This window comes from Drosophila mauritiana, unplaced genomic scaffold, assembly GCF_004382145.1.
Source record: "Drosophila mauritiana strain mau12 unplaced genomic scaffold, ASM438214v1 U_58, whole genome shotgun sequence".
In the NCBI taxonomy this organism is placed as follows: Eukaryota; Metazoa; Arthropoda; class Insecta; order Diptera; family Drosophilidae; genus Drosophila; species Drosophila mauritiana.
The window spans coordinates 1-72089 of NW_022881496.1; the positions used below are offsets into that span (position 1 = coordinate 1).

General features: G+C 31.3%; 6 non-coding genes across 6 annotated transcripts; all 6 read right to left on the minus strand.

The window, feature by feature from the left end:
- Positions 1-123: 123 nt before the first annotated feature.
- On the minus strand, positions 124-4074 carry LOC117149908. Its single transcript, XR_004460607.1, has one exon. It is a non-coding gene; the product is annotated as a large subunit ribosomal RNA (ribosomal RNA).
- Positions 4075-4468: 394 nt separating this feature from the next.
- Positions 4469-4647, minus strand: LOC117149907. Its single transcript, XR_004460606.1, has one exon. It is a non-coding gene; the product is annotated as a 5.8S ribosomal RNA (ribosomal RNA).
- A 686-nt stretch (positions 4648-5333) lies between these two features.
- Positions 5334-7328, minus strand: LOC117149910. The gene has a single exon (XR_004460609.1). It is a non-coding gene; the product is annotated as a small subunit ribosomal RNA (ribosomal RNA).
- Positions 7329-11783: 4455 nt separating this feature from the next.
- On the minus strand, positions 11784-15745 carry LOC117149912. The gene has a single exon (XR_004460611.1). It is a non-coding gene; the product is annotated as a large subunit ribosomal RNA (ribosomal RNA).
- A 395-nt stretch (positions 15746-16140) lies between these two features.
- On the minus strand, positions 16141-16319 carry LOC117149909. The gene has a single exon (XR_004460608.1). It is a non-coding gene; the product is annotated as a 5.8S ribosomal RNA (ribosomal RNA).
- Positions 16320-17005: 686 nt separating this feature from the next.
- On the minus strand, positions 17006-19000 carry LOC117149911. The gene has a single exon (XR_004460610.1). It is a non-coding gene; the product is annotated as a small subunit ribosomal RNA (ribosomal RNA).
- Between the last annotated feature and the right edge of the window lie 53089 nt (positions 19001-72089).

Consider the following 72089-nt stretch of genomic DNA (forward strand, 5'->3'; position numbering starts at 1 on the left):
GATAGGGACATATCATATGCGTCACTAAATTGATGACGACAACTTGAGTGGTTTTGATTATCATATGCGTCACTAAATTGATGACGAGGTGTTTGTTTGGCTACAGGAAAAATCATTTATTTATCGAATCATCAAGCAAAGGATAAGCTTCAGTGGATCGCAGTATGGCAGCTGCTCAACCACTTACAACACCTTGCCTGTTACAAAAGTCGTTTACAATTGATTCTAGGCTTTGTCATTGTATTAAATAATGCTTTTATATGTAACTAGCGCGGCATCAGGTGATCGAAGATCCTCCTAATTTACTATGTTACAAATTACATTGGCATCACATCCATTGTCGTTTATAAATAAATTATAAACTTTAAATGGTTTAGAAGCCATACAATGCAAATTGCCCCTTATTTATCATTGCAGTCCAGCACGGATACGACCTTAGAGGCGTTCAGGCATAATCCAACGGACGTAGCGTCATACCACTGTTCGCTCGAACAAGTATTGTGCCATTGGTCCGTACCTGCGGTTCCTCTCGTACTACGCAGGAATGCTGTCGCAACAACGTTTTGTCATTAGTAGGGTAAAACTAACCTGTCTCACGACGGTCTAAACCCAGCTCACGTTCCCTTGCATGGGTGAACAATCCAACGCTTGGTGAATTTTGCTTCACAATGATAGGAAGAGCCGACATCGAAGGATCAAAAAGCGACGTCGCTATGAACGCTTGGCCGCCACAAGCCAGTTATCCCTATGGTAACTTTTCTGACACCTCTTGTTAAAAACTCTTTAAACCAAAAGGATCGATAGGCCGAGCTTTTGCTGTCCCTGTGTGTACTGAACACCGAGATCAAGTCAGCATTTGCCCTTTTGCTCTATGTGTGGTTTCTGTCCGCACTGAGCTGGCCTTGGGACACCTCCGTTATTATTTGAGAGATGTACCGCCCCAGTCAAACTCCCTACCTGGCAATGTCCTTGAATTGGATCATACCTGAGTAATTGGAGTTATACCAAATTTTCAAATCAAAAATACATAAATGCATCGTTTTATTAAAGAATTTGTTTGCGATTATATAACAAACTCGTGATACTTTGATCAAGAAGCTTGCATCAAAACCCAATACCATAAGATATAATAAATATATCCGTATAATGGCTAGGAAATGATACACGTTCCATTTAATCAAGTAAGTAAGGAAACAATAAGAGTAGTGGTATTTCATTGACGATACCAAACCGAGGTCTAATATCTCCCACTTATTCTACACCTCTTATGTCTCCTTACACTGCCAGATTAGAGTCAAGCTCAAAAGGGTCTTCTTTCCCCGCTAATTATTCCAAGCCCGTTCCCTTGGCTGTGGTTTCGCTAGATAGTAGATAGGGACAGTAGGAATCTCGTTAATCCATTCATGCGCGTCACTAATTAGATGACGAGGCATTTGGCTACCTTAAGAGAGTCATAGTTACTCCCGCCGTTGACCCGCGCTTACTTGAATTTCTTCACTTTGACATTCAGAGCACTGGGCAGAAATCACATTGTGTCAACACCGCTAGGGCCATCACAATGCTTTGTTTTAATTAGACAGTCGGATTCCCCAAGTCCGTGCCAGTTCTGAATTGATTGTTAATTGATAATCGTTATATTGATAAGAACTAATTGGTTTAACCCAATAGATTCTAAAAATTTTAGCAAGAAAGTTCCACAATTGGCTACGTAACTAAACTATCCGGGGAACAAGTAACTAACATAAATGCTAGAAACTCTATTTACCCAGAACGAGCACATAAACCAGTTATTGTTTCCCAATCAAGCCCGACTATCTCAATCTTCAGAGCCAATCCTTATCCCGAATTACGGATCTAATTTGCCGACTTCCCTTACCTACATTATTCTATCGACTAGAGACTCTTCACCTTGGAGACCAGCTGCGGAATATTGGTACGGCCTGTTGAGAAGTTTGCGTGTCCCCACCATAAATTTTCAAGGTCCGAGGAGAAAATATCGACACAACAGTATATGTCATGCTCTTCTAGCCCATCTACCATATCTCTCTGCGAAAGACTTCCATGGTAGTACGGCTATAAAACAGAAAAGAAAACTCTTCCGATATCTCTCGACGGCTTCTTTATGGTCGTTCCTGTTGCCAGGATGAGCACGAGGCCCATATTTAATAACAAACGGATACTCAACAGGTTACGGAATTGGAACCGTATTCCCTTTCGTTCAAAATTATTCAAGTGTATTATATTCGCTTTGTTTATATAGTTAGGCATTTTGTTTTACTTGAAAATTTTCGGCTTTCGCCTTGAACTTAGGACCGACTAACTCGTGATCAACCACTGTTCACACGAAACCCTTCTCCACTTCAGTCCTCCAAGGTCTCATTCGATTATTTGCTACTACCACCAAGATCTGTACCAATGGCAGCTCCATGCAGGCTTACGCCAAACACTTCTACGCATACCATTGTACCTTCCTACTCACTAAAGTTTCAAAATTTATATCACAAGTAATATAAATCATCTACTTTAGCGGTAATGTATAGGTATACAACTTAAGCGCCATCCATTTTAAGGGCTAGTTGCTTCGGCAGGTGAGTTGTTACACACTCCTTAGCGGATTTCGACTTCCATGATCACCGTCCTGCTGTTTTAAGCAACCAACGCCTTTCATGGTATCTGCATGAGTTGTTAATTTGGGCACCGTAACATTACGTTTGGTTCATCCCACAGCGCCAGTTCTGCTTACCAAAAGTGGCCCACTGGGCACATTATATCATAACCTTGAACTTCATATCAAGAAAGTTAAGGTTCTTACCCATTTAAAGTTTGAGAATAGGTTAAGATCGTTTCGACCCTAAGGCCTCTAATCATTCGCTTTACCAGATAAGATTATTTTATATAATATTAAAATGCACCAGCTATCCTGAGGGAAACTTCGGAAGGAACCAGCTACTAGATGGTTCGATTGGTCTTTCGCCCCTATACTCAATTCTGACAATCGATTTGCACGTCAGAACTGTTTCGGTCTTCCATCAGGGTTTCCCCTGACTTCAACCTGATCAAGTATAGTTCACCATCTTTCGGGTCACAGCATATATGCTCAAGGTACGTTCCAGTTAGAGGCATAAATAATATAAATATACATTATACATAACTATATAGAACGCCCCGGATTGTGTTAATTAGCTATAAATAGCTAAAAAACTAATCCCATTATTAGTCAAGTTAATTACGCTATTAGGTTTACATCCCAATAACTTGCACATATGTTAGACTCCTTGGTCCGTGTTTCAAGACGGGTCCCGAAGGTATCCTGAATCTTTCGCATTGTTAATCATACAAGAGCATATAATAAACACAAAAATCAATGATAATTATGCCATTATATAATTCCGAAAATTAACGCTCTGTAATAATATAAATCTATCAGCACTTTATCAAATTAATAACATTTATTCTGTGTTAAAATGCAAGCAATTTAATTGGAATAAACTATAAGTTATATTTTATGATAAATTTGGGATATGCTAATAGATTACAATGTCCTTATATGGAAAAAATGCACATTATTCTTAATAATATTATTTAAATATTACAATTTTAATGATGAATTTTCCATAACGGATATTCAGGTTCATCGGGCTTAACCTCTAAGCAGTTTCACGTACTGTTTAACTCTCTATTCAGAGTTCTTTTCAACTTTCCCTCACGGTACTTGTTTACTATCGGTCTCATGGTTATATTTAGTTTTAGATGGAGTTTACCACCCACTTAGTGCTGCACTATCAAGCAACACGACTCTTTGGAAACATCATCTAGTAATCATTAACGTTATACGGCCTGGCACCCTCTATGGGTAAATGGCCTCATTTAAGAAGGACTTAAATCATTAATTTCTCATACTAGAATATTGACGCTCCATACACTGCATCTCACATTTGCCATATAGACAAAGTGACTTAGTGCTGAACTGTTTTCTTTTCGCTCGCCGCTACTAAGAAAATCCTTGTTAGTTTCTTTTCCTCCCCTAATTAATATGCTTAAATTCAGGGGGTAGTCCCATATGAGTTGAGGTTGTATATATAACTATTTTTTGCCATAAATTCTTTATATATAAATGATAAAACAATCAATTAAATTCGTTATAAATAGTTCCAATAGTTCTTGTAAGCAAAGTTATTTTTATCCATTTAACGAACCAACGAAGAATAATAACAAAACCAAGATTTTTCTTTTTCCGAATCATTAATAAGAGACAATTCTAGATGAAAAATATTTCAATTTTTTATGCTAGACATTTCTCAGTATTATTTGATTGAAAAAGAAAATATTTCTCTTCGTTTTTCACATTCAAATGTGAGATAATGTTTTTCATTTCTTTTTTAATATTATGAATAAAATCATTATTTAATCCAATAATATACCATATGCTTATAAAAAATTTATAAACAACTTAATTAGCATAGTCTTACAACCCTCAACCATATGTAGTCCAAGCAGCACTATAAAATTAATTAAAGTACATAACAGCATGGACTGCGATATGCGTTCAAAATGTCGATGTTCATGTGTCCTGCAGTTCACACGATGACGCACAGTTTGCTGCGTTCTTCATCGACCCATGAGCCGAGTGATCCACCGCTTAGAGTTTTATAATTCATTTTTATATAATATCAATATTGTTTTTATTGAAAGAAATTAAAAATACACCATTTTACTGGCATATATCAATTCCTTCAATAAATTTATTTTTATACCTAAAAATAAATGTTGCGATATGTCTTAGTTTCATATAAGCATTATGTATCATAAAAATCTGGTTATGGTTTGCTATTTTGGGTGACACATACTGCAAAATTTATATAAAACATTAACCTGATGGATGACAGGTACAAACATTGTATATTTTAGGTTGTTGCATTAGCCAACGTATGCTCATAACATAGATGAACAATACATATTCGCAACGCGTGTATATTATGGTCCATATACACACACACTTATTTTGAATACCACATTCAAAATTATTTTAATTTTAATTCGACTTCTACTTTCAAATTTTGTTCAGTTTCTTCGATTTCCATTTTCGAGAATTTGTTTTTATAGGAAACGCCATTGTTGTAGTAGGTACTGCCACAAATACGCACAACAACATTAATAATGTTAAAGTCTTTTTATGAGGTTGCCAAGCCCCACATATAAAATAAAAGCCATCTTCATTTTATTTTGACTTTAACTTTTGATTCCGTGGAATCATTTTGTAATATTTTTATTTTGGTAAATTGTATTTATTTGTATTATAACAAATGTTTATTAACGATAAGGATATTATACAATAATGATCCTTCCGCAGGTTCACCTACGGAAACCTTGTTACGACTTTTACTTCCTCTAAATAATCAAGTTCGGTCAACTTTTGCGAAACAACCGTAACACGCAAGGCGTCACAGTGATCACGTCCGGAGACCTCACTAAATAATTCAATCGGTAGTAGCGACGGGCGGTGTGTACAAAGGGCAGGGACGTAATCAATGCGAGTTAATGACTCACACTTACTGGGAATTCCAAGTTCATGTGAACAGTTTCAGTTCACAATCCCAAGCATGAAAGTGGTTCAGCGGTTTACCCGGACCTCTCGGTCTAGGAAATACACGTTGATACTTTCATTGTAGCGCGCGTGCAGCCCAGGACATCTAAGGGCATCACAGACCTGTTATTGCTCAATCTCATTATTGCTAGACGCAATTTGTCCATTTAAGAAGCTAGTGTCCTTATAATGGGACAAACCAACAGGTACGGCTCCACTTACATAAACACATTCAAACACAATAAACATTTTACTGCCACCATGAATGAAGGCTACATAAGCTTCAGCACCATAATCCTGAAGATATCTATTTAATATATTTGAGTCTCGTTCGTTATCGGAATTAACCAGACAAATCACTCCACGAACTAAGAACGGCCATGCACCACCACCCATAGATTCGAGAAAGAGCTATCAATCTGTCTTACACACTTATGTTCGGACCTGGTAAGTTTTCCCGTGTTGAGTCAAATTAAGCCGCAGGCTCCACTCCTGGTGGTGCCCTTCCGTCAATTCCTTTAAGTTTCAGCTTTGCAACCATACTTCCCCCGGAGCCCAAAAGCTTTGGTTTCCCGGGAAGCGACTGAGAGAGCCATAAAAGTAGCTACACCCAATTGCTAGCTGGCATCGTTTATGGTTAGAACTAGGGCGGTATCTGATCGCCTTCGAACCTCTAACTTTCGTTCTTGATTAATGAAAACATCTTTGGCAAATGCTTTCGCTTAAGTTAGTCTTACGACGGTCCAAGAATTTCACCTCTCGCGTCGTAATACTAATGCCCCCAAACTGCTTCTATTAATCATTACCTCTTGATCTGAAAACCAATGAAAGCAGAACAGAGGTCTTATTTCATTATCCCATGCACAGAATATTCAGGCATTTGAAGCCTGCTTTAAGCACTCTAATTTGTTCAAAGTAATAGTACCGGCCCACAATAACACTCGTTTAAGAGCACTAGTGCAGGTTTTTAAATAGGAGGAACATATGAAAAAATACAAGTATTTAATCACATATAAGAACTCCACCGGTAATACGCTTACATACATAAAGGTATAGTACTAACCACAATTGTAAGTTGTACTACCCGTATGAAGCACAAGTTCAACTACGAACGTTTTAACCGCAACAACTTTAATATACGCTATTGGAGCTGGAATTACCGCGGCTGCTGGCACCAGACTTGCCCTCCAATTGGTCCTTGTTAAAGGATTTAAAGTGTACTCATTCCAATTACAGGGCCTCGGATATGAGTCCTGTATTGTTATTTTTCGTCACTACCTCCCCGAGCTGGGAGTGGGTAATTTACGCGCCTGCTGCCTTCCTTAGATGTGGTAGCCGTTTCTCAGGCTCCCTCTCCGGAATCGAACCCTGATTCCCCGTTACCCGTTGCAACCATGGTAGTCCTAGATACTACCATCAAAAGTTGATAGGGCAGACATTTGAAAGATCTGTCGTCGGTACAAGACCATACGATCTGCATGTTATCTAGAGTTCAACCAATATAACGATCTTGCGATCGCTTGGTTTTAGCCTAATAAAAGCACATGTCCCATAAGGTTCATGTTTTAATTGCATGTATTAGCTCTAGAATTACCACAGTTATCCAAGTAACTGTTAACGATCTAAGGAACCATAACTGATATAATGAGCCTTTTGCGGTTTCACTTTTAATTCGTGTGTACTTAGACATGCATGGCTTAATCTTTGAGACAAGCATATAACTACTGGCAGGATCAACCAGAATAATGTTTTTCCTTCATATTCCATTCATATATTTTGAATCGAAATAAGCAATATAATAGATATATAGATATATAGATTTTTCACTTTATATAATTCCATGATTTTTATTATATTGAATAAAATTCAATATTTCGCCTTTGGGTAAAATTTTAAATATATAAGTAAAAAAATCCATTCGATTACGGCCATTTTTATATAGCATTCGTAATCCATATTTTCATTTTTAATTTATACTTGTTTTACCAATATAACAAGAATTTCATCTAATTATTGTAATATATATATTTCTATAATTTTATCTTTTTATACATACATATTTCATTATAAAATATCATTTTATTTCCAACATACATAATTATTGTATCCACACATGTACAATTTTTGTTTAACCAATATAAATATTAAGTTAAATCATTTGCATTTTGAAGATAAATTTAAAATTTATCTCTTTTCATATATATCTCTGGTAATATATAACATAAAACCAAGCGCATATGATAATATTTCCACATTTAATATATAATTTTATATTTCTTTCATAAGAATCCATATTTGTATTATACCGTAACGATATAATAATCCAACTATACGGCAGGTAATAAATTAATATTTGCCTGCCTCCAAAAATTAACGATAATATATGGAAACGATTTGTTATTCTATATATAATAGAAACTTGACTTTTGTTTCAACGATATTATCTATAAAGCGTATATTCCTATTATCCGCGGAGCCAAGTCCCGTGTTCTATAGAACTGAGAAACAAATTTGTACGGATAATAATATACTTTATTGTATGTAACCAATATAAACATAATCCGAAATAAATATTTCGAATAATGCGGGAGGTCGGCAACCACTGCCTACCTATAGTAGTTTTTGAACCCGCTGTCCTCAAAGCGGGTATTTTCAATTCCGTTTGCCACCCAACATACGGGCTATTCTCTTATATATTAAGAGATTATAGGAACATTTCATTTTTTTTCCATTATTCATATATAATATGATTATTTTTTCCCTTATACATATAATAATTAATCATTTTCATATGTATATTATTTAATTTACTCATATTATTGCCAAAATCATATGAATACATAAGTTTTGAACAATATGAGAGGTCGGCAACCACTGCCTACCTATAGTAGTTTTTGAACCCTCTGTCGTAATTCCGGTCGTTTACACTACTATACCCTCTCACTATAATGGCTTTTCTCTATAATACTAAGAGAATGTGGGATATTTTCAGCATTTTTTCCCTTATACATATAATAATTAATCATTTTCATATGTATATTATTTAATTTACTCATATTATTGCCAAAATCATATGAATACATAAGTTTTGAACAATATGAGAGGTCGGCAACCACTGCCTACCTATAGTAGTTTTTGAACCCTCTGTCGTAATTCCGGTCGTTTACACTACTATACCCTCTCACTATAATGGCTTTTCTCTATAATACTAAGAGAATGTGGGATATTTTCAGCATTTTTTCCCTTATACATATAATAATTAATCATTTTCATATGTATATTATTTAATTTACTCATATTATTGCCAAAATCATATGAATACATAAGTTTTGAACAATATGAGAGGTCGGCAACCACTGCCTACCTATAGTAGTTTTTGAACCCTCTGTCGTAATTCCGGTCGTTTACACTACTATACCCTCTCACTATAATGGCTTTTCTCTATAATACTAAGAGAATGTGGGATATTTTCAGCATTTTTTCCCTTATACATATAATAATTAATCATTTTCATATGTATATTATTTAATTTACTCATATTATTGCCAAAATCATATGAATACATAAGTTTTGAACAATATGAGAGGTCGGCAACCACTGCCTACCTATAGTAGTTTTTGAACCCTCTGTCGTAATTCCGGTCGTTTACACTACTATACCCTCTCACTATAATGGCTTTTCTCTATAATACTAAGAGAATGTGGGATATTTTCAGCATTTTTTCCCTTATACATATAATAATTAATCATTTTCATATGTATATTATTTAATTTACTCATATTATTGCCAAAATCATATGAATACATAAGTTTTGAACAATATGAGAGGTCGGCAACCACTGCCTACCTATAGTAGTTTTTGAACCCTCTGTCGTAATTCCGGTCGTTTACACTACTATACCCTCTCACTATAATGGCTTTTCTCTATAATACTAAGAGAATGTGGGAATATTTCAGCATTTTTTCCCCTATACATATAATAATTAATAATTTTCATATGTATATTATTTAATTTACTCATATAATTGCCAAAATCATATGAATACATAAGTTTTGAACAATATGAGAGGTCGGCAACCACTGCCTACCTATAGTAGTTTTTGAACCCTCTGTCGTAATTCCGGTCGTTTACACTACTATACCCTCTCACTATAATGGCTTTTCTCTATAATACTAAGAGAATGTGGGAATATTTCAGCATTTTTTCCCCTATACATATAATAATTAATAATTTTCATATGTATATTATTTAATTTACTCATATAATTGCCAAAATCATATGAATACATAAGTTTTGAACAATATGAGAGGTCGGCAACCACTGCCTACCTATAGTAGTTTTTGAACCCTCTGTCGTAATTCCGGTCGTTTACACTACTATACCCTCTCACTATAATGGCTTTTCTCTATAATACTAAGAGAATGTGGGATATTTCAGCATTTTTTCCCTTATACATATAATAATTAATAATTTTCATATGTATATTATTTAATTTACTCATATAATTGCCAAAATCATATAAATACATAAGTTTTGAACAATATCAGAGGTCAGCAACGGTCTTTCCTCTATAATACTAAGATAATATGGGAATATTTTCAGCATTTTTTCCCTTATACATTTATACATATAATAATTAATCATTTTCATATGTATATTATTTAATTTACTCATATTATTGCCAAAATCATATAAATACATAAGTTTTGAACAATATCAGAGGTCAGCAACGGTCTTTCCTCTATAATACTAAGATAATGTGGGAATATTTCATCATTTTTTCCTTTATACATTTATACATATAATATTTAATCATTTTATATGTATATTATTTAATTTACTCATATAATTGCCAAAATCATATAAATACATAAGTTTTGAACAATATCAGAGGTCGGCAACGGTCTTTCCTCTATAATACTAAGATAATATGGGAATATTTCAGCATTTTTTCCCTTATACATATAATAATTAATCATTTTCATATGTATATTATTTAATTTACTCGTATAATTGCCAAAATCCTATGAAGACATAAGAGAATACAATATGAGAGGTCGGCGCAACCATAATATAGTAGTTGATGACGAGGTGTTTGGCAACTTGATACAATTCTTTAAAAAGTCTTTATATTAATTATATGATAGGGACAATATCATATGCGTCACTAAATTGATGACGAGGTGTTTGGCAACGTGACACAAATCATTAAAGTCTTTATATTAATTATATGATAGAGACAATATCATATGCGTCACTAAATTGATGACGAGGTATTTGGCAACTTGATAGAATTCTTTAAAGTCTTTATATCAAAAATTATATGATAGGGACAATATCATATGCGTCACTAAATTGATGACGAGGTGTTTGGCAACTTGACACAATTCATTAAAGTCTTTATATTAATTATATGATAGAGACAATATCATATGCGTCACTAAATTGATGACGAGGTATTTGGCAACTTGATATAATTCTTTAAAGTTTTATATCAAAATTATATGATAGGGACAATATCATATGCGTCACTAAATTGATGACGAGGTGTTTGGCAACTTGACACAATTCATTAAAGTCTTTATATTAATTATATGATAGGACAATATCATATGCGTCACTAAATTGATGACGAGGTATTTGGCAACTTGATACAATTCTTTAAAGTTTTTATATCAAAAATTATATGATAGGGACAATATCATATGCGTCACTAAATTGATGACGAGGTGTTTGGCAACTTGACACAATTCATTAAAGTCTTTATATTAATTATATGATAGGACAATATCATATGCGTCACTAAATTGATGACGAGGTATTTGGCAACTTGATACAATTCTTTAAAGTTTTATATCAAAAATTATATGATAGGGACAATATCATATGCGTCACTAAATTGATGACGAGGTTTGGCATTGAACATTATTGTTTTTTTATATGATGGACAATATCATATGCGTCACTAAATTGATGACGAGGTATTTGGCAAGTGATAGAATTCTTTAAAGTCTTTATATAAAAATTATAGATAGGGACAATATCATATGCGTCACTAAATTGATGACGAGGTATTTGGCAACTTGATATAATTCTTTAAAGTCTTTATATCAAAAATTATATGATAGGGACAATATCATATGCGTCACTAAATTGATGACGAGGTGTTTGTTTGGCTACAGGAAAAATCATTTATTTATCGAATCATCAAGCAAAGGATAAGCTTCAGTGGATCGCAGTATGGCAGCTGCTCAACCACTTACAACACCTTGCCTGTTACAAAAGTCGTTTACAATTGATTCTAGGCTTTGTCATTGTATTAAATAATGCTTTTATATGTAACTAGCGCGGCATCAGGTGATCGAAGATCCTCCTAATTTACTATGTTACAAATTACATTGGCATCACATCCATTGTCGTTTATAAAATAAATTATAAACTTTAAATGGTTTAGAAGCCATACAATGCAAATTGCCCCTTATTTATCATTGCAGTCCAGCACGGATACGACCTTAGAGGCGTTCAGGCATAATCCAACGGACGTAGCGTCATACCACTGTTCGCTCGAACAAGTATTGTGCCATTGGTCCGTACCTGCGGTTCCTCTCGTACTACGCAGGAATGCTGTCGCAACAACGTTTTGTCATTAGTAGGGTAAAACTAACCTGTCTCACGACGGTCTAAACCCAGCTCACGTTCCCTTGCATGGGTGAACAATCCAACGCTTGGTGAATTTTGCTTCACAATGATAGGAAGAGCCGACATCGAAGGATCAAAAAGCGACGTCGCTATGAACGCTTGGCCGCCACAAGCCAGTTATCCCTATGGTAACTTTTCTGACACCTCTTGTTAAAAACTCTTTAAACCAAAAGGATCGATAGGCCGAGCTTTTGCTGTCCCTGTGTGTACTGAACACCGAGATCAAGTCAGCATTTGCCCTTTTGCTCTATGTGTGGTTTCTGTCCGCACTGAGCTGGCCTTGGGACACCTCCGTTATTATTTGAGAGATGTACCGCCCCAGTCAAACTCCCTACCTGGCAATGTCCTTGAATTGGATCATACCTGAGTAATTGGAGTTATACCAAATTTTCAAATCAAAAATACATAAATGCATCGTTTTATTAAAGAATTTGTTTGCGATTATATAACAAACTCGTGATACTTTGATCAAGAAGCTTGCATCAAAACCCAATACCATAAGATATAATAAATATATCCGTATAATGGCTAGGAAATGATACACGTTCCATTTAATCAAGTAAGTAAGGAAACAATAAGAGTAGTGGTATTTCATTGACGATACCAAACCGAGGTCTAATATCTCCCACTTATTCTACACCTCTTATGTCTCCTTACACTGCCAGATTAGAGTCAAGCTCAAAAGGGTCTTCTTTCCCCGCTAATTATTCCAAGCCCGTTCCCTTGGCTGTGGTTTCGCTAGATAGTAGATAGGGACAGTAGGAATCTCGTTAATCCATTCATGCGCGTCACTAATTAGATGACGAGGCATTTGGCTACCTTAAGAGAGTCATAGTTACTCCCGCCGTTGACCCGCGCTTACTTGAATTTCTTCACTTTGACATTCAGAGCACTGGGCAGAAATCACATTGTGTCAACACCCGCTAGGGCCATCACAATGCTTTGTTTTAATTAGACAGTCGGATTCCCCAAGTCCGTGCCAGTTCTGAATTGATTGTTAATTGATAATCGTTATAATTGATAAGAACTAATTGGTTTAACCCAAATAGTATTCTTAAAAATTTTAGCAAGAAAGTTCCACAATTGGCTACGTAACTAAACTATCCGGGGAACAAGTAACTAACATAAATGCTAGAAACTCTATTTACCCAGAACGAGCACATAAACCATGTTATTGTTTCCCAATCAAGCCCGACTATCTCAATCTTCAGAGCCAATCCTTATCCCGAAGTTACGGATCTAATTTGCCGACTTCCCTTACCTACATTATTCTATCGACTAGAGACTCTTCACCTTGGAGACCAGCTGCGGATATTGGTACGGCCTGTTGAGAAGTTTGCGTGTCCCCACCATAAATTTTCAAGGTCCGAGGAGAAAATATCGACACAACAGTATATGTCATGCTCTTCTAGCCCATCTACCATATCTCTCTGCGAAAGACTTCCATGGTAGTACGGCTATAAAACAGAAAAGAAAACTCTTCCGATATCTCTCGACGGCTTCTTTATGGTCGTTCCTGTTGCCAGGATGAGCACGAGGCCCATATTTAATAACAAACGGATACTCAACAGGTTACGGAATTGGAACCGTATTCCCTTTCGTTCAAAATTATTCAAGTGTATTATATTCGCTTTGTTTATATAGTTAGGCATTTTTGTTTTACTTGAAAATTTTCGGCTTTCGCCTTGAACTTAGGACCGACTAACTCGTGATCAACCACTGTTCACACGAAACCCTTCTCCACTTCAGTCCTCCAAGGTCTCATTCGATTATTTGCTACTACCACCAAGATCTGTACCAATGGCAGCTCCATGCAGGCTTACGCCAAACACTTCTACGCATACCATTGTACCTTCCTACTCACTAAAGTTTCAAAATTTATATCACAAGTAATATAAATCATCTACTTTAGCGGTAATGTATAGGTATACAACTTAAGCGCCATCCATTTTAAGGGCTAGTTGCTTCGGCAGGTGAGTTGTTACACACTCCTTAGCGGATTTCGACTTCCATGATCACCGTCCTGCTGTTTTAAGCAACCAACGCCTTTCATGGTATCTGCATGAGTTGTTAATTTGGGCACCGTAACATTACGTTTGGTTCATCCCACAGCGCCAGTTCTGCTTACCAAAAGTGGCCCACTGGGCACATTATATCATAACCTTGAACTTCATATCAAGAAAGTTAAGGTTCTTACCCATTTAAAGTTTGAGAATAGGTTAAGATCGTTTCGACCCTAAGGCCTCTAATCATTCGCTTTACCAGATAAGATTATTTTATATAATATTAAAATGCACCAGCTATCCTGAGGGAAACTTCGGAAGGAACCAGCTACTAGATGGTTCGATTGGTCTTTCGCCCCTATACTCAATTCTGACAATCGATTTGCACGTCAGAACTGTTTCGGTCTTCCATCAGGGTTTCCCCTGACTTCAACCTGATCAAGTATAGTTCACCATCTTTCGGGTCACAGCATATATGCTCAAGGTACGTTCCAGTTAGAGGCATAAATAATATAAATATACATTATACATAACTATATAGAACGCCCCGGGATTGTGTTAATTAGCTATAAATAGCTAAAAAACTAATCCCATTATTAGTCAAGTTAATTACGCTATTAGGTTTACATCCCAATAACTTGCACATATGTTAGACTCCTTGGTCCGTGTTTCAAGACGGGTCCCGAAGGTATCCTGAATCTTTCGCATTGTTAATCATACAAGAGCATATAATAAACACAAAAATCAATGATAATTATGCCATTATATAATTCCGAAAAATTAACGCTCTGTAATAATATAAATCTATCAGCACTTTATCAAATTAATAACATTTATTCTGTGTTAAAATGCAAGCAATTTAATTGGAATAAACTATAAGTTATATTTTATGATAAATTTGGGATATGCTAATAGATTACAATGTCCTTATATGGAAAAAATGCACATTATTCTTAATAATATTATTTAAATATTACAATTTTAATGATGAATTTTCCATAACGGATATTCAGGTTCATCGGGCTTAACCTCTAAGCAGTTTCACGTACTGTTTAACTCTCTATTCAGAGTTCTTTTCAACTTTCCCTCACGGTACTTGTTTACTATCGGTCTCATGGTTATATTTAGTTTTAGATGGAGTTTACCACCCACTTAGTGCTGCACTATCAAGCAACACGACTCTTTGGAAACATCATCTAGTAATCATTAACGTTATACGGGCCTGGCACCCTCTATGGGTAAATGGCCTCATTTAAGAAGGACTTAAATCATTAATTTCTCATACTAGAATATTGACGCTCCATACACTGCATCTCACATTTGCCATATAGACAAAGTGACTTAGTGCTGAACTGTTTTCTTTTCGCTCGCCGCTACTAAGAAAATCCTTGTTAGTTTCTTTTCCTCCCCTAATTAATATGCTTAAATTCAGGGGGTAGTCCCATATGAGTTGAGGTTGTATATATAACTATTTTTTGCCATAAATTCTTTATATATAAATGATAAAACAATCAATTAAATTCGTTATAAATAGTTCCAATAGTTCTTGTAAGCAAAGTTATTTTTTATCCATTTAACGAACCAACGAAGAATAATAACAAAACCAAGATTTTTCTTTTTCCGAATCATTAATAAGAGACAATTCTAGATGAAAAATATTTCAATTTTTTATGCTAGACATTTCTCAGTATTATTTGATTGAAAAAGAAAATATTTCTCTTCGTTTTTCACATTCAAATGTGAGATAATGTTTTTCATTTCTTTTTTAATATTATGAATAAAATCATTATTTAATCCAATAATATACCATATGCTTATAAAAAATTTATAAACAACTTAATTAGCATAGTCTTACAACCCTCAACCATATGTAGTCCAAGCAGCACTATAAAATTAATTAAAGTACATAACAGCATGGACTGCGATATGCGTTCAAAATGTCGATGTTCATGTGTCCTGCAGTTCACACGATGACGCACAGTTTGCTGCGTTCTTCATCGACCCATGAGCCGAGTGATCCACCGCTTAGAGTTTTATAATTCATTTTTATATAATATCAATATTGTTTTTATTGAAAGAAATTAAAAATACACCATTTTACTGGCATATATCAATTCCTTCAATAAATTTATTTTTATACCTAAAAATAAATGTTGCGATATGTCTTAGTTTCATATAAGCATTATGTATCATAAAAATCTGGTTATGGTTTGCTATTTTGGGTGACACATACTGCAAAATTTATATAAAACATTAACCTGATGGATGACAGGTACAAACATTGTATATTTTAGGTTGTTGCATTAGCCAACGTATGCTCATAACATAGATGAACAATACATATTCGCAACGCGTGTATATTATGGTCCATATACACACACACTTATTTTGAATACCACATTCAAAATTATTTTAATTTTAATTCGACTTCTACTTTCAAATTTTGTTCAGTTTCTTCGATTTCCATTTTCGAGAATTTGTTTTTATAGGAAACGCCATTGTTGTAGTAGGTACTGCCACAAATACGCACAACAACATTAATAATGTTAAAGTCTTTTTATGAGGTTGCCAAGCCCCACATATAAAATAAAAGCCATCTTCATTTTATTTTGACTTTAACTTTTGATTCCGTGGAATCATTTTGTAATATTTTTATTTTGGTAAATTGTATTTATTTGTATTATAACAAATGTTTATTAACGATAAGGATATTATACAATAATGATCCTTCCGCAGGTTCACCTACGGAAACCTTGTTACGACTTTTACTTCCTCTAAATAATCAAGTTCGGTCAACTTTTGCGAAACAACCGTAACACGCAAGGCGTCACAGTGATCACGTCCGGAGACCTCACTAAATAATTCAATCGGTAGTAGCGACGGGCGGTGTGTACAAAGGGCAGGGACGTAATCAATGCGAGTTAATGACTCACACTTACTGGGAATTCCAAGTTCATGTGAACAGTTTCAGTTCACAATCCCAAGCATGAAAGTGGTTCAGCGGTTTACCCGGACCTCTCGGTCTAGGAAATACACGTTGATACTTTCATTGTAGCGCGCGTGCAGCCCAGGACATCTAAGGGCATCACAGACCTGTTATTGCTCAATCTCATTATTGCTAGACGCAATTTGTCCATTTAAGAAGCTAGTGTCCTTATAATGGGACAAACCAACAGGTACGGCTCCACTTACATAAACACATTCAAACACAATAAACATTTTACTGCCACCATGAATGAAGGCTACATAAGCTTCAGCACCATAATCCTGAAGATATCTATTTAATATATTTGAGTCTCGTTCGTTATCGGAATTAACCAGACAAATCACTCCACGAACTAAGAACGGCCATGCACCACCACCCATAGATTCGAGAAAGAGCTATCAATCTGTCTTACACACTTATGTTCGGACCTGGTAAGTTTTCCCGTGTTGAGTCAAATTAAGCCGCAGGCTCCACTCCTGGTGGTGCCCTTCCGTCAATTCCTTTAAGTTTCAGCTTTGCAACCATACTTCCCCCGGAGCCCAAAAGCTTTGGTTTCCCGGGAAGCGACTGAGAGAGCCATAAAAGTAGCTACACCCAATTGCTAGCTGGCATCGTTTATGGTTAGAACTAGGGCGGTATCTGATCGCCTTCGAACCTCTAACTTTCGTTCTTGATTAATGAAAACATCTTTGGCAAATGCTTTCGCTTAAGTTAGTCTTACGACGGTCCAAGAATTTCACCTCTCGCGTCGTAATACTAATGCCCCCAAACTGCTTCTATTAATCATTACCTCTTGATCTGAAAACCAATGAAAGCAGAACAGAGGTCTTATTTCATTATCCCATGCACAGAATATTCAGGCATTTGAAGCCTGCTTTAAGCACTCTAATTTGTTCAAAGTAATAGTACCGGCCCACAATAACACTCGTTTAAGAGCACTAGTGCAGGTTTTTAAATAGGAGGAACATATGAAAAAATACAAGTATTTAATCACATATAAGAACTCCACCGGTAATACGCTTACATACATAAAGGTATAGTACTAACCACAATTGTAAGTTGTACTACCCGTATGAAGCACAAGTTCAACTACGAACGTTTTAACCGCAACAACTTTAATATACGCTATTGGAGCTGGAATTACCGCGGCTGCTGGCACCAGACTTGCCCTCCAATTGGTCCTTGTTAAAGGATTTAAAGTGTACTCATTCCAATTACAGGGCCTCGGATATGAGTCCTGTATTGTTATTTTTCGTCACTACCTCCCCGAGCTGGGAGTGGGTAATTTACGCGCCTGCTGCCTTCCTTAGATGTGGTAGCCGTTTCTCAGGCTCCCTCTCCGGAATCGAACCCTGATTCCCCGTTACCCGTTGCAACCATGGTAGTCCTAGATACTACCATCAAAAGTTGATAGGGCAGACATTTGAAAGATCTGTCGTCGGTACAAGACCATACGATCTGCATGTTATCTAGAGTTCAACCAATATAACGATCTTGCGATCGCTTGGTTTTAGCCTAATAAAAGCACATGTCCCATAAGGTTCATGTTTTAATTGCATGTATTAGCTCTAGAATTACCACAGTTATCCAAGTAACTGTTAACGATCTAAGGAACCATAACTGATATAATGAGCCTTTTGCGGTTTCACTTTTAATTCGTGTGTACTTAGACATGCATGGCTTAATCTTTGAGACAAGCATATAACTACTGGCAGGATCAACCAGAATAATGTTTTTCCTTCATATTCCATTCATATATTTTGAATCGAAATAAGCAATATAATAGATATATAGATATATAGATTTTTCACTTTATATAATTCCATGATTTTTATTATATTGAATAAAATTCAATATTTCGCCTTTGGGTAAAATTTTAAATATATAAGTAAAAAAATCCATTCGATTACGGCCATTTTTATATAGCATTCGTAATCCATATTTTCATTTTTAATTTATACTTGTTTTACCAATATAACAAGAATTTCATCTAATTATTGTAATATATATATTTCTATAATTTTATCTTTTTATACATACATATTTCATTATAAAATATCATTTTATTTCCAACATACATAATTATTGTATCCACACATGTACAATTTTTGTTTAACCAATATAAATATTAAGTTAAATCATTTGCATTTTGAAGATAAAAAAATTTATTCTTTCAATAATATCCTGGTAAATATAAAAAAAACCAAAAAATATAATAAAATATAAATATATAAATATATTTATATAAGAATAATATATATGCTATTATAGTACAATATAATATCGATCTTATGCAATTAATATGCCTAATAGGTCGCGATCGAACACTCGACGAGTGCAGACGTGCCTGCGGATCGACAGCAAATTGTTAGCAAATTGTTCACAGTTGTAAGTCCCGTTACTTGTGCCCAGCCACTTCGCGTCGCGTGATCTTGTCGCGCGTTTTGATTGGCCCAGCCAACGTACCTAACGGTAGTTCGCACTAACACCATCGCACACCCGAGTGTGCGTGTTATCAGCGCAAAAAACCCAGTGCTCGAAGCAGCGGTATAATTGCAAAGCAGCAGCCACGTGCTGCCTGGCTCACCGGCTTACGGTGCCCAGCTTCCCCCCCCCCCCCCCTCCTCACTCCTTATCAACTTTGGAGAAGATGGACTGGCAGGCCCCCCCGCGCACCCACAAGCTTGGAACAACACCACGCAAAAAGGCTCTGAGAACACGCAAGAGCAGCTCCAGCAGCGAGGGAAGCACCTCGCATACAGAGCCGGGCGAGATAAAGCGAAAACCGGCAAAGAAAGCACAGGGAGAGGAGCTGGAAGATAAGCCAAGCACTAGCGCAGCTCTGCGCAAGAAGCTCGCCAACAACGCCTTCGCTTTACTCTCGACCGAAGAAGACGAGTACGACCAAGAGAGCTCTGATGACGAACCCGGACCTAAAGACGATTCCAAGCCCAAGACCCCCGAGAAACCAAAGCCCACCCCGAAGACCATCAAGCCACCTCCGATTTTTATCCCCGATGTGACCAACATCTCGGCACTCGTCAAGATGATCACGACTCTTGTAGGCCCGAAGAACAATTTTACCTACAAGACCGTGAATGGCAACAACGTACGTGTCATGATGCCGGACAAAGAGTCCTATACAGCTCTGCGTCTCCAACTTGTGGCCCAAAACAAGAGGCATCGGACTTTCCAGCCGAAAGATGAACGTGCATACAAGGTTGTCATCAAAGGACTCCACCACTCCACCGATCGTGAGGAAATCATTGAAGACCTTCGCAGACAAGGGCACGCTGTTAGAGATCTGCACAATCCCATTGGCAGAAGAACTAAAGAACCGCTGGGAATATTCTTCGCCAACCTGGAGCCTTCCAGCAACAACAAAGACGTCTACCAAGTCAAGCGGATCTGCAGGTCGGTAGTAACCATTGAACCGCCGCAGAAGTTCAACGACGTGCCTCAATGCTTCAGGTGCCAAGGATTCGGTCATACACAGCGTTACTGCTTCCTGGAATACCGATGTGTAAAGTGTGGAGGCCCTCACGAATCGAGGGCATGTGAGAAGAGGGAGGACGACAAAGCGTGCTGCTTCCACTGCCAGGCGGACCATCCTGCGTCTTTCAAGGGATGCCCTGCATACAAAAGGGCCAAAGCACTCGCTGCTCCGAAAACAAGGCCCGTCGCTAATGCTAACAAGGCGCCGCCCGTGGCATCACCAAACGTCACCTCTGGCAGGAGCTACCGAGACGCCCTCAACGGAGTGCACGCAGCACCGCAGAATCCCACAACCCCAGTCCAAACCCAAACAGAAACCCCACACTCCGGTCAGATAGAAGCGATGTTCGCTCGCATGGAAGGAATGATGGAAAGGATGATGGAGCGCATGTTCACCCAGATGACACAGCTGGTGGCCACCATTCTCAACAGCAAGTCATGCAACTAAAGCTCCACCTAGTCGTCTGGAATGCGAACGGCCTGCAGAACAGCAAGGCCATAGTCGAGCACCATCTGAAGACCCACCAGATCGATATCCTACTCGTAGCCGAAACCCACTTCTCCCCCAGATCCCACTTTAATATCAGCGGATATGACCTCATCCATGCAGACCATCCTTCTGGCAGAGCACGCGGTGGAGCAGCCATCCTCATCAGGAGCGGTATTCAATACCTAGAGCTGCCCGCGTTTCAGCAAGACTGGGCACAATGTCCTGTCATCAGGATTGTCAGCCCGCAAGGAGATTTAGACATTGGAGCGGTCTACTTTCCCCCCAGATACCGCATAACAGCATCTCACCTCAGTGAGTTCTTCGAGCATTTTGGGCCCCGCTTCATAGCAGCTGGAGATTATAACGCCAAACATTCTTGGTGGGGATCGCGCGCCAACAACCCCAAAGGGAAAACTCTGTTTGGGTACCTGCAACGCCACCGACTGGACTGCCACTCCACTGGCGAGCCCACTCACTGGCCAACGAATCCCCTCAAGACTCCAGACCTACTGGACTTTGCTGTGTCGAAAGGCATAGGGCATGCGAAGATCAGCTGCACAACAAATGCTGATCTCCTGTCAGACCACTGTGCAATAAACGTGCTAATCAACACGCCAGTCCTCAGGAAAACCCCGCTCAGAAGGCTCACTGGAAAATATACCGACGCCGCCAAGTTCGCGTCCTGGATGCTCTCCACCGTCAATCCGAACCCCATCCTCAACACACCCAGGAACATTGATGAAGCTATCGGGAATCTCACCAGGCAGATGCAAAACGCTGCGGAATTCGCAAGCCCACCGCCACCAAAGACTGCGAGAACACCTAGCAGGGACCTCCACCTCTGGTCCCCGGAAATTGCGGCACTCGTGACTGAGAAGAGGCGTCTCAGGAGAGTTTGGTTCTTGACGCGCAATCCAAGAGACAAAACAGCGCTCAATCACGCCACAAAGGAGTTGAAGGACAAGATCTCCAGCCTACGCCAGGACTCCTTCCTCAGATTCCTCGAGGAACTCTCTCCCGGGGACCCAGACCACAATCTGTGGAACGTCACCCGCCACATTAAACGACCAGCCAAAAAGGTTTCCGCAGTGCGCAAAGCAGATGGATCCTGGTGCCGTTCGGATGCTGAAAGAGCAGAAGCTTTCGCCGAACACCTTTACAACGCCTTCTCTCCGTTCGACTGCTGCACTGCCGAAGAACATGCTGAAACAGCCCGGTTTCTCAATAGCCCAAGCTCTCCCGGTCCCCCGTTGGAACCAGTCGACCCTGAGGAAGTTGCGCAGGAGATTGCTCTACTGAAGAACAACAAATCTCCAGGCCTGGATCGTATAGATGCGGCGGCCCTAAAAATGCTCCCATTCCGCTGCACACAAATGCTGGCCAGCATTTACAACAGCTGCTTCCGGCTAGGGTACTTCCCGGAAGAGTGGAAAAGAGCAGAGGTTATTGTCCTCCTCAAGCCTGGTAAGCCTGAAGCCAATCTCGCCTCCTATCGTCCGATTAGTTTGCTGGCAATCCTCTCCAAAATACTCGAAAGAGTATTTTTGCGCAGAGTATTGCCAGTACTGGATGAGGCTGGTTTGATCCCCGATCACCAGTTTGGCTTCAGGCGCTCCCACGGAACACCAGAGCAATGCCACCGGCTAGTCGAACGGATCCTCGAGGCATTCGAGCAAAAGAAATACTGCTGCGCTGTAATGCTCGACGTGAAGCAGGCATTCGACAGAGTTTGGCATCCTGGACTCCTCCATAAACTCAAATCCTACCTCCCAAGCCCCCATTTTACCCTCCTCAAATCCTACACTGAGGGAAGAGCATTCCAAGTCAGATGCGGAAGTGCAATAAGCCTACCCAGACTGATCAGAGCTGGAGTTCCGCAAGGCAGTGTGCTCGGACCAATACTGTACACCCTTTACACCGCAGACCTTCCCATAATCCCCTCCAGGAACCTAACTATAGCGACTTATGCAGATGACACGGCTTTCCTCGCCTCCTCATCCGACCCACGAGAAGCCTCCGAAACAATCCAAAGGCAAATGGACGCGCTACATCCCTGGCTCAGCAGGTGGAACATCGTAGTGAACGCGGAAAAATCTACCCAAACAACATTTGCACTAAGGAGAGGAGACTGCCCACCGGTCACGCTAAACGGAGTCATCATTCCCAACGCACCCGCACCCAAGTACCTAGGACTTACCCTGGACCGCAGGCTCACTTGGCGTCCCCACATCGTCAGCAAACGCATACAGGCCGATGCGCGTCTGAGGCAGATGCATTGGCTTATTGGGAGAGGGTCCAAGCTAAGGCAGAACCACAAAATCCTGGTGTACAAGGCAATTCTCAAGCCCATCTGGACCTACGGGATACAGCTATGGGGCACGGCAAGCCACACGAATCGCCTGCGTATACAGCGGTTCCAGAATAGGTGCTTGAGAATTGCCTGTAATGCGCATCCCTACCACGAGAATGTCGCCATACATAGGGAACTTGGAATCCCACAAGTCGCTGATGAAATCTCCAGGCTCAGCGAGAGATACCTGAAAAGGCTCGAAAACCACCCTAACCACCTCGCCACCAACCTGTTAGACAATAGCCAAACAAGCAGACGTCTCATGAGGAGACACCCTCTCGATCTTCCACAACAATAGACAACTCATATAAAACCCGCCACAAATACATGTACAATAGTATCCCTTAAGCTAATGTTCCCCCGCAAAACCATTTAATTATTGTCCACTAGGACAGATTTTAAATAAATAAACGCACGCTAAAAAAAAAAAAAAAAAAAAAAAAAAAAAAAAAAATAATTAAAATCATATAAAAATAATTAACAAATATGAATACATAAGTTTTTTGAATCGCAATTACTAAGTATAATATCCACTATAATCTTTTCTCTATAATACTGTATATTTCAGCATATACATAAAATTAATCATTTTCATATGTATATTATTTAATTTACTCATATTATTGCCAAAATCATATGAATACATAAGTTTTGAACAATATGAGAGGTCGGCAACCACTGCCTACCTATAGTAGTTTTTGAACCCTCTGTCGTTTACACTACTATACCTCTCATTATAATGGCTTTTCTCTATAATACTAAGAGAATGTGGGAATATTTCAGCATTTTTTCCCCTATACATATAATAATTAATCATTTTCATATGTATATTATTTAATTTACTCATATTATTGCCAAAATCATATGAATACATAAGTTTTGAACAATATGAGAGGTCGGCAACCACTGCCTACCTATAGTAGTTTTTGAACCCTCTGTCGTAATTCCGGTCGTTTACACTACTATACCCTCTCACTATAATGGCTTTTCTCTATTATACTAAGAGAATGTGGGAATATTTCATCATTTTTTCCCCTATACATATAATAATTAATAATTTTCATATGTATATTATTTAATTTACTCATATAATTGCCAAAATCATATAAATACATAAGTTTTGAACAATATCAGAGGTCAGCAACGGTCTTTTCTCTGTAATACTAAGATAATATGGGAATATTTCAACATTTTTTCCCTTATACATATAATAATTAATCATTTTCATATGTATATTATTTAATTTACTCATATAATTGCCAAAATCATATAAATACATAAGTTTTGAACAATATCAGAGGTCAGCAACGGTCTTTCCTCTATAATACTAAGATAATATGGGAATATTTCAACATTTTTTCCCTTATACATATAATAATTAATCATTTTCATATGTATATTATTTAATTTACTCATATAATTGCCAAAATCATATAAATACATAAGTTTTGAACAATATCAGAGGTCAGCAACGGTCTTTCCTCTATAATACTAAGATAATATGGGAATATTTCAGCATTTTTTCCCTTATACATTTATACATATAATAATTAATCATTTTCATATGTATATTATTTAATTTACTCATATAATTGCCAAAATCATATAAATACATAAGTTTTGAACAATATCAGAGGTCAGCAACGGTCTTTCCTCTATAATACTAAGAGAATGTGGGAATATTTCAGCATTTTTTCCCCTATACATATAATAATTAATAATTTTCATATGTATATTATTTAATTTACTCATATAATTGCCAAAATCATATGAATACATAAGTTTTGAACAATATGAGAGGTCGGCAACCACTGCCTACCTATAGTAGTTTTTGAACCCTCTGTCGTAATTCCGGTCGTTTACACTACTATACCCTCTCACTATAATGGCTTTTCTCTATAATACTAAGAGAATGTGGGATATTTTCAGCATTTTTTCCCTTATACATATAATAATTAATCATTTTCATATGTATATTATTTAATTTACTCATATTATTGCCAAAATCATATGAATACATAAGTTTTGAACAATATGAGAGGTCGGCAACCACTGCCTACCTATAGTAGTTTTTGAACCCTCTGTCGTAATTCCGGTCGTTTACACTACTATACCCTCTCACTATAATGGCTTTTCTCTATAATACTAAGAGAATGTGGGATATTTTCAGCATTTTTTCCCTTATACATATAATAATTAATAATTTTCATATGTATATTATTTAATTTACTCATATAATTGCCAAAATCATATGAATACATAAGTTTTGAACAATATGAGAGGTCGGCAACCACTGCCTACCTATAGTAGTTTTTGAACCCTCTGTCGTAATTCCGGTCGTTTACACTACTATACCCTCTCACTATAATGGCTTTTCTCTATAATACTAAGAGAATGTGGGAATATTTCAGCATTTTTTCCCCTATACATATAATAATTAATAATTTTCATATGTATATTATTTAATTTACTCATATAATTGCCAAAATCATATGAATACATAAGTTTTGAACAATATGAGAGGTCGGCAACCACTGCCTACCTATAGTAGTTTTTGAACCCTCTGTCGTAATTCCGGTCGTTTACACTACTATACCCTCTCACTATAATGGCTTTTCTCTATTATACTAAGAGAATGTGGGAATATTTCAGCATTTTTTCCCCTATACATATAATAATTTTCATATGTATATTATTTAATTTACTCATATAATTGCCAAAATCATATAAATACATAAGTTTTGAACAATATCAGAGGTCAGCAACGGTCTTTCCTCTATAATACTAAGATAATATGGGAATATTTCAGCATTTTTTCCCTTATACATTTATTCATATAATAATTAATCATTTTCATATCTATATTATTTAATTTACTCATATAATTGCCAAAATCATATAAATACATAAGTTTTGAACAATATCAGAGGTCAGCAACGGTCTTTCCTCTATAATACTAAGATAATATGGGAATATTTCAACATTTTTTCCCTTATACATATAATAATTAATAATTTTCATATGTATATTATTTAATTTACTCATATAATTGCCAAAATCATATAAATACATAAGTTTTGAACAATATCAGAGGTCAGCAACGGTCTTTCCTCTATAATACTAAGAGAATGTGGGAATATTTCAGCATTTTTTCCCCTATACATATAATAATTAATAATTTTCATATGTATATTATTTAATTTACTCATATAATTGCCAAAATCATATGAATACATAAGTTTTGAACAATATGAGAGGTCGGCAACCACTGCCTACCTATAGTAGTTTTTGAACCCTCTGTCGTAATTCCGATCGTTTACACTACTATACCCTCTCACTATAATGGCTTTTCTCTATAATACTAAGAGAATGTGGGATATTTTCAGCATTTTTTCCCTTATACATATAATAATTAATCATTTTCATATGTATATTATTTAATTTACTCATATTATTGCCAAAATCATATGAATACATAAGTTTTGAACAATATGAGAGGTCGGCAACCACTGCCTACCTATAGTAGTTTTTGAACCCTCTGTCGTTTACACTACTATACCCTCTCATTATAATGGCTTTTCTCTATAATACTAAGAGAATGTGGGAATATTTCAGCATTTTTTCCCCTATACATATAATAATTAATCATTTTCATATGTATATTATTTAATTTACTCATATTATTGCCAAAATCATATGAATACATAAGTTTTGAACAATATGAGAGGTCGGCAACCACTGCCTACCTATAGTAGTTTTTGAACCCTCTGTCGTAATTCCGGTCGTTTACACTACTATACCCTCTCACTATAATGGCTTTTCTCTATTATACTAAGAGAATGTGGGAATATTTCATCATTTTTTCCCCTATACATATAATAATTAATAATTTTCATATGTATATTATTTAATTTACTCATATAATTGCCAAAATCATATAAATACATAAGTTTTGAACAATATCAGAGGTCAGCAACGGTCTTTTCTCTGTAATACTAAGATAATATGGGAATATTTCAACATTTTTTCCCTTATACATATAATAATTAATCATTTTCATATGTATATTATTTAATTTACTCATATAATTGCCAAAATCATATAAATACATAAGTTTTGAACAATATCAGAGGTCAGCAACGGTCTTTCCTCTATAATACTAAGATAATATGGGAATATTTCAACATTTTTTCCCTTATACATATAATAATTAATCATTTTCATATGTATATTATTTAATTTACTCATATAATTGCCAAAATCATATAAATACATAAGTTTTGAACAATATCAGAGGTCAGCAACGGTCTTTCCTCTATAATACTAAGATAATATGGGAATATTTCAGCATTTTTTCCCTTATACATTTATACATATAATAATTAATCATTTTCATATGTATATTATTTAATTTACTCATATAATTGCCAAAATCATATAAATACATAAGTTTTGAACAATATCAGAGGTCAGCAACGGTCTTTCCTCTATAATACTAAGAGAATGTGGGAATATTTCAGCATTTTTTCCCCTATACATATAATAATTAATAATTTTCATATGTATATTATTTAATTTACTCATATAATTGCCAAAATCATATGAATACATAAGTTTTGAACAATATGAGAGGTCGGCAACCACTGCCTACCTATAGTAGTTTTTGAACCCTCTGTCGTAATTCCGGTCGTTTACACTACTATACCCTCTCACTATAATGGCTTTTCTCTATAATACTAAGAGAATGTGGGATATTTTCAGCATTTTTTCCCTTATACATATAATAATTAATCATTTTCATATGTATATTATTTAATTTACTCATATTATTGCCAAAATCATATGAATACATAAGTTTTGAACAATATGAGAGGTCGGCAACCACTGCCTACCTATAGTAGTTTTTGAACCCTCTGTCGTAATTCCGGTCGTTTACACTACTATACCCTCTCACTATAATGGCTTTTCTCTATAATACTAAGAGAATGTGGGATATTTTCAGCATTTTTTCCCTTATACATATAATAATTAATCATTTTCATATGTATATTATTTAATTTACTCATATTATTGCCAAAATCATATGAATACATAAGTTTTGAACAATATGAGAGGTCGGCAACCACTGCCTACCTATAGTAGTTTTTGAACCCTCTGTCGTAATTCCGGTCGTTTACACTACTATACCCTCTCACTATAATGGCTTTTCTCTATTATACTAAGAGAATGTGGGATATTTTCAGCATTTTTTCCCTTATACATATAATAATTAATAATTTTCATATGTATATTATTTAATTTACTCATATAATTGCCAAAATCATATGAATACATAAGTTTTGAACAATATGAGAGGTCGGCAACCACTGCCTACCTATAGTAGTTTTTGAACCCTCTGTCGTAATTCCGGTCGTTTACACTACTATACCCTCTCACTATAATGGCTTTTCTCTATAATACTAAGAGAATGTGGGAATATTTCAGCATTTTTTCCCCTATACATATAATAATTAATAATTTTCATATGTATATTATTTAATTTACTCATATAATTGCCAAAATCATATGAATACATAAGTTTTGAACAATATGAGAGGTCGGCAACCACTGCCTACCTATAGTAGTTTTTGAACCCTCTGTCGTAATTCCGGTCGTTTACACTACTATACCCTCTCACTATAATGGCTTTTCTCTATTATACTAAGAGAATGTGGGAATATTTCAGCATTTTTTCCCCTATACATATAATAATTTTCATATGTATATTATTTAATTTACTCATATAATTGCCAAAATCATATAAATACATAAGTTTTGAACAATATCAGAGGTCAGCAACGGTCTTTCCTCTATAATACTAAGATAATATGGGAATATTTCAGCATTTTTTCCCTTATACATTTATTCATATAATAATTAATCATTTTCATATCTATATTATTTAATTTACTCATATAATTGCCAAAATCATATAAATACATAAGTTTTGAACAATATCAGAGGTCAGCAACGGTCTTTCCTCTATAATACTAAGATAATATGGGAATATTTCAGCATTTTTTCCCTTATATATTTTGACATATAAAAATTAATCATTTTCATATGTATATTATTTAATTTACTCATATAATTGCCAAAATCATATAAATACATAAGTATTGAACAATATCAGAGGTCAGCAACGGTCTTTCCTCTATAATACTAAGAGAATGTGGGAATATTTCAGCATTTTTTCCCCTATACATATAATAATTAATCATTTTCATATGTATATTATTTAATTTACTCATATAATTGCCAAAATCATATGAATACATAAGTTTTGAACAATATGAGAGGTCGGCAACCACTGCCTACCTATAGTAGTTTTTGAACCCTCTGTCGTAATTCCGGTCGTTTACACTACTATACCCTCTCACTATAATGGCTTTTCTCTATAATACTAAGAGAATGTGGGAATATTTCATCATTTTTTCCCCTATACATATAATAATTAATAATTTTCATATGTATATTATTTAATTTACTCATATAATTGCCAAAATCATATAAATACATAAGTTTTGAACAATATCAGAGGTCAGCAACGGTCTTTCCTCTATAATACTAAGATAATATGGGAATATTTCAACATTTTTTCCCTTATACATATAATAATTAATCATTTTCATATGTATATTATTTAATTTACTCATATAATTGCCAAAATCATATAAATACATAAGTTTTGAACAATATCAGAGGTCAGCAACGGTCTTTCCTCTATAATACTAAGATAATATGGGAATATTTCAGCATTTTTTCCCTTATACATTTATTCATATAATAATTAATCATTTTCATATCTATATTATTTAATTTACTCATATAATTGCCAAAATCATATAAATACATAAGTTTTGAACAATATCAGAGGTCAGCAACGGTCTTTCCTCTATAATACTAAGATAATATGGGAATATTTCAGCATTTTTTCCCTTATATATTTTGACATATAAAAATTAATCATTTTCATATGTATATTATTTAATTTACTCATATAATTGCCAAAATCATATAAATACATAAGTATTGAACAATATCAGAGGTCAGCAACGGTCTTTCCTCTATAATACTAAGAGAATGTGGGAATATTTCAGCATTTTTTCCCCTATACATATAATAATTAATCATTTTCATATGTATATTATTTAATTTACTCATATAATTGCCAAAATCATATGAATACATAAGTTTTGAACAATATGAGAGGTCGGCAACCACTGCCTACCTATAGTAGTTTTTGAACCCTCTGTCGTAATTCCGGTCGTTTACACTACTATACCCTCTCACTATAATGGCTTTTCTCTATTATACTAAGAGAATGTGGGAATATTTCAGCATTTTTTCCCCTATACATATAATAATTTTCATATGTATATTATTTAATTTACTCATATAATTGCCAAAATCATATAAATACATAAGTTTTGAACAATATCAGAGGTCAGCAACGGTCTTTCCTCTATAATACTAAGATAATATGGGAATATTTCAGCATTTTTTCCCTTATACATTTATTCATATAATAATTAATCATTTTCATATCTATATTATTTAATTTACTCATATAATTGCCAAAATCATATAAATACATAAGTTTTGAACAATATCAGAGGTCAGCAACGGTCTTTCCTCTATAATACTAAGAGAATGTGGGAATATTTCAGCATTTTTTCCCCTATACATATAATAATTAATAATTTTCATATGTATATTATTTAATTTACTCATATAATTGCCAAAATCATATGAATACATAAGTTTTGAACAATATGAGAGGTCGGCAACCACTGCCTACCTATAGTAGTTTTTGAACCCTCTGTCGTAATTCCGATCGTTTACACTACTATACCCTCTCACTATAATGGCTTTTCTCTATAATACTAAGAGAATGTGGGATATTTTCAGCATTTTTTCCCTTATACATATAATAATTAATCATTTTCATATGTATATTATTTAATTTACTCATATTATTGCCAAAATCATATGAATACATAAGTTTTGAACAATATGAGAGGTCGGCAACCACTGCCTACCTATAGTAGTTTTTGAACCCTCTGTCGTTTACACTACTATACCCTCTCATTATAATGGCTTTTCTCTATAATACTAAGAGAATGTGGGAATATTTCAGCATTTTTTCCCCTATACATATAATAATTAATCATTTTCATATGTATATTATTTAATTTACTCATATTATTGCCAAAATCATATGAATACATAAGTTTTGAACAATATGAGAGGTCGGCAACCACTGCCTACCTATAGTAGTTTTTGAACCCTCTGTCGTAATTCCGGTCGTTTACACTACTATACCCTCTCACTATAATGGCTTTTCTCTATTATACTAAGAGAATGTGGGAATATTTCATCATTTTTTCCCCTATACATATAATAATTAATAATTTTCATATGTATATTATTTAATTTACTCATATAATTGCCAAAATCATATAAATACATAAGTTTTGAACAATATCAGAGGTCAGCAACGGTCTTTTCTCTGTAATACTAAGATAATATGGGAATATTTCAACATTTTTTCCCTTATACATATAATAATTAATCATTTTCATATGTATATTATTTAATTTACTCATATAATTGCCAAAATCATATAAATACATAAGTTTTGAACAATATCAGAGGTCAGCAACGGTCTTTCCTCTATAATACTAAGATAATATGGGAATATTTCAACATTTTTTCCCTTATACATATAATAATTAATCATTTTCATATGTATATTATTTAATTTACTCATATAATTGCCAAAATCATATAAATACATAAGTTTTGAACAATATCAGAGGTCAGCAACGGTCTTTCCTCTATAATACTAAGATAATATGGGAATATTTCAGCATTTTTTCCCTTATACATTTATACATATAATAATTAATCATTTTCATATGTATATTATTTAATTTACTCATATAATTGCCAAAATCATATAAATACATAAGTTTTGAACAATATCAGAGGTCAGCAACGGTCTTTCCTCTATAATACTAAGAGAATGTGGGAATATTTCAGCATTTTTTCCCCTATACATATAATAATTAATAATTTTCATATGTATATTATTTAATTTACTCATATAATTGCCAAAATCATATGAATACATAAGTTTTGAACAATATGAGAGGTCGGCAACCACTGCCTACCTATAGTAGTTTTTGAACCCTCTGTCGTAATTCCGGTCGTTTACACTACTATACCCTCTCACTATAATGGCTTTTCTCTATAATACTAAGAGAATGTGGGATATTTTCAGCATTTTTTCCCTTATACATATAATAATTAATCATTTTCATATGTATATTATTTAATTTACTCATATTATTGCCAAAATCATATGAATACATAAGTTTTGAACAATATGAGAGGTCGGCAACCACTGCCTACCTATAGTAGTTTTTGAACCCTCTGTCGTAATTCCGGTCGTTTACACTACTATACCCTCTCACTATAATGGCTTTTCTCTATAATACTAAGAGAATGTGGGATATTTTCAGCATTTTTTCCCTTATACATATAATAATTAATCATTTTCATATGTATATTATTTAATTTACTCATATTATTGCCAAAATCATATGAATACATAAGTTTTGAACAATATGAGAGGTCGGCAACCACTGCCTACCTATAGTAGTTTTTGAACCCTCTGTCGTAATTCCGGTCGTTTACACTACTATACCCTCTCACTATAATGGCTTTTCTCTATTATACTAAGAGAATGTGGGATATTTTCAGCATTTTTTCCCTTATACATATAATAATTAATAATTTTCATATGTATATTATTTAATTTACTCATATAATTGCCAAAATCATATGAATACATAAGTTTTGAACAATATGAGAGGTCGGCAACCACTGCCTACCTATAGTAGTTTTTGAACCCTCTGTCGTAATTCCGGTCGTTTACACTACTATACCCTCTCACTATAATGGCTTTTCTCTATAATACTAAGAGAATGTGGGAATATTTCAGCATTTTTTCCCCTATACATATAATAATTAATAATTTTCATATGTATATTATTTAATTTACTCATATAATTGCCAAAATCATATGAATACATAAGTTTTGAACAATATGAGAGGTCGGCAACCACTGCCTACCTATAGTAGTTTTTGAACCCTCTGTCGTAATTCCGGTCGTTTACACTACTATACCCTCTCACTATAATGGCTTTTCTCTATTATACTAAGAGAATGTGGGAATATTTCAGCATTTTTTCCCCTATACATATAATAATTTTCATATGTATATTATTTAATTTACTCATATAATTGCCAAAATCATATAAATACATAAGTTTTGAACAATATCAGAGGTCAGCAACGGTCTTTCCTCTATAATACTAAGATAATATGGGAATATTTCAGCATTTTTTCCCTTATACATTTATTCATATAATAATTAATCATTTTCATATCTATATTATTTAATTTACTCATATAATTGCCAAAATCATATAAATACATAAGTTTTGAACAATATCAGAGGTCAGCAACGGTCTTTCCTCTATAATACTAAGATAATATGGGAATATTTCAACATTTTTTCCCTTATACATATAATAATTAATAATTTTCATATGTATATTATTTAATTTACTCATATAATTGCCAAAATCATATAAATACATAAGTTTTGAACAATATCAGAGGTCAGCAACGGTCTTTCCTCTATAATACTAAGAGAATGTGGGAATATTTCAGCATTTTTTCCCCTATACATATAATAATTAATAATTTTCATATGTATATTATTTAATTTACTCATATAATTGCCAAAATCATATGAATACATAAGTTTTGAACAATATGAGAGGTCGGCAACCACTGCCTACCTATAGTAGTTTTTGAACCCTCTGTCGTAATTCCGATCGTTTACACTACTATACCCTCTCACTATAATGGCTTTTCTCTATAATACTAAGAGAATGTGGGATATTTTCAGCATTTTTTCCCTTATACATATAATAATTAATCATTTTCATATGTATATTATTTAATTTACTCATATTATTGCCAAAATCATATGAATACATAAGTTTTGAACAATATGAGAGGTCGGCAACCACTGCCTACCTATAGTAGTTTTTGAACCCTCTGTCGTTTACACTACTATACCCTCTCATTATAATGGCTTTTCTCTATAATACTAAGAGAATGTGGGAATATTTCAGCATTTTTTCCCCTATACATATAATAATTAATCATTTTCATATGTATATTATTTAATTTACTCATATTATTGCCAAAATCATATGAATACATAAGTTTTGAACAATATGAGAGGTCGGCAACCACTGCCTACCTATAGTAGTTTTTGAACCCTCTGTCGTAATTCCGGTCGTTTACACTACTATACCCTCTCACTATAATGGCTTTTCTCTATTATACTAAGAGAATGTGGGAATATTTCATCATTTTTTCCCCTATACATATAATAATTAATAATTTTCATATGTATATTATTTAATTTACTCATATAATTGCCAAAATCATATAAATACATAAGTTTTGAACAATATCAGAGGTCAGCAACGGTCTTTTCTCTGTAATACTAAGATAATATGGGAATATTTCAACATTTTTTCCCTTATACATATAATAATTAATCATTTTCATATGTATATTATTTAATTTACTCATATAATTGCCAAAATCATATAAATACATAAGTTTTGAACAATATCAGAGGTCAGCAACGGTCTTTCCTCTATAATACTAAGATAATATGGGAATATTTCAACATTTTTTCCCTTATACATATAATAATTAATCATTTTCATATGTATATTATTTAATTTACTCATATAATTGCCAAAATCATATAAATACATAAGTTTTGAACAATATCAGAGGTCAGCAACGGTCTTTCCTCTATAATACTAAGATAATATGGGAATATTTCAGCATTTTTTCCCTTATACATTTATACATATAATAATTAATCATTTTCATATGTATATTATTTAATTTACTCATATAATTGCCAAAATCATATAAATACATAAGTTTTGAACAATATCAGAGGTCAGCAACGGTCTTTCCTCTATAATACTAAGAGAATGTGGGAATATTTCAGCATTTTTTCCCCTATACATATAATAATTAATAATTTTCATATGTATATTATTTAATTTACTCATATAATTGCCAAAATCATATGAATACATAAGTTTTGAACAATATGAGAGGTCGGCAACCACTGCCTACCTATAGTAGTTTTTGAACCCTCTGTCGTAATTCCGGTCGTTTACACTACTATACCCTCTCACTATAATGGCTTTTCTCTATAATACTAAGAGAATGTGGGATATTTTCAGCATTTTTTCCCTTATACATATAATAATTAATCATTTTCATATGTATATTATTTAATTTACTCATATTATTGCCAAAATCATATGAATACATAAGTTTTGAACAATATGAGAGGTCGGCAACCACTGCCTACCTATAGTAGTTTTTGAACCCTCTGTCGTAATTCCGGTCGTTTACACTACTATACCCTCTCACTATAATGGCTTTTCTCTATAATACTAAGAGAATGTGGGATATTTTCAGCATTTTTTCCCTTATACATATAATAATTAATCATTTTCATATGTATATTATTTAATTTACTCATATTATTGCCAAAATCATATGAATACATAAGTTTTGAACAATATGAGAGGTCGGCAACCACTGCCTACCTATAGTAGTTTTTGAACCCTCTGTCGTAATTCCGGTCGTTTACACTACTATACCCTCTCACTATAATGGCTTTTCTCTATTATACTAAGAGAATGTGGGATATTTTCAGCATTTTTTCCCTTATACATATAATAATTAATAATTTTCATATGTATATTATTTAATTTACTCATATAATTGCCAAAATCATATGAATACATAAGTTTTGAACAATATGAGAGGTCGGCAACCACTGCCTACCTATAGTAGTTTTTGAACCCTCTGTCGTAATTCCGGTCGTTTACACTACTATACCCTCTCACTATAATGGCTTTTCTCTATAATACTAAGAGAATGTGGGAATATTTCAGCATTTTTTCCCCTATACATATAATAATTAATAATTTTCATATGTATATTATTTAATTTACTCATATAATTGCCAAAATCATATGAATACATAAGTTTTGAACAATATGAGAGGTCGGCAACCACTGCCTACCTATAGTAGTTTTTGAACCCTCTGTCGTAATTCCGGTCGTTTACACTACTATACCCTCTCACTATAATGGCTTTTCTCTATTATACTAAGAGAATGTGGGAATATTTCAGCATTTTTTCCCCTATACATATAATAATTTTCATATGTATATTATTTAATTTACTCATATAATTGCCAAAATCATATAAATACATAAGTTTTGAACAATATCAGAGGTCAGCAACGGTCTTTCCTCTATAATACTAAGATAATATGGGAATATTTCAGCATTTTTTCCCTTATACATTTATTCATATAATAATTAATCATTTTCATATCTATATTATTTAATTTACTCATATAATTGCCAAAATCATATAAATACATAAGTTTTGAACAATATCAGAGGTCAGCAACGGTCTTTCCTCTATAATACTAAGATAATATGGGAATATTTCAGCATTTTTTCCCTTATATATTTTGACATATAAAAATTAATCATTTTCATATGTATATTATTTAATTTACTCATATAATTGCCAAAATCATATAAATACATAAGTATTGAACAATATCAGAGGTCAGCAACGGTCTTTCCTCTATAATACTAAGAGAATGTGGGAATATTTCAGCATTTTTTCCCCTATACATATAATAATTAATCATTTTCATATGTATATTATTTAATTTACTCATATAATTGCCAAAATCATATGAATACATAAGTTTTGAACAATATGAGAGGTCGGCAACCACTGCCTACCTATAGTAGTTTTTGAACCCTCTGTCGTAATTCCGGTCGTTTACACTACTATACCCTCTCACTATAATGGCTTTTCTCTATAATACTAAGAGAATGTGGGAATATTTCATCATTTTTTCCCCTATACATATAATAATTAATAATTTTCATATGTATATTATTTAATTTACTCATATAATTGCCAAAATCATATAAATACATAAGTTTTGAACAATATCAGAGGTCAGCAACGGTCTTTCCTCTATAATACTAAGATAATATGGGAATATTTCAACATTTTTTCCCTTATACATATAATAATTAATCATTTTCATATGTATATTATTTAATTTACTCATATAATTGCCAAAATCATATAAATACATAAGTTTTGAACAATATCAGAGGTCAGCAACGGTCTTTCCTCTATAATACTAAGATAATATGGGAATATTTCAGCATTTTTTCCCTTATACATTTATTCATATAATAATTAATCATTTTCATATCTATATTATTTAATTTACTCATATAATTGCCAAAATCATATAAATACATAAGTTTTGAACAATATCAGAGGTCAGCAACGGTCTTTCCTCTATAATACTAAGATAATATGGGAATATTTCAGCATTTTTTCCCTTATATATTTTGACATATAAAATTAATCATTTTCATATGTATATTATTTAATTTACTCATATAATTGCCAAAATCATATAAATACATAAGTATTGAACAATATCAGAGGTCAGCAACGGTCTTTCCTCTATAATACTAAGAGAATGTGGGAATATTTCAGCATTTTTTCCCCTATACATATAATAATTAATCATTTTCATATGTATATTATTTAATTTACTCATATAATTGCCAAAATCATATGAATACATAAGTTTTGAACAATATGAGAGGTCGGCAACCACTGCCTACCTATAGTAGTTTTTGAACCCTCTGTCGTAATTCCGGTCGTTTACACTACTATACCCTCTCACTATAATGGCTTTTCTCTATTATACTAAGAGAATGTGGGAATATTTCAGCATTTTTTCCCCTATACATATAATAATTTTCATATGTATATTATTTAATTTACTCATATAATTGCCAAAATCATATAAATACATAAGTTTTGAACAATATCAGAGGTCAGCAACGGTCTTTCCTCTATAATACTAAGATAATATGGGAATATTTCAGCATTTTTTCCCTTATACATTTATTCATATAATAATTAATCATTTTCATATCTATATTATTTAATTTACTCATATAATTGCCAAAATCATATAAATACATAAGTTTTGAACAATATCAGAGGTCAGCAACGGTCTTTCCTCTATAATACTAAGAGAATGTGGGAATATTTCAGCATTTTTTCCCCTATACATATAATAATTAATAATTTTCATATGTATATTATTTAATTTACTCATATAATTGCCAAAATCATATGAATACATAAGTTTTGAACAATATGAGAGGTCGGCAACCACTGCCTACCTATAGTAGTTTTTGAACCCTCTGTCGTAATTCCGATCGTTTACACTACTATACCCTCTCACTATAATGGCTTTTCTCTATAATACTAAGAGAATGTGGGATATTTTCAGCATTTTTTCCCTTATACATATAATAATTAATCATTTTCATATGTATATTATTTAATTTACTCATATTATTGCCAAAATCATATGAATACATAAGTTTTGAACAATATGAGAGGTCGGCAACCACTGCCTACCTATAGTAGTTTTTGAACCCTCTGTCGTTTACACTACTATACCCTCTCATTATAATGGCTTTTCTCTATAATACTAAGAGAATGTGGGAATATTTCAGCATTTTTTCCCCTATACATATAATAATTAATCATTTTCATATGTATATTATTTAATTTACTCATATTATTGCCAAAATCATATGAATACATAAGTTTTGAACAATATGAGAGGTCGGCAACCACTGCCTACCTATAGTAGTTTTTGAACCCTCTGTCGTAATTCCGGTCGTTTACACTACTATACCCTCTCACTATAATGGCTTTTCTCTATTATACTAAGAGAATGTGGGAATATTTCATCATTTTTTCCCCTATACATATAATAATTAATAATTTTCATATGTATATTATTTAATTTACTCATATAATTGCCAAAATCATATAAATACATAAGTTTTGAACAATATCAGAGGTCAGCAACGGTCTTTTCTCTGTAATACTAAGATAATATGGGAATATTTCAACATTTTTTCCCTTATACATATAATAATTAATCATTTTCATATGTATATTATTTAATTTACTCATATAATTGCCAAAATCATATAAATACATAAGTTTTGAACAATATCAGAGGTCAGCAACGGTCTTTCCTCTATAATACTAAGATAATATGGGAATATTTCAACATTTTTTCCCTTATACATATAATAATTAATCATTTTCATATGTATATTATTTAATTTACTCATATAATTGCCAAAATCATATAAATACATAAGTTTTGAACAATATCAGAGGTCAGCAACGGTCTTTCCTCTATAATACTAAGATAATATGGGAATATTTCAGCATTTTTTCCCTTATACATTTATACATATAATAATTAATCATTTTCATATGTATATTATTTAATTTACTCATATAATTGCCAAAATCATATAAATACATAAGTTTTGAACAATATCAGAGGTCAGCAACGGTCTTTCCTCTATAATACTAAGAGAATGTGGGAATATTTCAGCATTTTTTCCCCTATACATATAATAATTAATAATTTTCATATGTATATTATTTAATTTACTCATATAATTGCCAAAATCATATGAATACATAAGTTTTGAACAATATGAGAGGTCGGCAACCACTGCCTACCTATAGTAGTTTTTGAACCCTCTGTCGTAATTCCGGTCGTTTACACTACTATACCCTCTCACTATAATGGCTTTTCTCTATAATACTAAGAGAATGTGGGATATTTTCAGCATTTTTTCCCTTATACATATAATAATTAATCATTTTCATATGTATATTATTTAATTTACTCATATTATTGCCAAAATCATATGAATACATAAGTTTTGAACAATATGAGAGGTCGGCAACCACTGCCTACCTATAGTAGTTTTTGAACCCTCTGTCGTAATTCCGGTCGTTTACACTACTATACCCTCTCACTATAATGGCTTTTCTCTATAATACTAAGAGAATGTGGGATATTTTCAGCATTTTTTCCCTTATACATATAATAATTAATAATTTTCATATGTATATTATTTAATTTACTCATATAATTGCCAAAATCATATGAATACATAAGTTTTGAACAATATGAGAGGTCGGCAACCACTGCCTACCTATAGTAGTTTTTGAACCCTCTGTCGTAATTCCGGTCGTTTACACTACTATACCCTCTCACTATAATGGCTTTTCTCTATAATACTAAGAGAATGTGGGAATATTTCAGCATTTTTTCCCCTATACATATAATAATTAATAATTTTCATATGTATATTATTTAATTTACTCATATAATTGCCAAAATCATATGAATACATAAGTTTTGAACAATATGAGAGGTCGGCAACCACTGCCTACCTATAGTAGTTTTTGAACCCTCTGTCGTAATTCCGGTCGTTTACACTACTATACCCTCTCACTATAATGGCTTTTCTCTATTATACTAAGAGAATGTGGGAATATTTCAGCATTTTTTCCCCTATACATATAATAATTTTCATATGTATATTATTTAATTTACTCATATAATTGCCAAAATCATATAAATACATAAGTTTTGAACAATATCAGAGGTCAGCAACGGTCTTTCCTCTATAATACTAAGATAATATGGGAATATTTCAGCATTTTTTCCCTTATACATTTATTCATATAATAATTAATCATTTTCATATCTATATTATTTAATTTACTCATATAATTGCCAAAATCATATAAATACATAAGTTTTGAACAATATCAGAGGTCAGCAACGGTCTTTCCTCTATAATACTAAGATAATATGGGAATATTTCAACATTTTTTCCCTTATACATATAATAATTAATAATTTTCATATGTATATTATTTAATTTACTCATATAATTGCCAAAATCATATAAATACATAAGTTTTGAACAATATCAGAGGTCAGCAACGGTCTTTCCTCTATAATACTAAGAGAATGTGGGAATATTTCAGCATTTTTTCCCCTATACATATAATAATTAATAATTTTCATATGTATATTATTTAATTTACTCATATAATTGCCAAAATCATATGAATACATAAGTTTTGAACAATATGAGAGGTCGGCAACCACTGCCTACCTATAGTAGTTTTTGAACCCTCTGTCGTAATTCCGATCGTTTACACTACTATACCCTCTCACTATAATGGCTTTTCTCTATAATACTAAGAGAATGTGGGATATTTTCAGCATTTTTTCCCTTATACATATAATAATTAATCATTTTCATATGTATATTATTTAATTTACTCATATTATTGCCAAAATCATATGAATACATAAGTTTTGAACAATATGAGAGGTCGGCAACCACTGCCTACCTATAGTAGTTTTTGAACCCTCTGTCGTTTACACTACTATACCCTCTCATTATAATGGCTTTTCTCTATAATACTAAGAGAATGTGGGAATATTTCAGCATTTTTTCCCCTATACATATAATAATTAATCATTTTCATATGTATATTATTTAATTTACTCATATTATTGCCAAAATCATATGAATACATAAGTTTTGAACAATATGAGAGGTCGGCAACCACTGCCTACCTATAGTAGTTTTTGAACCCTCTGTCGTAATTCCGGTCGTTTACACTACTATACCCTCTCACTATAATGGCTTTTCTCTATTATACTAAGAGAATGTGGGAATATTTCATCATTTTTTCCCCTATACATATAATAATTAATAATTTTCATATGTATATTATTTAATTTACTCATATAATTGCCAAAATCATATAAATACATAAGTTTTGAACAATATCAGAGGTCAGCAACGGTCTTTTCTCTGTAATACTAAGATAATATGGGAATATTTCAACATTTTTTCCCTTATACATATAATAATTAATCATTTTCATATGTATATTATTTAATTTACTCATATAATTGCCAAAATCATATAAATACATAAGTTTTGAACAATATCAGAGGTCAGCAACGGTCTTTCCTCTATAATACTAAGATAATATGGGAATATTTCAGCATTTTTTCCCTTATACATATCATATAATAATTAATCATTTTCATATGTATATTATTTAATTTACTCATATAATTGCCAAAATCATATAAATACATAAGTTTTGAACAATATCAGAGGTCAGCAACGGTCTTTCCTCTATAATACTAAGATAATATGGGAATATTTCAACATTTTTTCCCTTATACATATAATAATAATTAATCATTTTCATATGTATATTATTTAATTTACTCATATAATTGCCAAAATCATATAAATACATAAGTTTTGAACAATATCAGAGGTCAGCAACGGTCTTTCCTCTATAATACTAAGAGAATGTGGGAATATTTCAGCATTTTTTCCCCTATACATATAATAATTAATAATTTTCATATGTATATTATTTAATTTACTCATATAATTGCCAAAATCATATGAATACATAAGTTTTGAACAATATGAGAGGTCGGCAACCACTGCCTACCTATAGTAGTTTTTGAACCCTCTGTCGTAATTCCGGTCGTTTACACTACTATACCCTCTCACTATAATGGCTTTTCTCTATAATACTAAGAGAATGTGGGATATTTTCAGCATTTTTTCCCTTATACATATAATAATTAATCATTTTCATATGTATATTATTTAATTTACTCATATTATTGCCAAAATCATATGAATACATAAGTTTTGAACAATATGAGAGGTCGGCAACCACTGCCTACCTATAGTAGTTTTTGAACCCTCTGTCGTTTACACTACTATACCCTCTCATTATAATGGCTTTTCTCTATAATACTAAGAGAATGTGGGAATATTTCAGCATTTTTTCCCCTATACATATAATAATTAATCATTTTCATATGTATATTATTTAATTTACTCATATTATTGCCAAAATCATATGAATACATAAGTTTTGAACAATATGAGAGGTCGGCAACCACTGCCTACCTATAGTAGTTTTTGAACCCTCTGTCGTAATTCCGGTCGTTTACACTACTATACCCTCTCACTATAATGGCTTTTCTCTATTATACTAAGAGAATGTGGGAATATTTCATCATTTTTTCCCCTATACATATAATAATTAATAATTTTCATATGTATATTATTTAATTTACTCATATAATTGCCAAAATCATATAAATACATAAGTTTTGAACAATATCAGAGGTCAGCAACGGTCTTTTCTCTGTAATACTAAGATAATATGGGAATATTTCAACATTTTTTCCCTTATACATATAATAATTAATCATTTTCATATGTATATTATTTAATTTACTCATATAATTGCCAAAATCATATAAATACATAAGTTTTGAACAATATCAGAGGTCAGCAACGGTCTTTCCTCTATAATACTAAGATAATATGGGAATATTTCAACATTTTTTCCCTTATACATATAATAATTAATCATTTTCATATGTATATTATTTAATTTACTCATATAATTGCCAAAATCATATAAATACATAAGTTTTGAACAATATCAGAGGTCAGCAACGGTCTTTCCTCTATAATACTAAGATAATATGGGAATATTTCAGCATTTTTTCCCTTATACATTTATACATATAATAATTAATCATTTTCATATGTATATTATTTAATTTACTCATATAATTGCCAAAATCATATAAATACATAAGTTTTGAACAATATCAGAGGTCAGCAACGGTCTTTCCTCTATAATACTAAGAGAATGTGGGAATATTTCAGCATTTTTTCCCCTATACATATAATAATTAATAATTTTCATATGTATATTATTTAATTTACTCATATAATTGCCAAAATCATATGAATACATAAGTTTTGAACAATATGAGAGGTCGGCAACCACTGCCTACCTATAGTAGTTTTTGAACCCTCTGTCGTAATTCCGGTCGTTTACACTACTATACCCTCTCACTATAATGGCTTTTCTCTATAATACTAAGAGAATGTGGGATATTTTCAGCATTTTTTCCCTTATACATATAATAATTAATCATTTTCATATGTATATTATTTAATTTACTCATATTATTGCCAAAATCATATGAATACATAAGTTTTGAACAATATGAGAGGTCGGCAACCACTGCCTACCTATAGTAGTTTTTGAACCCTCTGTCGTAATTCCGGTCGTTTACACTACTATACCCTCTCACTATAATGGCTTTTCTCTATAATACTAAGAGAATGTGGGATATTTTCAGCATTTTTTCCCTTATACATATAATAATTAATCATTTTCATATGTATATTATTTAATTTACTCATATTATTGCCAAAATCATATGAATACATAAGTTTTGAACAATATGAGAGGTCGGCAACCACTGCCTACCTATAGTAGTTTTTGAACCCTCTGTCGTAATTCCGGTCGTTTACACTACTATACCCTCTCACTATAATGGCTTTTCTCTATTATACTAAGAGAATGTGGGATATTTTCAGCATTTTTTCCCTTATACATATAATAATTAATAATTTTCATATGTATATTATTTAATTTACTCATATAATTGCCAAAATCATATGAATACATAAGTTTTGAACAATATGAGAGGTCGGCAACCACTGCCTACCTATAGTAGTTTTTGAACCCTCTGTCGTAATTCCGGTCGTTTACACTACTATACCCTCTCACTATAATGGCTTTTCTCTATAATACTAAGAGAATGTGGGAATATTTCAGCATTTTTTCCCCTATACATATAATAATTAATAATTTTCATATGTATATTATTTAATTTACTCATATAATTGCCAAAATCATATGAATACATAAGTTTTGAACAATATGAGAGGTCGGCAACCACTGCCTACCTATAGTAGTTTTTGAACCCTCTGTCGTAATTCCGGTCGTTTACACTACTATACCCTCTCACTATAATGGCTTTTCTCTATTATACTAAGAGAATGTGGGAATATTTCAGCATTTTTTCCCCTATACATATAATAATTTTCATATGTATATTATTTAATTTACTCATATAATTGCCAAAATCATATAAATACATAAGTTTTGAACAATATCAGAGGTCAGCAACGGTCTTTCCTCTATAATACTAAGATAATATGGGAATATTTCAGCATTTTTTCCCTTATACATTTATTCATATAATAATTAATCATTTTCATATCTATATTATTTAATTTACTCATATAATTGCCAAAATCATATAAATACATAAGTTTTGAACAATATCAGAGGTCAGCAACGGTCTTTCCTCTATAATACTAAGATAATATGGGAATATTTCAGCATTTTTTCCCTTATATATTTTGACATATAAAAATTAATCATTTTCATATGTATATTATTTAATTTACTCATATAATTGCCAAAATCATATAAATACATAAGTATTGAACAATATCAGAGGTCAGCAACGGTCTTTCCTCTATAATACTAAGAGAATGTGGGAATATTTCAGCATTTTTTCCCCTATACATATAATAATTAATCATTTTCATATGTATATTATTTAATTTACTCATATAATTGCCAAAATCATATGAATACATAAGTTTTGAACAATATGAGAGGTCGGCAACCACTGCCTACCTATAGTAGTTTTTGAACCCTCTGTCGTAATTCCGGTCGTTTACACTACTATACCCTCTCACTATAATGGCTTTTCTCTATAATACTAAGAGAATGTGGGAATATTTCATCATTTTTTCCCCTATACATATAATAATTAATAATTTTCATATGTATATTATTTAATTTACTCATATAATTGCCAAAATCATATAAATACATAAGTTTTGAACAATATCAGAGGTCAGCAACGGTCTTTCCTCTATAATACTAAGATAATATGGGAATATTTCAACATTTTTTCCCTTATACATATAATAATTAATCATTTTCATATGTATATTATTTAATTTACTCATATAATTGCCAAAATCATATAAATACATAAGTTTTGAACAATATCAGAGGTCAGCAACGGTCTTTCCTCTATAATACTAAGATAATATGGGAATATTTCAGCATTTTTTCCCTTATACATTTATTCATATAATAATTAATCATTTTCATATCTATATTATTTAATTTACTCATATAATTGCCAAAATCATATAAATACATAAGTTTTGAACAATATCAGAGGTCAGCAACGGTCTTTCCTCTATAATACTAAGATAATATGGGAATATTTCAGCATTTTTTCCCTTATATATTTTGACATATAAAAATTAATCATTTTCATATGTATATTATTTAATTTACTCATATAATTGCCAAAATCATATAAATACATAAGTATTGAACAATATCAGAGGTCAGCAACGGTCTTTCCTCTATAATACTAAGAGAATGTGGGAATATTTCAGCATTTTTTCCCCTATACATATAATAATTAATCATTTTCATATGTATATTATTTAATTTACTCATATAATTGCCAAAATCATATGAATACATAAGTTTTGAACAATATGAGAGGTCGGCAACCACTGCCTACCTATAGTAGTTTTTGAACCCTCTGTCGTAATTCCGGTCGTTTACACTACTATACCCTCTCACTATAATGGCTTTTCTCTATTATACTAAGAGAATGTGGGAATATTTCAGCATTTTTTCCCCTATACATATAATAATTTTCATATGTATATTATTTAATTTACTCATATAATTGCCAAAATCATATAAATACATAAGTTTTGAACAATATCAGAGGTCAGCAACGGTCTTTCCTCTATAATACTAAGATAATATGGGAATATTTCAGCATTTTTTCCCTTATACATTTATTCATATAATAATTAATCATTTTCATATCTATATTATTTAATTTACTCATATAATTGCCAAAATCATATAAATACATAAGTTTTGAACAATATCAGAGGTCAGCAACGGTCTTTCCTCTATAATACTAAGAGAATGTGGGAATATTTCAGCATTTTTTCCCCTATACATATAATAATTAATAATTTTCATATGTATATTATTTAATTTACTCATATAATTGCCAAAATCATATGAATACATAAGTTTTGAACAATATGAGAGGTCGGCAACCACTGCCTACCTATAGTAGTTTTTGAACCCTCTGTCGTAATTCCGATCGTTTACACTACTATACCCTCTCACTATAATGGCTTTTCTCTATAATACTAAGAGAATGTGGGATATTTTCAGCATTTTTTCCCTTATACATATAATAATTAATCATTTTCATATGTATATTATTTAATTTACTCATATTATTGCCAAAATCATATGAATACATAAGTTTTGAACAATATGAGAGGTCGGCAACCACTGCCTACCTATAGTAGTTTTTGAACCCTCTGTCGTTTACACTACTATACCCTCTCATTATAATGGCTTTTCTCTATAATACTAAGAGAATGTGGGAATATTTCAGCATTTTTTCCCCTATACATATAATAATTAATCATTTTCATATGTATATTATTTAATTTACTCATATTATTGCCAAAATCATATGAATACATAAGTTTTGAACAATATGAGAGGTCGGCAACCACTGCCTACCTATAGTAGTTTTTGAACCCTCTGTCGTAATTCCGGTCGTTTACACTACTATACCCTCTCACTATAATGGCTTTTCTCTATTATACTAAGAGAATGTGGGAATATTTCATCATTTTTTCCCCTATACATATAATAATTAATAATTTTCATATGTATATTATTTAATTTACTCATATAATTGCCAAAATCATATAAATACATAAGTTTTGAACAATATCAGAGGTCAGCAACGGTCTTTTCTCTGTAATACTAAGATAATATGGGAATATTTCAACATTTTTTCCCTTATACATATAATAATTAATCATTTTCATATGTATATTATTTAATTTACTCATATAATTGCCAAAATCATATAAATACATAAGTTTTGAACAATATCAGAGGTCAGCAACGGTCTTTCCTCTATAATACTAAGATAATATGGGAATATTTCAACATTTTTTCCCTTATACATATAATAATTAATCATTTTCATATGTATATTATTTAATTTACTCATATAATTGCCAAAATCATATAAATACATAAGTTTTGAACAATATCAGAGGTCAGCAACGGTCTTTCCTCTATAATACTAAGATAATATGGGAATATTTCAGCATTTTTTCCCTTATACATTTATACATATAATAATTAATCATTTTCATATGTATATTATTTAATTTACTCATATAATTGCCAAAATCATATAAATACATAAGTTTTGAACAATATCAGAGGTCAGCAACGGTCTTTCCTCTATAATACTAAGAGAATGTGGGAATATTTCAGCATTTTTTCCCCTATACATATAATAATTAATAATTTTCATATGTATATTATTTAATTTACTCATATAATTGCCAAAATCATATGAATACATAAGTTTTGAACAATATGAGAGGTCGGCAACCACTGCCTACCTATAGTAGTTTTTGAACCCTCTGTCGTAATTCCGGTCGTTTACACTACTATACCCTCTCACTATAATGGCTTTTCTCTATAATACTAAGAGAATGTGGGATATTTTCAGCATTTTTTCCCTTATACATATAATAATTAATCATTTTCATATGTATATTATTTAATTTACTCATATTATTGCCAAAATCATATGAATACATAAGTTTTGAACAATATGAGAGGTCGGCAACCACTGCCTACCTATAGTAGTTTTTGAACCCTCTGTCGTAATTCCGGTCGTTTACACTACTATACCCTCTCACTATAATGGCTTTTCTCTATAATACTAAGAGAATGTGGGATATTTTCAGCATTTTTTCCCTTATACATATAATAATTAATCATTTTCATATGTATATTATTTAATTTACTCATATTATTGCCAAAATCATATGAATACATAAGTTTTGAACAATATGAGAGGTCGGCAACCACTGCCTACCTATAGTAGTTTTTGAACCCTCTGTCGTAATTCCGGTCGTTTACACTACTATACCCTCTCACTATAATGGCTTTTCTCTATTATACTAAGAGAATGTGGGATATTTTCAGCATTTTTTCCCTTATACATATAATAATTAATAATTTTCATATGTATATTATTTAATTTACTCATATAATTGCCAAAATCATATGAATACATAAGTTTTGAACAATATGAGAGGTCGGCAACCACTGCCTACCTATAGTAGTTTTTGAACCCTCTGTCGTAATTCCGGTCGTTTACACTACTATACCCTCTCACTATAATGGCTTTTCTCTATAATACTAAGAGAATGTGGGAATATTTCAGCATTTTTTCCCCTATACATATAATAATTAATAATTTTCATATGTATATTATTTAATTTACTCATATAATTGCCAAAATCATATGAATACATAAGTTTTGAACAATATGAGAGGTCGGCAACCACTGCCTACCTATAGTAGTTTTTGAACCCTCTGTCGTAATTCCGGTCGTTTACACTACTATACCCTCTCACTATAATGGCTTTTCTCTATTATACTAAGAGAATGTGGGAATATTTCAGCATTTTTTCCCCTATACATATAATAATTTTCATATGTATATTATTTAATTTACTCATATAATTGCCAAAATCATATAAATACATAAGTTTTGAACAATATCAGAGGTCAGCAACGGTCTTTCCTCTATAATACTAAGATAATATGGGAATATTTCAGCATTTTTTCCCTTATACATTTATTCATATAATAATTAATCATTTTCATATCTATATTATTTAATTTACTCATATAATTGCCAAAATCATATAAATACATAAGTTTTGAACAATATCAGAGGTCAGCAACGGTCTTTCCTCTATAATACTAAGATAATATGGGAATATTTCAACATTTTTTCCCTTATACATATAATAATTAATAATTTTCATATGTATATTATTTAATTTACTCATATAATTGCCAAAATCATATAAATACATAAGTTTTGAACAATATCAGAGGTCAGCAACGGTCTTTCCTCTATAATACTAAGAGAATGTGGGAATATTTCAGCATTTTTTCCCCTATACATATAATAATTAATAATTTTCATATGTATATTATTTAATTTACTCATATAATTGCCAAAATCATATGAATACATAAGTTTTGAACAATATGAGAGGTCGGCAACCACTGCCTACCTATAGTAGTTTTTGAACCCTCTGTCGTAATTCCGATCGTTTACACTACTATACCCTCTCACTATAATGGCTTTTCTCTATAATACTAAGAGAATGTGGGATATTTTCAGCATTTTTTCCCTTATACATATAATAATTAATCATTTTCATATGTATATTATTTAATTTACTCATATTATTGCCAAAATCATATGAATACATAAGTTTTGAACAATATGAGAGGTCGGCAACCACTGCCTACCTATAGTAGTTTTTGAACCCTCTGTCGTTTACACTACTATACCCTCTCATTATAATGGCTTTTCTCTATAATACTAAGAGAATGTGGGAATATTTCAGCATTTTTTCCCCTATACATATAATAATTAATCATTTTCATATGTATATTATTTAATTTACTCATATTATTGCCAAAATCATATGAATACATAAGTTTTGAACAATATGAGAGGTCGGCAACCACTGCCTACCTATAGTAGTTTTTGAACCCTCTGTCGTAATTCCGGTCGTTTACACTACTATACCCTCTCACTATAATGGCTTTTCTCTATTATACTAAGAGAATGTGGGAATATTTCATCATTTTTTCCCCTATACATATAATAATTAATAATTTTCATATGTATATTATTTAATTTACTCATATAATTGCCAAAATCATATAAATACATAAGTTTTGAACAATATCAGAGGTCAGCAACGGTCTTTTCTCTGTAATACTAAGATAATATGGGAATATTTCAACATTTTTTCCCTTATACATATAATAATTAATCATTTTCATATGTATATTATTTAATTTACTCATATAATTGCCAAAATCATATAAATACATAAGTTTTGAACAATATCAGAGGTCAGCAACGGTCTTTCCTCTATAATACTAAGATAATATGGGAATATTTCAACATTTTTTCCCTTATACATATAATAATTAATCATTTTCATATGTATATTATTTAATTTACTCATATAATTGCCAAAATCATATAAATACATAAGTTTTGAACAATATCAGAGGTCAGCAACGGTCTTTCCTCTATAATACTAAGATAATATGGGAATATTTCAGCATTTTTTCCCTTATACATTTATACATATAATAATTAATCATTTTCATATGTATATTATTTAATTTACTCATATAATTGCCAAAATCATATAAATACATAAGTTTTGAACAATATCAGAGGTCAGCAACGGTCTTTCCTCTATAATACTAAGAGAATGTGGGAATATTTCAGCATTTTTTCCCCTATACATATAATAATTAATAATTTTCATATGTATATTATTTAATTTACTCATATAATTGCCAAAATCATATGAATACATAAGTTTTGAACAATATGAGAGGTCGGCAACCACTGCCTACCTATAGTAGTTTTTGAACCCTCTGTCGTAATTCCGGTCGTTTACACTACTATACCCTCTCACTATAATGGCTTTTCTCTATAATACTAAGAGAATGTGGGATATTTTCAGCATTTTTTCCCTTATACATATAATAATTAATCATTTTCATATGTATATTATTTAATTTACTCATATTATTGCCAAAATCATATGAATACATAAGTTTTGAACAATATGAGAGGTCGGCAACCACTGCCTACCTATAGTAGTTTTTGAACCCTCTGTCGTAATTCCGGTCGTTTACACTACTATACCCTCTCACTATAATGGCTTTTCTCTATAATACTAAGAGAATGTGGGATATTTTCAGCATTTTTTCCCTTATACATATAATAATTAATCATTTTCATATGTATATTATTTAATTTACTCATATTATTGCCAAAATCATATGAATACATAAGTTTTGAACAATATGAGAGGTCGGCAACCACTGCCTACCTATAGTAGTTTTTGAACCCTCTGTCGTAATTCCGGTCGTTTACACTACTATACCCTCTCACTATAATGGCTTTTCTCTATTATACTAAGAGAATGTGGGATATTTTCAGCATTTTTTCCCTTATACATATAATAATTAATAATTTTCATATGTATATTATTTAATTTACTCATATAATTGCCAAAATCATATGAATACATAAGTTTTGAACAATATGAGAGGTCGGCAACCACTGCCTACCTATAGTAGTTTTTGAACCCTCTGTCGTAATTCCGGTCGTTTACACTACTATACCCTCTCACTATAATGGCTTTTCTCTATAATACTAAGAGAATGTGGGAATATTTCAGCATTTTTTCCCCTATACATATAATAATTAATAATTTTCATATGTATATTATTTAATTTACTCATATAATTGCCAAAATCATATGAATACATAAGTTTTGAACAATATGAGAGGTCGGCAACCACTGCCTACCTATAGTAGTTTTTGAACCCTCTGTCGTAATTCCGGTCGTTTACACTACTATACCCTCTCACTATAATGGCTTTTCTCTATTATACTAAGAGAATGTGGGAATATTTCAGCATTTTTTCCCCTATACATATAATAATTTTCATATGTATATTATTTAATTTACTCATATAATTGCCAAAATCATATAAATACATAAGTTTTGAACAATATCAGAGGTCAGCAACGGTCTTTCCTCTATAATACTAAGATAATATGGGAATATTTCAGCATTTTTTCCCTTATACATTTATTCATATAATAATTAATCATTTTCATATCTATATTATTTAATTTACTCATATAATTGCCAAAATCATATAAATACATAAGTTTTGAACAATATCAGAGGTCAGCAACGGTCTTTCCTCTATAATACTAAGATAATATGGGAATATTTCAACATTTTTTCCCTTATACATATAATAATTAATAATTTTCATATGTATATTATTTAATTTACTCATATAATTGCCAAAATCATATAAATACATAAGTTTTGAACAATATGAGAGGTCGGCAACCACTGCCTACCTATAGTGTTTTTGACCTCTGTCGTAATTCCGGTCGTTTACACTACTATACCTCTCACTATAATGCTTTTCTCTATAATACTAAGAGAATGTGGGATATTTTCAGCATTTTTTCCCTTATACATATAATAATTAATCATTTTCATATGTATATTATTTAATTTACTCATATTATTGCCAAAATCATATGAATACATAAGTTTTGAACAATATGAGAGGTCGGCAACCACTGCCTACCTATAGTAGTTTTTGAACCCTCTGTCGTAATTCCGGTCGTTTACACTACTATACCCTCTCACTATAATGGCTTTTCTCTATTATACTAAGAGAATGTGGGATATTTTCAGCATTTTTTCCCTTATACATATAATAATTAATAATTTTCATATGTATATTATTTAATTTACTCATATAATTGCCAAAATCATATGAATACATAAGTTTTGAACAATATGAGAGGTCGGCAACCACTGCCTACCTATAGTAGTTTTTGAACCCTCTGTCGTAATTCCGGTCGTTTACACTACTATACCCTCTCACTATAATGGCTTTTCTCTATAATACTAAGAGAATGTGGGAATATTTCAGCATTTTTTCCCCTATACATATAATAATTAATAATTTTCATATGTATATTATTTAATTTACTCATATAATTGCCAAAATCATATGAATACATAAGTTTTGAACAATATGAGAGGTCGGCAACCACTGCCTACCTATAGTAGTTTTTGAACCCTCTGTCGTAATTCCGGTCGTTTACACTACTATACCCTCTCACTATAATGGCTTTTCTCTATTATACTAAGAGAATGTGGGAATATTTCAGCATTTTTTCCCCTATACATATAATAATTTTCATATGTATATTATTTAATTTACTCATATAATTGCCAAAATCATATAAATACATAAGTTTTGAACAATATCAGAGGTCAGCAACGGTCTTTCCTCTATAATACTAAGATAATATGGGAATATTTCAGCATTTTTTCCCTTATACATTTATTCATATAATAATTAATCATTTTCATATCTATATTATTTAATTTACTCATATAATTGCCAAAATCATATAAATACATAAGTTTTGAACAATATCAGAGGTCAGCAACGGTCTTTCCTCTATAATACTAAGATAATATGGGAATATTTCAACATTTTTTCCCTTATACATATAATAATTAATAATTTTCATATGTATATTATTTAATTTACTCATATAATTGCCAAAATCATATAAATACATAAGTTTTGAACAATATCAGAGGTCAGCAACGGTCTTTCCTCTATAATACTAAGAGAATGTGGGAATATTTCAGCATTTTTTCCCCTATACATATAATAATTAATAATTTTCATATGTATATTATTTAATTTACTCATATAATTGCCAAAATCATATGAATACATAAGTTTTGAACAATATGAGAGGTCGGCAACCACTGCCTACCTATAGTAGTTTTTGAACCCTCTGTCGTAATTCCGATCGTTTACACTACTATACCCTCTCACTATAATGGCTTTTCTCTATAATACTAAGAGAATGTGGGATATTTTCAGCATTTTTTCCCTTATACATATAATAATTAATCATTTTCATATGTATATTATTTAATTTACTCATATTATTGCCAAAATCATATGAATACATAAGTTTTGAACAATATGAGAGGTCGGCAACCACTGCCTACCTATAGTAGTTTTTGAACCCTCTGTCGTAATTCCGGTCGTTTACACTACTATACCCTCTCACTATAATGGCTTTTCTCTATTATACTAAGAGAATGTGGGAATATTTCATCATTTTTTCCCCTATACATATAATAATTAATAATTTTCATATGTATATTATTTAATTTACTCATATAATTGCCAAAATCATATAAATACATAAGTTTTGAACAATATCAGAGGTCAGCAACGGTCTTTTCTCTGTAATACTAAGATAATATGGGAATATTTCAACATTTTTTCCCTTATACATATAATAATTAATCATTTTCATATGTATATTATTTAATTTACTCATATAATTGCCAAAATCATATAAATACATAAGTTTTGAACAATATCAGAGGTCAGCAACGGTCTTTCCTCTATAATACTAAGATAATATGGGAATATTTCAACATTTTTTCCCTTATACATATAATAATTAATCATTTTCATATGTATATTATTTAATTTACTCATATAATTGCCAAAATCATATAAATACATAAGTTTTGAACAATATCAGAGGTCAGCAACGGTCTTTCCTCTATAATACTAAGATAATATGGGAATATTTCAGCATTTTTTCCCTTATACATTTATACATATAATAATTAATCATTTTCATATGTATATTATTTAATTTACTCATATAATTGCCAAAATCATATAAATACATAAGTTTTGAACAATATCAGAGGTCAGCAACGGTCTTTCCTCTATAATACTAAGAGAATGTGGGAATATTTCAGCATTTTTTCCCCTATACATATAATAATTAATAATTTTCATATGTATATTATTTAATTTACTCATATAATTGCCAAAATCATATGAATACATAAGTTTTGAACAATATGAGAGGTCGGCAACCACTGCCTACCTATAGTAGTTTTTGAACCCTCTGTCGTAATTCCGGTCGTTTACACTACTATACCCTCTCACTATAATGGCTTTTCTCTATAATACTAAGAGAATGTGGGATATTTTCAGCATTTTTTCCCTTATACATATAATAATTAATCATTTTCATATGTATATTATTTAATTTACTCATATTATTGCCAAAATCATATGAATACATAAGTTTTGAACAATATGAGAGGTCGGCAACCACTGCCTACCTATAGTAGTTTTTGAACCCTCTGTCGTAATTCCGGTCGTTTACACTACTATACCCTCTCACTATAATGGCTTTTCTCTATAATACTAAGAGAATGTGGGATATTTTCAGCATTTTTTCCCTTATACATATAATAATTAATCATTTTCATATGTATATTATTTAATTTACTCATATTATTGCCAAAATCATATGAATACATAAGTTTTGAACAATATGAGAGGTCGGCAACCACTGCCTACCTATAGTAGTTTTTGAACCCTCTGTCGTAATTCCGGTCGTTTACACTACTATACCCTCTCACTATAATGGCTTTTCTCTATTATACTAAGAGAATGTGGGATATTTTCAGCATTTTTTCCCTTATACATATAATAATTAATAATTTTCATATGTATATTATTTAATTTACTCATATAATTGCCAAAATCATATGAATACATAAGTTTTGAACAATATGAGAGGTCGGCAACCACTGCCTACCTATAGTAGTTTTTGAACCCTCTGTCGTAATTCCGGTCGTTTACACTACTATACCCTCTCACTATAATGGCTTTTCTCTATAATACTAAGAGAATGTGGGAATATTTCAGCATTTTTTCCCCTATACATATAATAATTAATAATTTTCATATGTATATTATTTAATTTACTCATATAATTGCCAAAATCATATGAATACATAAGTTTTGAACAATATGAGAGGTCGGCAACCACTGCCTACCTATAGTAGTTTTTGAACCCTCTGTCGTAATTCCGGTCGTTTACACTACTATACCCTCTCACTATAATGGCTTTTCTCTATTATACTAAGAGAATGTGGGAATATTTCAGCATTTTTTCCCCTATACATATAATAATTTTCATATGTATATTATTTAATTTACTCATATAATTGCCAAAATCATATAAATACATAAGTTTTGAACAATATCAGAGGTCAGCAACGGTCTTTCCTCTATAATACTAAGATAATATGGGAATATTTCAGCATTTTTTCCCTTATACATTTATTCATATAATAATTAATCATTTTCATATCTATATTATTTAATTTACTCATATAATTGCCAAAATCATATAAATACATAAGTTTTGAACAATATCAGAGGTCAGCAACGGTCTTTCCTCTATAATACTAAGATAATATGGGAATATTTCAACATTTTTTCCCTTATACATATAATAATTAATAATTTTCATATGTATATTATTTAATTTACTCATATAATTGCCAAAATCATATAAATACATAAGTTTTGAACAATATCAGAGGTCAGCAACGGTCTTTCCTCTATAATACTAAGAGAATGTGGGAATATTTCAGCATTTTTTCCCCTATACATATAATAATTAATAATTTTCATATGTATATTATTTAATTTACTCATATAATTGCCAAAATCATATGAATACATAAGTTTTGAACAATATGAGAGGTCGGCAACCACTGCCTACCTATAGTAGTTTTTGAACCCTCTGTCGTAATTCCGATCGTTTACACTACTATACCCTCTCACTATAATGGCTTTTCTCTATAATACTAAGAGAATGTGGGATATTTTCAGCATTTTTTCCCTTATACATATAATAATTAATCATTTTCATATGTATATTATTTAATTTACTCATATTATTGCCAAAATCATATGAATACATAAGTTTTGAACAATATGAGAGGTCGGCAACCACTGCCTACCTATAGTAGTTTTTGAACCCTCTGTCGTTTACACTACTATACCCTCTCATTATAATGGCTTTTCTCTATAATACTAAGAGAATGTGGGAATATTTCAGCATTTTTTCCCCTATACATATAATAATTAATCATTTTCATATGTATATTATTTAATTTACTCATATTATTGCCAAAATCATATGAATACATAAGTTTTGAACAATATGAGAGGTCGGCAACCACTGCCTACCTATAGTAGTTTTTGAACCCTCTGTCGTAATTCCGGTCGTTTACACTACTATACCCTCTCACTATAATGGCTTTTCTCTATTATACTAAGAGAATGTGGGAATATTTCATCATTTTTTCCCCTATACATATAATAATTAATAATTTTCATATGTATATTATTTAATTTACTCATATAATTGCCAAAATCATATAAATACATAAGTTTTGAACAATATCAGAGGTCAGCAACGGTCTTTTCTCTGTAATACTAAGATAATATGGGAATATTTCAACATTTTTTCCCTTATACATATAATAATTAATCATTTTCATATGTATATTATTTAATTTACTCATATAATTGCCAAAATCATATAAATACATAAGTTTTGAACAATATCAGAGGTCAGCAACGGTCTTTCCTCTATAATACTAAGATAATATGGGAATATTTCAACATTTTTTCCCTTATACATATAATAATTAATCATTTTCATATGTATATTATTTAATTTACTCATATAATTGCCAAAATCATATAAATACATAAGTTTTGAACAATATCAGAGGTCAGCAACGGTCTTTCCTCTATAATACTAAGATAATATGGGAATATTTCAGCATTTTTTCCCTATACATTATACATATAATAATTAATCATTTTCATATGTATATTATTTAATTTACTCATATAATTGCCAAAATCATATAAATACATAAGTTTTGAACAATATAGAGGTCAGCAACGTCTTTCCTCTATAATACTAAGAGAATGTGGGAATATTTCAGCATTTTTTCCCCTATACATATAATAATTAATAATTTTCATATGTATATTATTTAATTTACTCATATAATTGCCAAAATCATATGAATACATAAGTTTTGAACAATATGAGAGGTCGGCAACCACTGCCTACCTATAGTAGTTTTTGAACCCTCTGTCGTAATTCCGTCGTTTACACTACTATACCCTCTCACTATAATGGCTTTTCTCTATAATACTAAGAGAATGTGGGATATTTTCAGCATTTTTTCCCTTATACATATAATAATTAATCATTTTCATATGTATATTATTTAATTTACTCATATTATTGCCAAAATCATATGAATACATAAGTTTTGAACAATATGAGAGGTCGGCAACCACTGCCTACCTATAGTAGTTTTTGAACCCTCTGTCGTAATTCCGGTCGTTTACACTACTATACCCTCTCACTATAATGGCTTTTCTCTATAATACTAAGAGAATGTGGGATATTTTCAGCATTTTTTCCCTTATACATATAATAATTAATCATTTTCATATGTATATTATTTAATTTACTCATATTATTGCCAAAATCATATGAATACATAAGTTTTGAACAATATGAGAGGTCGGCAACCACTGCCTACCTATAGTAGTTTTTGAACCCTCTGTCGTAATTCCGGTCGTTTACACTACTATACCCTCTCACTATAATGGCTTTTCTCTATTATACTAAGAGAATGTGGGATATTTTCAGCATTTTTTCCCTTATACATATAATAATTAATAATTTTCATATGTATATTATTTAATTTACTCATATAATTGCCAAAATCATATGAATACATAAGTTTTGAACAATATGAGAGGTCGGCAACCACTGCCTACCTATAGTAGTTTTTGAACCCTCTGTCGTAATTCCGGTCGTTTACACTACTATACCCTCTCACTATAATGGCTTTTCTCTATAATACTAAGAGAATGTGGGAATATTTCAGCATTTTTTCCCCTATACATATAATAATTAATAATTTTCATATGTATATTATTTAATTTACTCATATAATTGCCAAAATCATATGAATACATAAGTTTTGAACAATATGAGAGGTCGGCAACCACTGCCTACCTATAGTAGTTTTTGAACCCTCTGTCGTAATTCCGGTCGTTTACACTACTATACCCTCTCACTATAATGGCTTTTCTCTATTATACTAAGAGAATGTGGGAATATTTCAGCATTTTTTCCCCTATACATATAATAATTTTCATATGTATATTATTTAATTTACTCATATAATTGCCAAAATCATATAAATACATAAGTTTTGAACAATATCAGAGGTCAGCAACGGTCTTTCCTCTATAATACTAAGATAATATGGGAATATTTCAGCATTTTTTCCCTTATACATTTATTCATATAATAATTAATCATTTTCATATCTATATTATTTAATTTACTCATATAATTGCCAAAATCATATAAATACATAAGTTTTGAACAATATCAGAGGTCAGCAACGGTCTTTCCTCTATAATACTAAGATAATATGGGAATATTTCAACATTTTTTCCCTTATACATATAATAATTAATAATTTTCATATGTATATTATTTAATTTACTCATATAATTGCCAAAATCATATAAATACATAAGTTTTGAACAATATCAGAGGTCAGCAACGGTCTTTCCTCTATAATACTAAGAGAATGTGGGAATATTTCAGCATTTTTTCCCCTATACATATAATAATTAATAATTTTCATATGTATATTATTTAATTTACTCATATAATTGCCAAAATCATATGAATACATAAGTTTTGAACAATATGAGAGGTCGGCAACCACTGCCTACCTATAGTAGTTTTTGAACCCTCTGTCGTAATTCCGATCGTTTACACTACTATACCCTCTCACTATAATGGCTTTTCTCTATAATACTAAGAGAATGTGGGATATTTTCAGCATTTTTTCCCTTATACATATAATAATTAATCATTTTCATATGTATATTATTTAATTTACTCATATTATTGCCAAAATCATATGAATACATAAGTTTTGAACAATATGAGAGGTCGGCAACCACTGCCTACCTATAGTAGTTTTTGAACCCTCTGTCGTTTACACTACTATACCCTCTCATTATAATGGCTTTTCTCTATAATACTAAGAGAATGTGGGAATATTTCAGCATTTTTTCCCCTATACATATAATAATTAATCATTTTCATATGTATATTATTTAATTTACTCATATTATTGCCAAAATCATATGAATACATAAGTTTTGAACAATATGAGAGGTCGGCAACCACTGCCTACCTATAGTAGTTTTTGAACCCTCTGTCGTAATTCCGGTCGTTTACACTACTATACCCTCTCACTATAATGGCTTTTCTCTATTATACTAAGAGAATGTGGGAATATTTCATCATTTTTTCCCCTATACATATAATAATTAATAATTTTCATATGTATATTATTTAATTTACTCATATAATTGCCAAAATCATATAAATACATAAGTTTTGAACAATATCAGAGGTCAGCAACGGTCTTTTCTCTGTAATACTAAGATAATATGGGAATATTTCAACATTTTTTCCCTTATACATATAATAATTAATCATTTTCATATGTATATTATTTAATTTACTCATATAATTGCCAAAATCATATAAATACATAAGTTTTGAACAATATCAGAGGTCAGCAACGGTCTTTCCTCTATAATACTAAGATAATATGGGAATATTTCAACATTTTTTCCCTTATACATATAATAATTAATCATTTTCATATGTATATTATTTAATTTACTCATATAATTGCCAAAATCATATAAATACATAAGTTTTGAACAATATCAGAGGTCAGCAACGGTCTTTCCTCTATAATACTAAGATAATATGGGAATATTTCAGCATTTTTTCCCTTATACATTTATACATATAATAATTAATCATTTTCATATGTATATTATTTAATTTACTCATATAATTGCCAAAATCATATAAATACATAAGTTTTGAACAATATCAGAGGTCAGCAACGGTCTTTCCTCTATAATACTAAGAGAATGTGGGAATATTTCAGCATTTTTTCCCCTATACATATAATAATTAATAATTTTCATATGTATATTATTTAATTTACTCATATAATTGCCAAAATCATATGAATACATAAGTTTTGAACAATATGAGAGGTCGGCAACCACTGCCTACCTATAGTAGTTTTTGAACCCTCTGTCGTAATTCCGGTCGTTTACACTACTATACCCTCTCACTATAATGGCTTTTCTCTATAATACTAAGAGAATGTGGGATATTTTCAGCATTTTTTTCCCTTATACATATAATAATTAATCATTTTCATATGTATATTATTTAATTTACTCATATTATTGCCAAAATCATATGAATACATAAGTTTTGAACAATATGAGAGGTCGGCAACCACTGCCTACCTATAGTAGTTTTTGAACCCTCTGTCGTAATTCCGGTCGTTTACACTACTATACCCTCTCACTATAATGGCTTTTCTCTATAATACTAAGAGAATGTGGGATATTTTCAGCATTTTTTTCCCTTATACATATAATAATTAATCATTTTCATATGTATATTATTTAATTTACTCATATTATTGCCAAAATCATATGAATACATAAGTTTTGAACAATATGAGAGGTCGGCAACCACTGCCTACCTATAGTAGTTTTTGAACCCTCTGTCGTAATTCCGGTCGTTTACACTACTATACCCTCTCACTATAATGGCTTTTCTCTATAATACTAAGAGAATGTGGGAATATTTCAGCATTTTTTCCCCTATACATATAATAATTAATAATTTTCATATGTATATTATTTAATTTACTCATATAATTGCCAAAATCATATAAATACATAAGTTTTGAACAATATCAGAGGTCAGCAACGGTCTTTTCTCTGTAATACTAAGATAATATGGGAATATTTCAACATTTTTTCCCTTATACATATAATAATTAATCATTTTCATATGTATATTATTTAATTTACTCATATAATTGCCAAAATCATATAAATACATAAGTTTTGAACAATATCAGAGGTCAGCAACGGTCTTTCCTCTATAATACTAAGATAATATGGAATATTTCACATTTTTTCCCTTATACATATATAATTAATCATTTTCATATGTATATTATTTAATTTACTCATATAATTGCCAAAATCATATAAATACATAAGTTTTGAACAATATCAGAGGTCAGCAACGGTCTTTCCTCTATAATACTAAGATAATATGGGAATATTTCAGCATTTTTTCCCTTATACATTTATACATATAATAATTAATCATTTTCATATGTATATTATTTAATTTACTCATATAATTGCCAAAATCATATAAATACATAAGTTTTGAACAATATCAGAGGTCAGCAACGGTCTTTCCTCTATAATACTAAGAGAATGTGGAATATTTCAGCATTTTTTCCCCTATACATATAATAATTAATAATTTTCATATGTATATTATTTAATTTACTCATATAATTGCCAAAATCATATGAATACATAAGTTTTGAACAATATGAGAGGTCGGCAACCACTGCCTACCTATAGTAGTTTTTGAACCCTCTGTCGTAATTCCGGTCGTTTACACTACTATACCCTCTCACTATAATGGCTTTTCTCTATAATACTAAGAGAATGTGGGATATTTTCAGCATTTTTTCCCTTATACATATAATAATTAATCATTTTCATATGTATATTATTTAATTTACTCATATTATTGCCAAAATCATATGAATACATAAGTTTTGAACAATATGAGAGGTCGGCAACCACTGCCTACCTATAGTAGTTTTTGAACCCTCTGTCGTAATTCCGGTCGTTTACACTACTATACCCTCTCACTATAATGGCTTTTCTCTATAATACTAAGAGAATGTGGGATATTTTCAGCATTTTTTCCCTTATACATATAATAATTAATCATTTTCATATGTATATTATTTAATTTACTCATATTATTGCCAAAATCATATGAATACATAAGTTTTGAACAATATGAGAGGTCGGCAACCACTGCCTACCTATAGTAGTTTTTGAACCCTCTGTCGTAATTCCGGTCGTTTACACTACTATACCCTCTCACTATAATGGCTTTTCTCTATTATACTAAGAGAATGTGGGATATTTTCAGCATTTTTTCCCTTATACATATAATAATTAATAATTTTCATATGTATATTATTTAATTTACTCATATAATTGCCAAAATCATATGAATACATAAGTTTTGAACAATATGAGAGGTCGGCAACCACTGCCTACCTATAGTAGTTTTTGAACCCTCTGTCGTAATTCCGGTCGTTTACACTACTATACCCTCTCACTATAATGGCTTTTCTCTATAATACTAAGAGAATGTGGGAATATTTCAGCATTTTTTCCCCTATACATATAATAATTAATAATTTTCATATGTATATTATTTAATTTACTCATATAATTGCCAAAATCATATGAATACATAAGTTTTGAACAATATGAGAGGTCGGCAACCACTGCCTACCTATAGTAGTTTTTGAACCCTCTGTCGTAATTCCGGTCGTTTACACTACTATACCCTCTCACTATAATGGCTTTTCTCTATTATACTAAGAGAATGTGGGAATATTTCAGCATTTTTTCCCCTATACATATAATAATTTTCATATGTATATTATTTAATTTACTCATATAATTGCCAAAATCATATAAATACATAAGTTTTGAACAATATCAGAGGTCAGCAACGGTCTTTCCTCTATAATACTAAGATAATATGGGAATATTTCAGCATTTTTTCCCTTATACATTTATTCATATAATAATTAATCATTTTCATATCTATATTATTTAATTTACTCATATAATTGCCAAAATCATATAAATACATAAGTTTTGAACAATATCAGAGGTCAGCAACGGTCTTTCCTCTATAATACTAAGATAATATGGGAATATTTCAACATTTTTTCCCTTATACATATAATAATTAATAATTTTCATATGTATATTATTTAATTTACTCATATAATTGCCAAAATCATATAAATACATAAGTTTTGAACAATATCAGAGGTCAGCAACGGTCTTTCCTCTATAATACTAAGAGAATGTGGGAATATTTCAGCATTTTTTCCCCTATACATATAATAATTAATAATTTTCATATGTATATTATTTAATTTACTCATATAATTGCCAAAATCATATGAATACATAAGTTTTGAACAATATGAGAGGTCGGCAACCACTGCCTACCTATAGTAGTTTTTGAACCCTCTGTCGTAATTCCGATCGTTTACACTACTATACCCTCTCACTATAATGGCTTTTCTCTATAATACTAAGAGAATGTGGGATATTTTCAGCATTTTTTCCCTTATACATATAATAATTAATCATTTTCATATGTATATTATTTAATTTACTCATATTATTGCCAAAATCATATGAATACATAAGTTTTGAACAATATGAGAGGTCGGCAACCACTGCCTACCTATAGTAGTTTTTGAACCCTCTGTCGTTTACACTACTATACCCTCTCATTATAATGGCTTTTCTCTATAATACTAAGAGAATGTGGGAATATTTCAGCATTTTTTCCCCTATACATATAATAATTAATCATTTTCATATGTATATTATTTAATTTACTCATATTATTGCCAAAATCATATGAATACATAAGTTTTGAACAATATGAGAGGTCGGCAACCACTGCCTACCTATAGTAGTTTTTGAACCCTCTGTCGTAATTCCGGTCGTTTACACTACTATACCCTCTCACTATAATGGCTTTTCTCTATTATACTAAGAGAATGTGGGAATATTTCATCATTTTTTCCCCTATACATATAATAATTAATAATTTTCATATGTATATTATTTAATTTACTCATATAATTGCCAAAATCATATAAATACATAAGTTTTGAACAATATCAGAGGTCAGCAACGGTCTTTTCTCTGTAATACTAAGATAATATGGGAATATTTCAACATTTTTTCCCTTATACATATAATAATTAATCATTTTCATATGTATATTATTTAATTTACTCATATAATTGCCAAAATCATATAAATACATAAGTTTTGAACAATATCAGAGGTCAGCAACGGTCTTTCCTCTATAATACTAAGATAATATGGGAATATTTCAACATTTTTTCCCTTATACATATAATAATTAATCATTTTCATATGTATATTATTTAATTTACTCATATAATTGCCAAAATCATATAAATACATAAGTTTTGAACAATATCAGAGGTCAGCAACGGTCTTTCCTCTATAATACTAAGATAATATGGGAATATTTCAGCATTTTTTCCCTTATACATTTATACATATAATAATTAATCATTTTCATATGTATATTATTTAATTTACTCATATAATTGCCAAAATCATATAAATACATAAGTTTTGAACAATATCAGAGGTCAGCAACGGTCTTTCCTCTATAATACTAAGAGAATGTGGGAATATTTCAGCATTTTTTCCCCTATACATATAATAATTAATAATTTTCATATGTATATTATTTAATTTACTCATATAATTGCCAAAATCATATGAATACATAAGTTTTGAACAATATGAGAGGTCGGCAACCACTGCCTACCTATAGTAGTTTTTGAACCCTCTGTCGTAATTCCGGTCGTTTACACTACTATACCCTCTCACTATAATGGCTTTTCTCTATAATACTAAGAGAATGTGGGATATTTTCAGCATTTTTTCCCTTATACATATAATAATTAATCATTTTCATATGTATATTATTTAATTTACTCATATTATTGCCAAAATCATATGAATACATAAGTTTTGAACAATATGAGAGGTCGGCAACCACTGCCTACCTATAGTAGTTTTTGAACCCTCTGTCGTAATTCCGGTCGTTTACACTACTATACCCTCTCACTATAATGGCTTTTCTCTATAATACTAAGAGAATGTGGGATATTTTCAGCATTTTTTCCCTTATACATATAATAATTAATCATTTTCATATGTATATTATTTAATTTACTCATATTATTGCCAAAATCATATGAATACATAAGTTTTGAACAATATGAGAGGTCGGCAACCACTGCCTACCTATAGTAGTTTTTGAACCCTCTGTCGTAATTCCGGTCGTTTACACTACTATACCCTCTCACTATAATGGCTTTTCTCTATTATACTAAGAGAATGTAAGATATTTTCAGCATTTTTTCCCTTATACATATAATAATTAATAATTTTCATATGTATATTATTTAATTTACTCATATAATTGCCAAAATCATATGAATACATAAGTTTTGAACAATATGAGAGGTCGGCAACCACTGCCTACCTATAGTAGTTTTTGAACCCTCTGTCGTAATTCCGGTCGTTTACACTACTATACCCTCTCACTATAATGGCTTTTCTCTATAATACTAAGAGAATGTGGGAATATTTCAGCATTTTTTCCCCTATACATATAATAATTAATAATTTTCATATGTATATTATTTAATTTACTCATATAATTGCCAAAATCATATGAATACATAAGTTTTGAACAATATGAGAGGTCGGCAACCACTGCCTACCTATAGTAGTTTTTGAACCCTCTGTCGTAATTCCGGTCGTTTACACTACTATACCCTCTCACTATAATGGCTTTTCTCTATTATACTAAGAGAATGTGGGAATATTTCAGCATTTTTTCCCCTATACATATAATAATTTTCATATGTATATTATTTAATTTACTCATATAATTGCCAAAATCATATAAATACATAAGTTTTGAACAATATCAGAGGTCAGCAACGGTCTTTCCTCTATAATACTAAGATAATATGGGAATATTTCAGCATTTTTTCCCTTATATATTTTGACATATAAAAATTAATCATTTTCATATGTATATTATTTAATTTACTCATATAATTGCCAAAATCATATAAATACATAAGTATTGAACAATATCAGAGGTCAGCAACGGTCTTTCCTCTATAATACTAAGAGAATGTGGGAATATTTCAGCATTTTTTCCCCTATACATATAATAATTAATCATTTTCATATGTATATTATTTAATTTACTCATATAATTGCCAAAATCATATGAATACATAAGTTTTGAACAATATGAGAGGTCGGCAACCACTGCCTACCTATAGTAGTTTTTGAACCCTCTGTCGTAATTCCGGTCGTTTACACTACTATACCCTCTCACTATAATGGCTTTTCTCTATAATACTAAGAGAATGTGGGAATATTTCATCATTTTTTCCCCTATACATATAATAATTAATAATTTTCATATGTATATTATTTAATTTACTCATATAATTGCCAAAATCATATAAATACATAAGTTTTGAACAATATCAGAGGTCAGCAACGGTCTTTTCTCTGTAATACTAAGATAATATGGGAATATTTCAACATTTTTTCCCTTATACATATAATAATTAATCATTTTCATATGTATATTATTTAATTTACTCATATAATTGCCAAAATCATATAAATACATAAGTTTTGAACAATATCAGAGGTCAGCAACGGTCTTTCCTCTATAATACTAAGATAATATGGGAATATTTCAACATTTTTTCCCTTATACATATAATAATTAATCATTTTCATATGTATATTATTTAATTTACTCATATAATTGCCAAAATCATATAAATACATAAGTTTTGAACAATATCAGAGGTCAGCAACGGTCTTTCCTCTATAATACTAAGATAATATGGGAATATTTCAGCATTTTTTCCCTTATACATTTATACATATAATAATTAATCATTTTCATATGTATATTATTTAATTTACTCATATAATTGCCAAAATCATATAAATACATAAGTTTTGAACAATATCAGAGGTCAGCAACGGTCTTTCCTCTATAATACTAAGAGAATGTGGGAATATTTCAGCATTTTTTCCCCTATACATATAATAATTAATAATTTTCATATGTATATTATTTAATTTACTCATATAATTGCCAAAATCATATGAATACATAAGTTTTGAACAATATGAGAGGTCGGCAACCACTGCCTACCTATAGTAGTTTTTGAACCCTCTGTCGTAATTCCGGTCGTTTACACTACTATACCCTCTCACTATAATGGCTTTTCTCTATAATACTAAGAGAATGTGGGATATTTTCAGCATTTTTTCCCTTATACATATAATAATTAATCATTTTCATATGTATATTATTTAATTTACTCATATTATTGCCAAAATCATATGAATACATAAGTTTTGAACAATATGAGAGGTCGGCAACCACTGCCTACCTATAGTAGTTTTTGAACCCTCTGTCGTAATTCCGGTCGTTTACACTACTATACCCTCTCACTATAATGGCTTTTCTCTATAATACTAAGAGAATGTGGGATATTTTCAGCATTTTTTCCCTTATACATATAATAATTAATCATTTTCATATGTATATTATTTAATTTACTCATATTATTGCCAAAATCATATGAATACATAAGTTTTGAACAATATGAGAGGTCGGCAACCACTGCCTACCTATAGTAGTTTTTGAACCCTCTGTCGTAATTCCGGTCGTTTACACTACTATACCCTCTCACTATAATGGCTTTTCTCTATTATACTAAGAGAATGTAAGATATTTTCAGCATTTTTTCCCTTATACATATAATAATTAATAATTTTCATATGTATATTATTTAATTTACTCATATAATTGCCAAAATCATATGAATACATAAGTTTTGAACAATATGAGAGGTCGGCAACCACTGCCTACCTATAGTAGTTTTTGAACCCTCTGTCGTAATTCCGGTCGTTTACACTACTATACCCTCTCACTATAATGGCTTTTCTCTATAATACTAAGAGAATGTGGGAATATTTCAGCATTTTTTCCCCTATACATATAATAATTAATAATTTTCATATGTATATTATTTAATTTACTCATATAATTGCCAAAATCATATGAATACATAAGTTTTGAACAATATGAGAGGTCGGCAACCACTGCCTACCTATAGTAGTTTTTGAACCCTCTGTCGTAATTCCGGTCGTTTACACTACTATACCCTCTCACTATAATGGCTTTTCTCTATTATACTAAGAGAATGTGGGAATATTTCAGCATTTTTTCCCCTATACATATAATAATTTTCATATGTATATTATTTAATTTACTCATATAATTGCCAAAATCATATAAATACATAAGTTTTGAACAATATCAGAGGTCAGCAACGGTCTTTCCTCTATAATACTAAGATAATATGGGAATATTTCAGCATTTTTTCCCTTATATATTTTGACATATAAAAATTAATCATTTTCATATGTATATTATTTAATTTACTCATATAATTGCCAAAATCATATAAATACATAAGTATTGAACAATATCAGAGGTCAGCAACGGTCTTTCCTCTATAATACTAAGAGAATGTGGGAATATTTCAGCATTTTTTCCCCTATACATATAATAATTAATCATTTTCATATGTATATTATTTAATTTACTCATATAATTGCCAAAATCATATGAATACATAAGTTTTGAACAATATGAGAGGTCGGCAACCACTGCCTACCTATAGTAGTTTTTGAACCCTCTGTCGTAATTCCGGTCGTTTACACTACTATACCCTCTCACTATAATGGCTTTTCTCTATAATACTAAGAGAATGTGGGAATATTTCATCATTTTTTCCCCTATACATATAATAATTAATAATTTTCATATGTATATTATTTAATTTACTCATATAATTGCCAAAATCATATAAATACATAAGTTTTGAACAATATCAGAGGTCAGCAACGGTCTTTCCTCTATAATACTAAGATAATATGGGAATATTTCAACATTTTTTCCCTTATACATATAATAATTAATAATTTTCATATGTATATTATTTAATTTACTCATATAATTGCCAAAATCATATAAATACATAAGTTTTGAACAATATCAGAGGTCAGCAACGGTCTTTCCTCTATAATACTAAGAGAATGTGGGAATATTTCAGCATTTTTTCCCCTATACATATAATAATTAATAATTTTCATATGTATATTATTTAATTTACTCATATAATTGCCAAAATCATATGAATACATAAGTTTTGAACAATATGAGAGGTCGGCAACCACTGCCTACCTATAGTAGTTTTTGAACCCTCTGTCGTAATTCCGATCGTTTACACTACTATACCCTCTCACTATAATGGCTTTTCTCTATAATACTAAGAGAATGTGGGATATTTTCAGCATTTTTTCCCTTATACATATAATAATTAATCATTTTCATATGTATATTATTTAATTTACTCATATTATTGCCAAAATCATATGAATACATAAGTTTTGAACAATATGAGAGGTCGGCAACCACTGCCTACCTATAGTAGTTTTTGAACCCTCTGTCGTTTACACTACTATACCCTCTCATTATAATGGCTTTTCTCTATAATACTAAGAGAATGTGGGAATATTTCAGCATTTTTTCCCCTATACATATAATAATTAATCATTTTCATATGTATATTATTTAATTTACTCATATTATTGCCAAAATCATATGAATACATAAGTTTTGAACAATATGAGAGGTCGGCAACCACTGCCTACCTATAGTAGTTTTTGAACCCTCTGTCGTAATTCCGGTCGTTTAC